This window comes from Lissotriton helveticus, chromosome 8 (genome assembly GCF_964261635.1).
Source record: "Lissotriton helveticus chromosome 8, aLisHel1.1, whole genome shotgun sequence".
Classification (NCBI taxonomy): domain Eukaryota; kingdom Metazoa; phylum Chordata; class Amphibia; order Caudata; family Salamandridae; genus Lissotriton; species Lissotriton helveticus.
In genome coordinates this window covers 1,192,520,198-1,192,592,286 of record NC_136069.1, presented here as the reverse complement: position 1 = coordinate 1,192,592,286, position 72,089 = coordinate 1,192,520,198, and positions in this window count along the sequence as shown.

The following is a 72,089-nucleotide window of genomic DNA, read 5'->3' as shown; positions in this document are numbered from 1 at the left end:
CACAAATATATGCCTGCTACACAGACTCTGTGCTGGACTTGCCTTTTGGACAGTTTGCACTTCCAGGTGAGCCAGCAGGAAAGGATCTGTGTGCGGGAAAAATGTTTTGGTCCTGTCACGGCCCACGGGACCAAAAAACAGCCCACACACTGATCCTTTCACGCAGATCCATCTGAAAGTGCAACACTGCCTGAAAAACCAGTCCAACACTCAGCCACTTGAAACATTGTGAACTTAGATATCTCTCTCTCTCCTTCTCTAAAATAGAAATGATGCACAATGAATAGCTGAACACAGCCACAACAGTCAGACTTGGCAGTTCTGGCTGGACTGTTCCCATGAGGCACAGGGTCAAGGCTGATTTGCATATAGCTGGGTCTGAACTGGGGTGGCGAAGTGAGCTAAAGAACAATGATGGATTCAACCCAGATATGTTGATTTTTAGCTGGAGGGGGGTGATGCTCCTCTGCCATAGCAGAGGAGCCACTGCTGATTAGAGCAGTTTACTGGAGCAGCACAATATGCTACACCTTTTTTTGGCACGGGGAAATACATGATTTGTCCAGAATTAAACGTTGTGGAGCTGAGGCAACATTACTTAAAAATCTAACAGGTGTAAATCATATCTTTTAAATGGCCCTCTTTCGGATCTATTATATACTTGAGTCCAAGGAAAGGTTCATTTTGATATAGCGATTCAGTTGAAAAATTTACCTTTTATCATAAGTACACCCATTGGTTTCAAATATCTGTTGCCAAAATGTAATTCTCCTGTATTTAGATAAGTTGACCTTGATACCAAGATTGCTGCTGAATCCTTTCATAAACTACAACAGCTGCCTAGACCTGCCCTTCTGTCCAGTACAAGCATTGTTTAATTGAAAAATATATATAGATCAGGGGTCCAAAGTTTTTCTTATGAGCCTGCTGCCAGTGTTGCTTAATGGCGAGGTTACTGAATACCAAACCTGCCTAGTCTTGATTCCACCTCAAGCCCCTTTGTTCCACTTTCCACTTCCTGACTCTTTATCTCACTCTTGCAGGTAATTTTTAGATCTGGCTGAAGACAGCTTTAGCTGTCTGTTAGCAGACTTGTTGTCTCTAATACATAATTTATGCTTAGAGTGGGCAGTGGGTCAGCCCCCTGCTCATGACTGGAGAGCTTGCTTGCCTATTTCAACAACCTGCTCCTGATTTGATGTCTTTCCTCCCTATTCTTGTATTTTCCCACTGATGACAACTTTTGAATTCACATCTTTAGATTTGTCACAGCTATCTGGAGGCTGTGTGCCCCCAGCGGGGGGGTGTGCTTTCTCACAAGCTCCGTCAGCCTCCAGGACAACATCCCCTTTTTAATTAATTTATTTATGATTTCCCCTAATGCTCCCCACTACACTCCCAGTGTGTCTATTTGTCATGCTATCTATGCCCCTCCTGCTGTCTGATCCTGCTCACCCCAATCCCTTACCCGATCCAACTTAAAAACTTTTTTTAATGCTCCTAGCTTGCTGTGTAAAGAATATCCAAGGACTACAATGAGACTGAACATCCTCTTTTAACTGCAAAGGATGAATAACAGGGACAACAAGGGTGAAAAACACAAAGGTCTATTTGTAGCTCGGTTCTGCACAGGCACTTCAGCTGCCTTAGAGCTGGAACTGGGCTGCAAACATAGTACCTGAGCTAGGATGTCTACCACCTGCTGGTGTCTGCTGCTGGCAGGAGTGTTTGGCCCAGCTGTTGGGGGACAGTCAGAGTCAGTGGTGCTATCTCTTCTTACCACACAGCGCCATCAAAGGTGCTGCAGCAATATAGTTTAGACTCCATCCTGTATATGTCATTGTTATGACATTTTTATTAAATGTGTGACTTAACTTCATTAACAGGTGTGTCACATTTAAATGAATTAATAGTGTGTGATCACTTTAAACATTCAGGCTTTATACACAAGTACATTAAGGTGATCAATTTAACCTTGTTTGCATATTCATATTTAACATGGATTTTGTTTCTAATACAGATATGCATTAAGCCTGGGTGAAGTTCGAGGAGTTAACTCCGCGAAGTGCAAAAAAAAACTCTGCTGCGCTACCCGGAGCTCCGCAAGCGTCAGAGTGTGCTAGAAAAATACAGTTCACTGTAATTTTCAGCGCCGGGTGTTTGTCCACGCTGTGAAATGATCGCGAACGGCAACATGCACCACACAAGCGGGCACTATTTCCTTTCTGTATATTTTTTACTCGAGCAGCAGCTTCCTCAGTGCGACAGGACGGTTTCCCAATGCGAATGGTCGCTAGCATACGCGGCCACTCGCATTGAGAATTTCGACCGCCCGCGTTCAGAAATCTCGCCAAGACGTTAAGTTCTCTCGCTCACACTCGTCAACTTGACGTTGACGAGCACAAATGAGAAAAAAATCAACCTGGGAGGTGGATTTTCCACCCTTGCCAACTTGATGTTGACGAGCGCAAGTGAGGAAATAAACTCCACTTTGCAGAGTGGTGCGGAGTTTTTGGGATCTCTGAGAGTCCTCATAACCTGGAGTGCGGAAAGCTCTGCAAACTCCGCAAGCAGAGCGGAGTTCACTGCCCAGGCTTAATAATATGCATATAATATTGTAACAGGCATCCATTTTGATTTTCGAGAGAGCTTACCTTGACATTAGGCCTTAATTTAAAATGCTTATTTAATGCCGCCAGTGAGTTGATCTTTTGTTCTGTAGGTGCGTTATCATGTTTCTCGTTAGAGAAATGCTTGCTGTTTGTATTATACGACTAATAGTGAGGCCTGAGGGGAGGAAGTTGGCAATGAACTTGGAGAAATTATGGTGAAAGGAAGCCTTCTGATCACGGCATTCCAGAAGGACAAAATTTCCCAGTCTACCAGCTGCATGCCTAATTCCGAGGAGATGAGAATTTACAGACTATGTAAAGACGCAGTAACTGGATTGACTCTTGGTGGTGGGAAAGAGATACGAATGTTTTTGAAACTACTGTTATATTTATTTGGTGTTTCGATAGTTAGTGAGGCAGACTTTCCCTTGACTCTAAGAGGAAACAGATTTCTCTCTGCTGGGCTTTCTCTTAGTGTAAAGCTAAATGCTGAACACTTCTCTTATTTCCCTGAACTTCTACAGAATTTCAACTCTATGCTGACACTTTCTATGCTCCCCTGTTAGACATTCCCTTTAGAAACCTTGGTTCCAACCTATGTTAAGATGAGGGGTATTTTTTATGTTGTATATTTGCATCACTGTATTTTATGAACCTAAGGCTTTTTTGATTGTGTTTACTATTTTTCAATGGCCTCAAGTAAATAAATAATCTTACTTACTATGTTTATTGCAACTATCAGTTTCTTTGCATTGTTGCTGATACTATTTTGTAACTCATTTATTACAGTTTAACTTACTGGCACATTTTGGCCTTCAAACTATATTGTTGTATCTTCTAAATTTGTTTCTACTTTGCATGTATACTGGATGAATTAATGGTTTAACATAAACCCATATATTCAACATACATTGATCCTTGGTCTTCATTGTGGAATCGCATTGGCTTCACATATTTGAAATGTATTTCTGTTGTTAACTCCCTTACAGCGCATCAAGTCTGCTAACAATGCTTTATACAACCAGTGGGAAACTATATTTGATGATTTTACTAAGAGACTGAGGTGCAGACATCTGTGTGCCATCAGAGGGAACTTCAAGCAGTATGCGGAATCATGAGACGGCAAGCCTTACATGAGCACCAGTTACATTCCTCTAGGTCGGAATACATTTTCTTTAAGGCATGGGAAGATCGAGAGATTTGCATAGGTTGACAGGGTGTTGGGCCAATACTGGGACTCAAACTTGGTTCCAAAATTCCAAAATCAGCAACTCTGGCTGTAACTCCACATCTTCCCAAGGTGCTGTGAACAAATGAAGACAGGACCCTGTGGCTTCACTTGAAAAGACCACCAGTATTTTCATGGTGCATGATAGCTGCCTCCCTTTACTCTGATGCCTACCTATATGGTGTCACTTTAAAGGGCCACCAAATATCAGCAAATGTCACCACCACTATTTCATTCTGAGGCCAAAACGCATTTGAGTCCTGAAGGCAACAGGCTGCTTAAAAAAGAGCGTCCCATTCATAAAAGCAGTATTAAAAGTAAAAACATAAAACGTGAACACGCTGCCTTCAGGGAGAAAAAAATATTGAAAGAGAAACATAAACCCTGTGTAGAAAAATAAAATAACCTAAAACAAGAAAAAGAAGTGGGTGTGCATAAAAAAGGCATTCAGTTCAAAAGTAACATTATGAATAAAGCACAATTTTCTTCATTCATAAAAATTGGGAGTTTTATTTTTAATATTGAAAATTCCGAAAACTGTAATTTTAACCCCTTCCACGCTCATGACGAGCTGGGCTCGTCATGGTGTAGCCTCCTCGCACGCTCATGACGAGCCCAGCTCGTCATGAATAATGGAAAATGGGGGATCCCAGCACCGGGGGGGAAAACGCATAGCAGCCAAGTGGTTAATATAAAATCCTCATGATAGAGGAGGGTCAGTCACTCCATATACAACATAACACTGTATGTGGGTAGCCATGAATTACAGAGATGTTTTCGCCTCAGGGTTCTGAGTAACACAGGCAACTCAACCTTTGCTCTAGTTGTTGATAATGGAATTACTGTGGTAATACCGTTACTGCAGTAATGCTAGAAATATGTCAAATCAGGCCTTGAGGGCATGTATGTGCGTCACATAGCACTTTGAAAAATGCAAAAAAGTGAATTTTTCAAAGAAATTGCAAATTACCCCCACCTTGAAGTTGGTGCTAATTTGCGATTTCTTAAGGAGAAATCGCACAACTTGGGTGCTTTTTACATCGCATTTAAGGAATCGCAAATTGCAATTCCTTAAATGCTTTTGCAAAATAAGGAATTGCAAATTTTGCGATTCCCTATTTTGCGAGGGCCTTTTGGGATGAAGCATCCCAAAAGGCTTTTTCCCGTTCGAAAACTCAGAATCGGACCGTTTGCGAATGGGATATGGGCTTCATACATATGCCCCTTAGACACATTTTGCAATTTCCAATGGGGTCGCAAATTATCTGCCCCATCAATATTCATAAGGTAGGTCACAATTTGCGACCCACTGGGAATGGTGCAATAACACAGGGATGATGGCCTGCTGAGGACTGCAGACCCCGTGTCCGTGTTTGCTTTTTAAATAAAGCAACTTTTTGTTTAAATGCCACCCGTTTTCGTTAAAGAAAAACAGGATGTGTTTAGAAAAAAAAAAGAAATGTTTCAGTTTCATTTTTTAGAGCAGGTAGTTGACCACTGCCTGCTTTTAAAAAAAAATTTCACTGCCAATCACATAGGGGAAGGAAACCCCAGGTGACCCCTTCCCATTCGCAACTGGCTTACCACCAATTTGAAATTGGTGGTCAATACGATTTTTTGTAACCGCATTTTCAGGCGCAAGACAATCTTACATCCTCCTGCGACCCTCTATTAGGAAGGGATGCTCTTGGCACACCCCTTCCTAATATACAGTCGCAAAACCTATTTTGTGAGTTGGTAGCATGTTACCGACTCGCAAAATAGGTTTGGTACTTGCTACAACCCTTTTTAGCAGTCGTAAACGGGCCGATTTCCTGTTTGCGACTGCTAGAAACGGCCGTAAATCTTCCCCAAAATATTAAAAGGTAAATGCACAGAGGGAGGTAAGGATTTACTATTCTTAACTCCACATCTATATACATTGAAGGTATCACCAAAGTACGCATATATGTGGAGTTAGGTATAGAAAATGTATGGAAACGTACCTTTCCATATTGTAGATATAACAATATTCTGTCCCATCGATATTTAGGATTCGATATTCCAAGTCTACACCTTAGTCAATCATCTATAACTCCTGTTAATGTAGAAAAAAACAGAGCTTAGCCAGTGTTTAGGCCTCTTTCTGCATAGAGCACATTGTGCTAAAAAATAAGTTAAAACCTGAATGAATATTACGAATATGAATGTCATTGAAACTATTGCATGTTTATTTGCATTTATATATAAATGCGTGAAGATGTAACAATTATATATCAATTGATTTGTAAAAAGTTCATAAGGTTTGTAAAACAAAACTAATTTAATACATAAAAAATATGCGGTGTTTTCCTGTCATCTTTTTTTGATAGCAACAGAAGGCTCAAATCGTAGAAAGGCACAGAAGAGACTTTCATAAATGTCAAGGTAGAGCTCGTTTTGACTATTTTAAAACAATATGCGACCTTGGTCGCAAAGCAGGATTTAAAAATATGACATAAATGACAGAGCTGTCCGTGTAACTTAAACACCGCTTTCAGCTCATTCATACTGGACAGAGTGTGTACGGCTGGTTTAGGATGTGGCAAACGTTTTCACTGATCAAGGCGTCTGACTTTAAACTTGTTACTCACAAAATGTCTCACCTGCCTAGATGTCACATAAGGCGTGCACAGAATGAGATGGTCCCTAAATACATCTTAAAAATGTATATATTATTTGCGTTTCAAAAATTAATATATTATTTGCTTCTAAACATTCATATATTATTTGCTTTTAAAAATTCAAATATTTGCTTTTCTAAATCTATGTACGTTTAATGTTTTATTACCGTTCGAAATTATAGATTCTTCATGCCTGCAGAAGGAGACATAAAAAACATAAGGGCTGGCAGCCTGTCACATCCGTGAATGATTTAGGGTCTGCTTTCCCAATTGGCTAAAAGCATCTGTGGCTTTGCAGCTGTGAATGAACGTCATTGACCTTGGGCAGGGAAAATGTACACTCCAGAATAGGTCCTGTTTAGATTTACTCTGTGTCATGCTGAGTATTTTGACCATGGCATGCTGCACACAGGGCATGGATCAAATGGGGGATTGAAAATAAGTTGAAAGAGGGCATCAAAGCAGCCTGTCTGATATTTAAACGTATGTTTAGAGAGCATTTTAGTGTGTCAGATGATTTGCAATGAGCAATGATTCTTAAAATACGAGAGAAGCGGCCCTCCGAGGGAATCGTGTGGGGAAAAGCTATCTTGTCTTCATTAACGATACTCAGTGAATTACAGAAGCACATATTTAATAAAAATGATGGGCCCTATTTACGAGAAACTAATGCAGCGCAGTGCAGCAAGTCATTTTGCCACGCTGCGTTAGTTTCGGAGCACAGCGATGCAACATATTTACAACAATCTCTGTGCCTTTCCCTGTGCTGGTGCACAAACTTCTGCGATGCGCCGCGCAGGCACCCTTGCACCATGGTGCAGGGATGCCTGCAACGTAGGGAGATTGTGTTTGTGCAGGAAGGGGCACCTTCCTGCACAAAAACAATAAATTGAGCCGATTTCCTCTTCCATAGCGTGCTGTAGAATGCAGCATGCGGTAAAAAAGGAAGAAAACGAGGAGAAATGAAAACATTTATTCTCATTGTGCCTCGCTACGCCACCCCTGGGGTGGCTTAGTGAGGCGAGAATACATTCTGACACATTTCCAGGTTTAGGATTGCTCGTACATACAGAAATGCATCATGGGATATGGGTGTTGCCGGTAACACCCACAACAACACCCATGTCATGCCCCTAACACGCAAAGTGTTGCGTGAAAAGGGGCAATATTTACAAGCACACTTAAAGCCACCAGGGTGGCTTTACATGTGTTTGTAAATATCACACAGCAGTTTGCGCCGTTGGTATGTCAAACAACGTGACGCACCGGCGGCACAAGGGGCCTGTAAATAAGTCCCCAAATTGATATATTACCCCAGGGTAAGATTTTTACCACATGTAGTAAAGACCTCCTATCCCAACTTTTTAACTTGCAAATTAAGCATAACTTGTACAATCAGAATTCTGCATGTTTTGCCTTTTTTTGGGCTCCTTTAAAGTTTGGCAGATTCGACCAGAGGAAAACTGCAAAGATGTGATAATTATCATACAACTCGTAATTCTGATTCCTGTGCAAACACATGTATGCTCAGGGATCGGAATTTAGTCCTGCACTTGTAAATAGTGCCATTGTGTCATTTGCTGTGTAATGACTCACTGAGAGGAGGGGACTATCCTGTATGCAGTCGGTAAACAGGTAAAAAAAAAGGCTAGGCTTCAGTGTCCCGGTACCTTCTCCATTCCAGAGCGTAATCAGAGACAAAAACTCCCTTAACAAATGTGGCTCCTCCCAAAAAGCTGGGGGAATCACGGGTGCCGAAGGCATAGTCCTGAAGAAAGAAATTCATTGTAGAATGCTAACATATTACAGTGGAACATTATAACTAATTACAGTGTAGGTTTCTGAGGGCTAATGCCACATTTTGAAGAGATGTAAAGTGACCTTAAGATTAATCTGAAGCTGCTTTAAGACACTTTGTCGGCAGAATTATTCATTACGCCTGTGCAATCAGACGAAGTCACAATGGTTTTTATTTGCTTTACACATTATTTTGTGTACAGTATTTAGGGGGTAGTGCTTTAGCATCTAAGAGGTGGATCTTTGTGGAGGGGAGAAAGTATAAAAATCAGGCACTTGAAAATCTTACTTCAGGGCATATAAAGTAAAGTAAAGTCCACATTTGTAAAGCGCACAATCACCCGTAAGGGTCTCTAGGCGCTGGGGGCCGTCGGGAAGATTAAGCGAGCTATTGCCCAGAGTCACATGGTGCTGGGCTAACCTGCCGCCAGAGCCGGGGATCGAACCCTGATCCCCAGATTCCAGCGTCAGTCGCCCTGGCCGCGGCGCCACACCTCTCCCACATATATATATAGATACATCAGCAAATTATTCCAAGATGCATTCTGTTGGTCAAATAAGCACATATATCAGAAAAATGCTTAAACGACAATTAAAGTACTATTCAAGAGCTGATGATTAAAAGTCTTACATAAGAAAATTAATAGCTATCAGAGCCCTCACAATAGTTCAAAGTATGATAAATTCTATCCATATTAATACTACATCATTCCTTGGTACAGTAAAAGTCTTACCCTCACTTGGCCACAGCTGGACTTTTCTGCACCCACTTCAAATATTACCTGTATGTGTATTGGAAAAAGTAATTAGAAGAATAACTACAGAAATCTTTTGTCAGCCATTTTTGTAAAAGTATCCTTACGTTCTGAATATAAACACTACCAAACTGTGTATGTACCTCTTGGTGCTTCTAAGTAACACATTGATTGGTGGCTTCCCCAAATAGATATAAGAGGGTTGCCAAGTGTTTACAAATGAGTCCCACGCTGGACTCTGTTGACATTGTACTAATATTGACCCTGGTCCCCGTGGGCATATAAAGGGTTGTCCTTGTGAAAATTCACCTGTTATGAGGTGCAGCAGTTCCAAATTAGATGCAACAGGTTTTTCCATGCTGTAGAGGCAATGCATTAATCTTCTCCACACAGTGGCAGCAATGCATTGGTTCCGAAGTGGAGGTTCCACAGCAATGCAGCAGTTCCAAAAGCGATGCACCTATCCTGTGCCAGCAACAGTGGAGATGCTTTAATTCTGCTCTTTCAGCAGAGGGCGCATTGGTTCTGCTTGACCAATCACCTAGTTCCACTTCCAGGGGTCCGGGACTGTGGTTGCACTAATTGGCAGGACAGGCTCACAAACAGTAGAGTCCAAGTATTGAAGCAGAAGGGTTGTACGTTTTTTGTGTCGCGGAGTCTTAAAAACAGGAGAAAAGCCAGAAAGCAATTGGTGTCACTTTGGGTTCAAGTGATGCAGGTCCATCCCTTCTCACCCAGGTAGAGAGAGCAGCAGGCTGTAGGGCATCACAGCAAGGCAGGAGTTCAGCAAACAGCAGCCAAGAAGGGTGACAGTCCTTGAGCAGCACATCAGTTCCCCTTCTTCCTAGCAGAGTGGCCAGAGGTCCAGAAGTGTACTGAAGTTATGGTGCCAGAGGTCCACTATTTATACCCAGTTGTGCCTTTGAAGTGCCTAGCGGTCCTCCGTCCCTGCCCCGGCTCCAGACTCACTACAGGGGGTATGCAGACCTTTGCCTGTGGAGAGGACACAGCCTATTCAGGTGTACGTGTGAGGCTGTGCACAGCTCCTCCCTCCCGTCTCTCAGGCAGGCCCATCAAGACACACATCCGCTCCCTTTGTGTGTAGCTGCCAATAGGGAATACTCAAAGCCCAGCTGTCATAGACCCCTGACTGAGACAGGCAGCAGGCATCAATTGGCTAAAGTAAGTAAAGGCCAACTTTCTAAGAGGGGCATTGGCTAAACTGTAATTTAAAATCAAAATCTAACTTCGCCATAAGTTGTGATTTTAAATTGTGAGTCAGTTTACACCAAACTTGAAAAGTCTATCTCTTCACAATTTGTAGTGTAGTTCCTATATTCCCAATAGGCTCTGTGCATTGGAATAATATATCCTATAGAAGTGACATAGGACTGAGGTCAGTATGTCTCTATTAAATATACTAAACTTAATTGTGAGTGCCAGCTATCTCAGAGGTCACTAGAAACTTTCTTGAATACACAAGAAGGGATTAGTTTCTGTCAACCGCATAAACATGACAACTTTGTTTCCCCTAGGACTGGAGCAAATATCTTCAGGGTCATGGAAACAATAGATGACTATTTTACTCAGTCAATCGTGCATGCTTAGTTTCTACAGAGTTTGTAGAGAAATAGTGAGACGGGCGTTTTCAATAAAAGGATTTATTGAACAGTCTACTTTCTCATGCAAGAGAGATGAACTGCTACAATCGTTAGACAGAATGCAAAGTATAATGCGTACAGCGAGAATAGTATTATAAAATAATACTGTAATAGCATTGTCTGTTGCTATGACATGTAAAGATACATACATAAATAACACAGGCTAAAATACTCAACTGGTGCTTCTAAAATACGCCTACCCCAATGTACCTAACCTAAGTCTAGTACCAGGGAAGAAGTAGGTGCTACTTAGCATAAGTTTTATTCCTGCCAAGAATTGCCAAAGGCTTCTCTAGGTTCTAATCAGCTCAATACCTTAGAATGAAGGAGGTTGGTATCTCTGTCTCTGACTCAATTTCCCAACACCCCGTAAGGGGAGTCAGAAACACTGGAGCTGGATTCTCGGCAGGATGATGACAGCTTCTTTGTCAGTGCGTCAGCTGGAGAGTCGGCTTCCTTCGGCACTTGCTGTATCGAGCTGCGTCTGGCAAGTAGGTAGTCGAAATGCACCGAACCACACCGTGCTTTGCTATAGCAAGTGAAGGTATATTAATACTTTGAAGGTGTTTAGGAATGCCAGTATTGACATAAAGTCGGGCATATGAACGTCATGGATGAACCCCTAAGGAATAGTTGTTTATGCATAATAATGAATTTCTTGGAGAAATCAATATCCAGGCTAGGGGAAGTCCCTTCTGCTTAAGAGTCTGGTTTTCCAAGAAATCGTTGTGACGTAGATGAACGAATGGAAGTAGCCATGCCTGTATTTGGGTAGCATGGGCTATGCCTAAATAATGGCTTGATTTCTATGCCTATATAAGGGAAAAGCAAATTGTACCTATATAAGGGCATACATCATGAAAATTCCTTCGGAATCTAAAACGCCATACAACAAATTGGGAGTTGCACTTAAAGATGTAATAAGGTAATCCTAGTGTTATCCAATGATGGAGATATGTCTTGCAGAAGTGAAAAACAAAATTAGGAGTTTTTCATTACCAACTCATGTAAAACGTAAGAGTGCATGTCCTGCCTTTTAAATACCTTCCACCCTGCACAGTGGGTTAGGCAGGGCCTACCTTAGAGGTGATGTATATGTATAAAAAGGGAAGGTTTCGGCCTTGCAGGAGGTTTACCCTGCCATGTTGAAGTGACTGTGTAAAACTGCACATAAAGGCCATGCAATGGTAAGCCTGAGCCATGGTTAGAGGGCTACTTAAGTGGGTGGCAAAATGAGTGCTGCAGCCCACTCGTAGCATTTAATGTTGGGGCCTGGGCACATGTAGTGCACTTTATTAGAGACTTATAAGTAAACTAAATATGCCAATAGGGGTTAAGCCAATGTTACCATATTTTATAGGCGAGATTACAGCACTTTAGCACTGATAAGCAGTGATAAAGTGCACAGAGTACTAAAGCCAGCAAAACCGAGGTCCGAAAAATAGAGGGAGGCAGGCAAAAGTTGGGAGTAGACCACCCTAAGGCTGTCAGATCTAACAGTGCCAATCGGTGGCAATTAATGCAACCTTGAAAATAATAAAATAGTTGCTAAATGATTTAAGGGAAATAATAGGAAGACATTAGAGACTGCTAGAAAGACCAGAGAAGAACAAAGCGCTAGCAGGTTAGCAAGTCTCAATAACAGACCGGTGCATGGTAGAAACAAAGAAAGTGCTTACAGCACTCAACTACCCTCTAATGAGGAACTAAAAACCCTCACTCTCCACTGCCACAGACAGCTGAGAACAAAGCTCCATGCTAGATCAAAATATATCCATCGCTATGATCTCAATGCAATCTTTCCAATCTTTCCAAACCCTCACTTTTAACAACCTAAGCTGTATTTTCTTTACCATTCAATGTCACGCTTTAGAATGAGGAGGTGCATCCACCTTCCCTGTAAAGTCCCTCTTCCCTCTCACTGTCACCCTTGCCCTCGGCATTATCAACACCTTCTATGGAGGCATTACTTACCATATTCTCCAAACAGATGTTTAAATACTCCCCTTGTTGAAGGATTATGATCTAGATCTCAATGACCTCATCATGTACCTCTTTTTCACTCACTTCTCCTTCCTCAGCAAAGTCCTCAAAAACAGTGGCAATCAAACGCTAAGACATCATAGTCTTAAACGATCTGCTTCAGGCTTTCCATCCCTACATCTACCATTGCAGCAGAATAGAAACCACGGAAGGCACGCTATAAATCACTTCCAAAGTGTACCTTACAACCTACGCCTCTCATTCCATACAGCAGCCTTTGATACTGTGGATAGTTAGGTACTTATTAACAGTATATAAAGCAATGCATGTTTTATTAATGGAGATCCTAGTGATCATTTGCATGCAAGTTCTTCCATTTTCTGTACTCCCACTCATCTTATCTTCTGTTCTTCAAATTGTTGAGATCCACCTTCTTCATGTTGGCCTTCTTATCTTTTTCTTTTGCTAACCCTTTTTTTGTGGTGTCTTGCCTATCACACTCTCCTGTCTTGCATTTTGGCATTGATTAGTGTACCTTCTTCCCTCATCCAATCTGGCCCATCTCTACCACTTCATACCTTCACCTGTGCACAGGAAATAGAAAAGAGGTGTGGTTGCACTTCTCACTTCATTTCTCTTGTAGATACTGTGTACTTGTTTTATTTACTTTACATTTGGTGATTAATAGTTTATCAGAGAGTAAATGTAATTTGAAGTTTTAAACAAATGTTAGGCTTTTTGGTGTGTGGCCTTTTAGTTTAACTAAGTTAAGCTCTGTACAATTTTTAAGCATGCTATTTTCTCTGTAGAATTATTTATCTTTGAATGATTTGTATGAGAAAAATTTAACAAGCGGATGTTGGACTTGCAGAGTATGGACAGACAGAGCCAAACAATGCACTTCAAGAAGGACATTCTTCACTTGATTCTATTAGTAATGCAACCGGGTATATATGCCTATCTTAATACACTATTTGTCACAAGTCATTTGTCAGGTTTTCCATTCAGGAGCTACATTTGCAGTTTTGCATGCTACCATTCAGTTTAAAGACATACTCAAAGGTATTTATTTATTATCAATCTTTATTTCGGCCGTATGGCCATAAAAGATATACAGTAAAAACATATACAACCATTATAAAATCATCCTAGTAAACAATCAATACATACTTATACAATGTGAAATCGTTCCATTCTAGGAATTTCATGCTAGTAGAATTACATTTAAAATTGTAAACTTAAAATTAGGTGGGAGCCTGCGACTTCAGAATACGGGTGCGGGTGTGCCAAACATTGGTAAGAAATTTTGCTAGTGCAAACACAATTGGGCTTGAAACATCGGTTTTTAAGATTCTGTACATTGGGAGATACTCCCTACAACCAAGGTTTCTAATAAGTGGAAGGAGCCAATATTTCCTCGCTGCCTTGTAAATTGGTCAAAACAGGACCACATGTAGATCGCTTTCCTCAGCACCAGTACATGCCGGGCACTGCTTGGTGGAGGGCGGTGTTGACCAGGAGCTGGTAAAAGATCGCAGAGGCAATGTGCCATATCTCCATTGGAGAAACAACTTCCTGTCCAGCACAGGGGACATAGCGTCCAAAACCCTCTCCAGCCTATATGAGTCCTTGCTTTTCGCAAATACAGATGTAAGTGACCCCTCACCCTGGGAATCCAAGGCCATGGCTAGTTTCTGTTCGTGGTAGACATTGGTCAAAGCTCTCCGTGAGATATTTAATGAGGCATTAGCAGGATCGGACCAGAGATCAGGGAACCCCAGTCTCGCACAGGATTTTTGTATATATTTTATCCAGGGGATCTGTAACGCTTTGGGATGGGTCAAAAGCTCCCTCAGTTCCGCCCTATAGGCAGAAAGTTCTTCGCTACTCCATAGCCTTCGCCAGAAGGCTATGGGTCTGAGACCTAGTTCGTCAGCTATTGGTCTCAGACCCAGATCCATCCTCAGGGGAAGGAGCGGGGTGCTGGGCGGGAGTGCAGCTATCTGTCTAATAAAGTTGTTCTCAGTTATAGACAGACTACAGGAAGATGTATGGCCCCACAATTCCGCCCCATACATGGTGGCACCCCTAGCCTGTGCCTTATAGATCTGGATGAGCGGCCCCAACGGACGGTATGTGGAGCCTTTCATCATCCGAGCGATACCCCCTGTAATCTGTACTAGTTTGAGGTTGGCCCTAGTCTGGTGTGGTCCCCAGAACATGGTTTCATTAAGGGTTACACCTAGATATTCGAAGGTGGAAACTCTCTCTAGCCGTGACCCTCCCAATAATGGGTTCGGACGCAGTTTTTGGCTTGGGTTCAGGACCATGAACTTGGTTTTTGCAGCGTTGATTTCTAATCCCCTGTCAGTGCAAAAGGCCACAAATGAGTCAAGAATCCTCTGTATCCCCATAGGGGTTTTGGACAGCAGCAGGGTGTCGTCTGCAAACATGATTGCAGGCACCCTGCCGCCGTTCAGCTTTGGGGCGTCAGTATATTCAGTGGCATTTAGGTGGGCGATTACCCCGTTGACAAAGAGGCAGAACAGGGTCGGTGCCAACACACAACCCTGTCTAACCCCCCTGTCAACGGGGAATCTGTCCGTCAGTGCCCCAAGTTTCCCGCACCTCACTCGAGCATAGTTGTTATGGTGCAATCTCTGTAGGATTATCAGGATATCCGGGGGGACGCCCATCTCGGCCAGGACACTCCAAAGTTTCCCTCTGGGCACCAGGTCGAAGGCGGCCCTCAGGTCCACAAATATTGTGTATAAGCTGCCGCCTTCCAATATCGCTGCCCTCCAATAGATGATATTCAATCGAAAGACCTGATCCACTGTAGAAACTCCCTTCCTAAAGCCCGCCTGGTACGGACTAAGGACACCCATCTCTTCTACCCAGTCCTGAAGCCGGTTCAACAGTATCCGACCGAATAGCTTCTGTGACACATCAATCAGACTGATTGGTCTGTAGTTGGCTGGGAGGAGGGGCGAGCCCTTTTTGAATATGGGAACCACCTCCGCACCCAGCCAAGTACTCGGGATTTCCATGCCGCTCAGAACTCCATTGAACAGAGCAGAAAGGTAGGGGGCCCAAACGTCGGGCTCCTGTTTGAACAGGTCCCCGGGTAGGCCATCCAATCCTGGCGCCTTTCCCGATGTAAGTCCTGCTATTGCAGCCTTAACCTCCCCCACTGTTATTAGATCCACCTCATAATCAGGCCAACCAATACCGGTGACATTCGTGTTTTCTCCCAACTCTGAGCTATAAAGGGATTGAAAGTGTGCCTGCCACACCCCTGCTGCGATGTTAGGCTCAATTGCCGAGTGGAGACTCCCCGACCCCCCGTTGACTACTCTCCAGAACATTCGGTGATCTCTTATTGCGAGGGAATTAGTAAGCTCCTCCCATTGGTTCTCCTCCCATTCAGTTTTAGCGTGGGCAATTAGTTTTTTGTATGCCCGTCTGCTTTCTCTTAGCTTCTCTCCACCTAGGCCCTCCTTGATGTTTCTAAGAAGTTCTCCCTTTTCCTTTCTGCAGGCTGTATTATACCATGGGGATTTATATTGCTGCCCTCTCCTTGAATTCTTTACATTACTAAAAAGGTTGGGGGCAGCACCCTTTATGAGGTCCTCGTGGGCCTGGTATAATTTGTCATGGGAATCTTTGTTGCCCACCCCAATGGCTAGATCTCCCACAGTCTCCAAAATAGGGAGTAGCCCTGCATAAAGCCTCGGGAGTTTCTCTTGGCTCGAGGCCAGGTTTTCCCACCTGATTCTTCTCCTGTTGTTACCCAGTAGAAGTTCAGGTTTGTTCTCCTCCCCTGGTGTTATAGAGGTTTGAACGCCGGGGTGAATGAAATCAAGTTCAAGGGCATTGTGGTCGCTATCTAGTCTTTCAGTAACCCTAAAATCCTGAATAGCTGGCCAGTTCATTATCTGTACCAAGACATAGTCCAAGCGAGATTCTCTTCCCGCTTTGTTATAGGTGGTTCTGCTAGGTACATCGGAATTAATGCGCCCATTACAGGCTCTAATTCCAAATTTTAGGGTGAGAGCTGTGATCTGCAATGCTACGGGAGTCCATGCCTTTGGGGGAGGAGCTTCTACCGAAGGTACTGACCACCTGACCTCTTCTTCCATTGAGAAGCCTTCTAGAAGGCCGGGCAGTGGCTCGAAATGGGAGTTTAGATCCCTTCCCACTACATAGGGTAGATCTCTTGGTATTTCAGCTAAATAATCTGAAAGTTCATCTATGGTGGGCGATTCCCTAGTGACTCCCACTGGCCTGGAGTAGATGTTTATCAGGGCGAGTTTCGCTTGATTCGGCCAGGTCAGTAGAACCACAAGGATATCGTCAGATGGCACCGGTAAACGTAAAGCCTCGCAGCCTAGGTGGGATGCCACCCAGGTGGTAAGTCCACCTGAAGGGCGACCTTTGCCCTCCCACCTGGCCGGGATGGAAAATGACTGGTAACCCTGGTGCCTATATTCTTCCCTTGCCCAGGTCTCCTGGAACATACAAACGTCCCCAGTCTCAATGTAAGTTACCCAGTCTTGAGTGCCCAACTTATTGGCTAGTCCGGCCACATTCCAACAGATTAGTCTCAAGTGCTCAGTAGGAGGGGTTGCAGGGTTGGAGGTGTGGGGGGAGACAATGCCAGATACTACACCCACTGCTACATCAAGAACGTTGTCAGCGGTAAATCCAGTTGGCTCAGGGAGATCACAGGGACCATTGTCCAAGGTCACAGAGTTGTTTGGAAACAGTCAATCAACCCCGTCCAGCCCGCTCAAACAGTTAAAACGGTTGTAGTGGAAATAGGGTGTATCAGGTGGTTGGTAAACTGGACGTGCAACATATTCCTTATGTCCGGGTCTCCGTTCTACCCTTGTCCAATTGCATTAAAAGACATGTACTTTGATTTAAGAACATTGACTTCCAAACCACGAGCGACACAGAAGTCCTCAAAAATTGTCAGCGTCTTCTGTAGCCCGCTCGGGGTCTTGGAAACTATAAGACAATCGTCTGCAAACATTAATATAGGGATTTTACCTCCAGCAAGAATAGGAGCATCAACATTGGAATCGATTAAAAATTTTGCAACGTCATTTATATATAAGGAAAATAATGTTGGTGCCAGGACACATCCTTGGCGGACTCCTGTTTCTACAGGGAACTGTGGTGTAACATTGCCAGGACTACCCCACCTGATCTGGGCAAAATTTTCCTGGTGGAGCTTACTTATCAGAGACAAAAGTTCCTCTGGCATTCCCATTTCATTAAGTACTTTCCATAGCATTTGGCGAGGGACCAGGTCAAATGCTGCCCTCAAATCTATGAAGGCGGCGTAGAGGCTGCCTTTGCCAATTAGGACGGTCTTCCAGTATAGCATAGTGAAATGCAAAACCTGATCGACCGTGCTAACGCAAGTTCTAAAGCCGGCCTGCAAGTGGGACAGAATGCCGTGATCCCTTTCCCAGGGATGTATGTCGTTACAACGCATGCTATCACAACGCATGCCTTTACGACGCATGTTTTACAACGCAAGTTGTTACAACGACTTGCGTTGGGGGGTGCTGGATAGTGAATAGTTTAATTTACTATTCCAACTCCAGTCCCCGTGGATGGTAGGGAACGTGCTGGATAGTAAATTAAAACTATCCCCTATCCTAGAGCGCCCCCAGCGCAATGCGTTGTAATGACTTGCGTTGTAATGGTTGCATCGTAATGGTAGTGCGTTGTAACAGTTGCGTTGTAAAGGATGTTTCCCCTTTCCCAGACCTGAACCTTATTTAAAATAAGCCTACCAATGATCTTCTGGGTAGTGTCGATCAAACTAATTGGTCAATAATTTCCAGGCTGGGATTTGTCCCCCTTCTTGTAGCCTGGAATTATTTCGGTCCCTTTCCATGAATAGGGGACCGATGCTCCCCTTGCCACCGCATTTGCCAACAGTAGTATATATGGTCCCCAAGAATCCCTATTTTGTAGAAATAGATCAGCTGGAATGCCATCAATTCCTGGCGCTCTACCAGGAACAATGTTATTCAATGCCAGCTGCACATCCCCCAAGGTGAATGGAACCTCCAAAAAGGGTGCAAAAGACATCGTAGTAGAAGAATCTTGCCCTGCTGCCATCACAAACTGAGGTTTGAAATGGGACAGCCAATTATCCCGCGGGACCCAGTTCTGTTGTTTATCTGAGTTGCTATCCACACCCCTCTTATAGATGTTCCAGAACTTTCGTGGATCTTTATGAAGTCCTGCTTCCTGCAAATCTGCCCACCTCTGCTCATCCCACAAACGCTTGTATTTAAAGATGACCGATTTATACGCTGCCCTAGCTACGCGAACATTTAAACTCAAGCCATTTTTAAGGGCTCTACCTAACTCCTGGCGAGCCTGCCTACAATCTGTTGAATACCAGCGTGGAGAGAGTTGTTTACAAGGGCCATTTGTTTGAGAGGGCTTAACAAACACTGTTCGTAGGTCCTTGAAAAAAACCTCATGTATCCTGGTTGCACTCTCGTTTCCAATAGTTGGGCACTCCTCAATCACTGCCCCTTTCAGGTTGTTTGTTGCCTGAATAAGCCTACCAGCTATAAAGTCTAAATTCTCCTGATTGACAGCGACTTTAGTCCAGCGGACGTGACGCATATCGTTTGTAAAAACAACGTCCACTGGAGTACCGTCGTCACTCGCCCTGGCTGAAGCAACTGATGGTTCCCAATAAGATATTTTGGCCGATAGGGGATTGTGGTCACTCTCTACTCTATCTATAATTTGCATATCCTGCAGATACCTCCACAGGCTCAGACTAACGAGAATATAATCTATTCTACTCTGCCGGGGGCCAATCTTATATGTATTAGCCCCACTTTTATCACCCGGTGTTCTACCGTTGGCAGGTCTAACTCCTTTATTTAGGCAGAGTGAATTAAGTTGGATAGCAATTTGCGTCCATCTTTTGATGGGTACTAAATCCAATTTAGGGACTCCCCATGCCCTATCTTCTTCGTCTGAAAAATCCCAATTGTCATTCAGGAGAGGTTCAAAAGTTACATTAAAATCTCCTCCTATACTAATATTATTAATATGAAGGGAATTACTTTCTAGGTGTTCCTCCAGAAGTGTTATAATTTCCGAGTTCTATCCCCCGGTACTTCTGGCATATACATTGTATATATAAATAGGGTCATACTTCGGAAACTCCAGCAAGAGGGCCTGAAGATCCCTGTGATTGGTAGGAATTACCTTAATCGATACAGCAAGATCTTGTTTAATCCAGATCGTCAGACCGCCTGACGGTCGACCTTTCCCTTTCTTTTCCGCTAGGATTCCATAATTTAAATACCCCGGGAAATGCAACTACTCCAGAGCCCAGGTTTCCTGGAATAGACATATATCATGCCGGCTAATAAAAGAAGCCCACTCTGGGGAGTCCATTTTTGTACTCAGTCCAGCAATGTTCCAGGAGAGAACTGATCCAATGGGAACAGGGGGATTTATAGACTTGGAAATATCCTGGGTGGAGACTGATACTTTGTTTTGTGCAGTTGACAACCCTGAGAGAGGGGGTTCTATAGTAGAGAAAATGGGGTCCATTACAGTTGATGGATGATCTGGGGCCTCATCACTGCTTGTCTCTCTAGGTGGTACTTCTCCATTCTGGTTCTGTAGTCAATTGTCCAGACCAGAGCAGGCCATACCTATACTCCTCTCTGTCATTTCTCTGGTCTGCGTCCTTCTATTCTGGGGTTGTGATCTCATTTGTATCCGGGAGTTATCTGGGGAACAAGTTCTATATTCCAGGGTTAACAAGCCCTCTGCTATCTTCGGATTTTTTAAGACCACCTCAATACAATCGTGGGTGTCGCCAGGAGATGTAATTCTTGTGGTTTTTTGAATGTCCTCCCTGATAACAGACCTACACCCCCTGATGTGTCTATCCAGTGAATTGTCTTATTTGTCAAGGAATCCGGAGTCTCTTGATCTCGTCCCATAGATATTTTAGGAACATTCACCATATAAACAGCCTGTGCATGATTAGAATGATCATTACGGTGGAGACTAAATGGTTTGAGGGAACTCGGTCTTAGTTCTTGCTGACAATTTTCATTTTTATTCTCACCCTTTCTGTCTCTATCCACCGGTATAACTTTGGATTTTATGGGCATATTTTTGGGCGAGTGTATCAAACTTTTGCCCTTTGCGAGCGGATTGCCTATTGGTTGGGTGTTCCCCCTTTCTTTCCTTGCTAATAAGCTGGATATTGGTGGGGTAACTGTCAAGGGGACAGATGGAACATAGGTCTTCCCTCCGGCCGTACTAGTATTTGCTGGGCCTGCCATTCGTGCTTTTATAGGGTTAGGTGTGCCTTGTCCAGAGAAATCTTTTTGGGCATTAACTATAACAGTCAGGAGATCGACTTTGACTTGTAGTGTCTCCACCAAACCACACAGTTGTTTAATGATTACCCACAAGGGATTAGTTGTGTGCTCGGGGGACATTGGTACATCGATATGCCCGGACACAGCTATAGGAATTTCATTAGTAGTAGTGGACGTCAACAAGACTCCCACTGGATCCTCACACCCCATCTGAGACAAAACAGAGAACCTGTTGCTACTAAATAGGGGTTCTAAGTCCTCAATACCAGCATCAGAATCTGTGGGCGGGTTCAATTGTTCTACACATGGGTCATTTGCCACATTTAACATAGTATTAGCCCCTGTCCCCGTTACAGATTTAACCAAAAACATGTCAGAAATTATCACCGCCCCCTTTTCCTGCATTTTATGCAGACCAGACCCTGTTTTCGTAGTCCCCTCGTCAAGTTCCTCAACAATTTCTGGAGCTTGAGTCAATATGTCCCCACATTCTTGAATCAAATCGTCTATTCGATCCATAACACAGTTTGCTCCTGCGTTGGTCATTCGTTTGGCCAATAGCTTGGTTTTAGATTTTTGGGCTTTTTTCCCTCCTTTTGGCACTCCTCCTACTGAGTCACCAGAGTCCTCTATCAGTTTCCGTTTCCCCATTCCTCAGGATCACTAAGCCGTATTAATAATAGCAAGCAAATAACAGTACCTTGTTTTAGGATGCAAGGGACTTTGCCCGGCCTGGTCCCTGCCTGTCCCGGACTGTCACAGACTGTCCGCCCTTTGTCCGGGCTTCGTCCGGCGTTGGTCCTGCGCTGCGTCCCGCGCTGCGTCAACCTGACATTGTTATGAGCACCGGTGGGCGGGTGGGCGTGCCTGCGCGGTGTGCAGGTCACGCACGGGCCCCTGGGCAATGGAGTCCTGTGCGGCTTTCAGGCAGGTGGTGCGGGGCTCCTCCGGGAGCGGGAACTGCCTCCTTCACGCTGCGGTACTGCTGGTGCTGCGGGACCCACGCCAGCGAGTCCGGCGAGGTGTTATGAGCACCGGTGGGCGGGTGGGCGTGCCTCCGCGGTGTGCAGGTCACGCACGGGCTCCTGGGCAATGGAGTCCCGTGTGGCTTTCAGGCGGGTGGTGCGGGGCTCCTCCGGGAGCGGGAACTGCCTCCTTCACGCTGCGGTACTGCTGGTGCTGCGGGACCCGCGCCAGCGAGTCCGGCGAGGTGTTATGAGCACCGGTGGGCGGGTGGGCGTGCCTCCGCGGTGTGCAGGTCACGCACGGGCTCCTGGGCAATGGAGTCCCGTGCGGCTTTCAGGCGGGTGGTGCGGGGCTCCTCCGGGAGCGGGAACTGCCTCCTTCACGCTGCGGTACTGCTGGTGCTGCGGGACCCGCGCCAGCGAGTCCGGCGAGGTGTTATGAGCACCGGTGGGCGGGTGGGCGTGCCTCCGCGGTGTGCAGGTCACGCACGGGCCCCTGGGCAATGGAGTCCCGTGCGGCTTTCAGGCGGTTGGTGCGGGGCTCCTCCGGGAGCGGGAACTGCCTCCTTCACGCTGCGGTACTTCTGGCGCTGCGGGACCCGCGCCAGCGGGTCCGGCGGGGTGTTATGAGCACCGGTAGGCGGGTGGGCGTGCCTCTGCGGTGTGCAGGTCACGCACGGGCCCCTGGGCAATGGAGTCCCGTGCGGCTTTCAGGCGGGTGGTGCGGGGCTCCTCCGGGAGCGGGAACTGCCTCCTTTACGCTGCGGTACTGCTGGCGCTGCGGGACCCGCGCCAGCGGGTCCGGCGAGGTGTTATGAGCACCGGTGGGCAGGTGGGCGTGCCTCCGCGGTGTGCAGGTCACGCACGTGCCCCTGGGCAATGGAGTCCCGTGCAGCTTTCAGGCGGGTGGTGCGGGGCTCCTCCGGGAGCGGGAACTGCCTCCTTCACGCTGCGGTACTGCTGGCGCTGCGGGACCACAAGCAAAAATGTTCCTCGCGTTTCAGGTTCACGCGCAACCTCACCAGAACCCACGAAACGCTAACGGTTTACTCTTCCTTGTCGTGTAGCTTCAGAATCCAGCGCGTGAATGCGCTACAACATCAGGGGTACAAAACTACTCCAAGGAACAGGCTCTTCTCAATACACAAGTTTCTCCATAATCGTCCAGAAAATTAGTGACAAGCACTCGCATCCAGGAAGGCAGAGCCTATATAGCCATAGAAAGAGAAGACAGAGTGGGGGATCTAGCCCTATGGCTTCTAGGACATGTAGTCCAACAGGCTTACAACACACAGTACAGAGCGGATTGTGACAGAACCCCCTCACTACGACCGACGTCCCGGCGGTCCACCAGGCTTCCCTGGAAACCTTGCGTGGAAACGCCGCAACAAAGCTGGACAGCGCAAATTGGATCGTGGTTCCCAGGAACGATCCTCAGGTCCATACCCCTTCCAGTCCACCAGATATAACACCCTCCCACGTACTCTCTTGGAATCAAGAATAACCCTTACTTCATATTCCAACTCTCCTTCTCCTTCAAAGGGGCACGGCTTCCCAGACAACCGAGCACAAGGATTACAAGGTTTCAATAGGGAAACATGAGACACCCCTGATGGACATGCCAGGAAGAAGGAAGAGTGAGCTTCATCGCCACAGGATTAATAATGCTGTGGATAGCATAAGGCCCAACAAATTTAGGTTGCAGTCTGGTGTTACCCTTAAACTTCAGGTGTTTTGTACTAAGCCACACCTTGTCTCCAATTTGATAGGAAGGCTCTGCATTTCTTTTTCTGTCAGCATACTTTTTATCCCTATCTCGGGATTCACTCAAATGTTGTTTAGCTTCCTTTAAGACAGGTCTAAGGTGTTCATGGTGACCCTGTATGGTAGGATGGGAGGAAGTAATAGGTTGTTCAAGTGGCAGCATGTTAGGGTGCAAACCATGTAAGCAAAAGAAGGGGGAACAATCCAATGAAGAGTGTGTGGCATTATTATATGCAAATTCGGCAGTCCATAATAGAGTGCTCCATTCTTCGCTATGCTCGATGGTAAGACATCAAAGATATTGTTCCAAGGTTTGGTTCAACCTCTCCGTCTTGCCGTCGGTCTGGGGGTGATAACTCGTTGACAGACGAGCATCAATCTGCATGCTGGTACAAAGAGCTTTCCAAAACCGGGACGTAAATTGCGTACCCCTGTCAGTAATCAGGACTGAAGGCAGTCCATGTAATCTCACCACATGTTGCAAGAATATCACAGCTAATTCTCCTGATGTTGGTAATTTACTCAATGCTACGAAATGCCCCATCTTTGTTAAATGGTCAATTATGACAAGAATGGTAGTATAACCTCTAGAGATGGGTATTTCAACGATAATATCCATAGAAACCGTGTGCCACGGTGTAGGGGTCACAGGAATAGGCCTTAACAACCCTACAGGGGATTGATGACTAGTTTTGGCTTGAGCACAAAGGAACATTCAGTGACATATTCAATTGTGTCCTTTTTCATCGACACCCACCAAAAATATTGAGACAAGTTCTGCAATGTCTTTTGTTGCCCCAAATGGCCCCCTAATGGAGAATCATGAGTCCACTGTAGTACCAGTTGACGTAAAGGACCCGATGGGATGTACAGCTGCTTATCATGAAACAGCAACTCATCTCTTTTACAGCGATGTAAAGGATCCGCAGCCAACCATGCATGTTCGTCTGTGACGTCGCACTGTTCTTTCACCTCATCCAAGAAGCTGTCGGTGGTTGTCACAGCTGCGATATCAGTTTGGAACGTAGCCTTGTGTAAAATGGAAGGAGATTCTTCATTCATCCCAAATGAATCAGTATTAGGCACTGGTCTAGACAGGGCATCCGCCTTCCCATTCTGGGGTCCTGGACGGTATTTAATAACGAAGTCGAAATCAGTGAAGAACAGGGACCATCGGAGTTGCCTGGGGGTCAAGGCCTTAGCGCTTTTCAAAAATAGGAGGTTGCGATGGTCTGTAAAAATCTCCACTGTGTGTTTGGCCCCCATCAAATGGTGTCTCCATTCTTCACATGCTCGTTTTATTGCGAGCAATTCTTTATCCATTATGCTGTAGTTGATTTCTGAAGGAGACAATTTCTTAGAATAGTATGCAACAGGATTTAACTGCCCAGTATCATGGTGCCTTTGTGAGAGTACTCCACCCAAAGCATAGTATGAAGCATCAGTTTCCAACACAAATGGTTGTTCCGGGTCAGGATACCGCAGGATAGGAGCACTAGTAAAACGTCTTTTCAATGTCTAAAAGGCTGCTTCTGCTAACTCATTCCAATGAAAAGGGGTTCCTTTGCGCAAAAGCAACGTCATAGGTTGAATTATGAAAGAGAATCCCTCGATAAATCTCCTATAAAAATTGGAGAATCCAAGAAAGCTTTGCAAACTTTTCACACTAGTGGGGTACTGCCAACTGACGATGGCGTCGATCTTCTTCTTATCCATGCATATGCCCCCTGGACCAATTACGTACCCTAAGAATACCTCCTCATTGGCGTGGAACATACACTTCTCGAGCTTGGCAAACAACGTATATTGCTGCAGACGTTGCAACACGGCCTTCACATGTTGTACATGCAGATCTTCCGTCTTGGAGTATATTAAAATATCATCAATATAGACAATACAAGATACGTACAACAAGCCCCTCAACACCTCATCCATAAAAAACTGGAAGGCGACTGGGGCATTGCACAGGCCGAAAGGCATCACTCGGTATTCGTACAACCCGTATTTTGTACGGAAAGCTGTTTTCCACTCATCCTCTCTCTTAATCCTTACCAGGTGGTATGCTCCTCTCAGATCTAATTTAGTGAACACCTTGGCTCCCTTTAACTGGTCCAACAACACTGGTATCAAGGGGAGAGGATACCTGTTCTTCTTTGTGACTTTATTGATGGCCCTAAAGTCAATGCAAGCCCTCAAGCCGCCTTCACGCTTCGGTATAAAAAAAAGCGGAGATGAGGTGGGAGAAGTGGAAGGGCGTATGAATCCAGAGGCCAACAACTTCTGTAAATATGATTGCAGATACGCGTTCTCGGCTTCAGTAAGTGCATATATTCGACTACACGGGATGCTTGCACCTGGTTCCAATTCAATGACGCAATCGTACTCCCTGTGAGGAGGTAGTTTGCTCGCTTCCTGTTTGCTGAATACATCCGTGAAATCAGAATAAATGTCAGGTAATGATGAAACTATAAACAACAAAAGGTACCAGAGGGTCTCAAAAAAAGCGCCCAGAAGTATAAAGAAGTTACCCAAGGCACCCGCACCTCTAAATTGTTACGGCACAGGAGGCTCTCAAAGGATGAGGAAATTACCCACCAGTCACCATACGGATCCGCCCTTCATCATTTGGGATTTTATCCGGACCACCCGTCTGAGAAAATCAGTGCCACAATCAGAGGTCAACCCGGTGGAAAGGGGTCCCTCAGAAAGTGTAGACACTAACAGTGTGGTCTACCACTCGATGTTAATGAGTGGACTAGGAAAATGGGACTGGGGTGTGCAGTGCAAGAAAAAGTGAGTGAGAAAGAAATCCAAGACAAAATGTGTATTAAAATTGGTTTAGAAAAAGCACAAGATAATATTTATTCTATGTGTGCCTTAAATACCAAGATTAAAAATATGTGCGACCTTAAGCAGTCTAATTATGTAGACTGCCTGAGGTAAGGGTGGTCGACATGTTTCTGCAATATAGGGACTATTACGTCCTTGCATTCATCAGGACCAGAACTAAACAATTAGAGCTACTGCACTACGTGAACTAATAATAAGTGAAGTGAAAAGAGTGACACAAGGAAATGTAAAACAAGTGCTCGCAGTCACCTGAATAATCCGAGTGCCCTTACAGTCTGTGTCGATCACTGTGGAAAGAAAAGAGGTAGGGGGTTTGGGTATAACTATCAATATCTCATGGACTATGAAGTAAGTCCATAATCTATGGATCAATCTTAAAATCACACTCAAGAAGTTGATCTAAACGCTCTTAATGTTAATAGAGCCAAATGTTATTCATTTGGAAAGAGACTTCAAATGCCAAATGTCGTAAGTCCTTACCTTGATCTGTAAGGTAGACTAGCCTCACCCCACCTGGCAGCGGCTCAGGGGAAGATGAAGCACCGCTCTAAAAAAACATGTGAAACACATGTTAATCACAGTATGCACACAAAAAAACAGAACACTTCTCACTATCGATAGCCGGTTGTAAATGGTGCTTGCATCTATAGTAAATGACGCCATTCCCCGGAGTAACGGAGAAAAGGCTCCGCCACATCCAAAGAACTCGTGCCTAGATGCAGCAGCATAGCGGGAAATGGAGGGGCTCGTCTTACCTATCCGTCGGTACTCCGAGGCCGGCGTCCTGGCCGACTGGGGAGGTACCGGACGGCAGGCGCGAGGCTGTTTATAAAACGCGCTGCCGTTGGTCACATAGTCACGTGGGTCGATTTAGCGAACATTGTCATTGGTTCTGGTGATATCAACAATGCAAGGTGCGCACTCATTGGCTACCTAACCAAAGACCAAGAATGGTCATTGGTCGATTATCGGGCTTGTAGTAAAAGAGAAACCACGTGGGGAACGAAGGTAAACATAAACAAGTACATCACGAGCGAGGTCAAATGTGGGAAAAATGTTTGGGAAGATAAACAAATAAATCCCGTATCACTATTGCTGGCACTATTCAAAAATTATGGTCAGGACCACCGTAATTGATGTACACAAGCAGATTGCACTGGAAAGGTAAGAATAACTGCACAGTGCGTTGTCACATAGGTGTCAGCAAAGTAGGTGGACAGATGTAGAACCCTCAAGGAGGTGTAACTCAGACCAGCTTAATGATGAAACTAGGCACACACTTTGCGCCTTACATCCAGATGCCAACAGCACAGCGGGATTGTTCTGATTAGAATAGGATGATGTATTTCTTTCCTTTGTACAATTCTCTGCACAACAAAAGGAGGAATTCATATCGATGGTCCTTGCTGCCCACTGCACATGAGGATCATGCATGGTGTCAGAAGCCTAAACCCACAAGTGGCTGTAATCTCGTATAAGAGATATCACTATCCAATGCAGAATCTAAATGAGAGCTCATGGTCAGGAAGAGTGCGAGCATGGAACTCCAAAGTGTCAGGATCCCTATTGCACTGTCCTATGTATCCTGTTTTCTTGCCTGCACCGTACCTCTGATGCACTGCTTAGTGTCATAAAGTGTTTATTTTGTGCTGTGCCAATGCTTTTGTGCTGTACCACTGCTTCTTTGAACTGTGTCTGTGCCCTGTGCAGTGCCCTTTTGGAACGTTTCCTCTTGCCAATGCTTGTTGCATTCGCTCGGCAGTTCTTTGCGTGTTACCGCTTTACCAATGCTTGTTGGCCCCAGGGCTTTTGAAGGTCTTGTTCGAATTTGCTGCCGAGATCTTTTTTCCCTCTGCAGCCCCTGTACCTCCGATCTGAACTATAAAAGGAGCCACGCCCTGGTCTCCGTGCGGATTATTCTTGCCGGTTCCCGAGTTTGGAGGTCTCCTGTTTCCTGTCTTCGCTCCCGCGCTGTGGATTTCTCCGCTGTTCCAGTTCCAGATTCCTTGAATGGTAGTAATCTACCACGAATATCCGCTTGCTGAAAACGCAGGTAGGATTTATCCTTTTCTGTTCTTGGTGCCAAGTCCTGAGTTGCCGGCTGGTAGTTTCTTCAAGGGCGCTCGTCAGACATCGCGCGAGGGGCGTTTTCCCTGGCGACATTATTTGCTTTGGCTTGTCGAACGAAGTTATTTATAACTAGTTCTGTTGGTTCAGACTTTGCCTAAACTTCAGTTTCATTTGGTGACGAGACTGTATTTTAAAGGTGTCAAGGAACTTGGTTCTCATTCAATCTTCATTGAAATTGTTTCAGTCAGTGCTGTGAATTTAACAGAGTGGCTAAAATATTGTATTGAACCCAAAGACATTCAGAAGTTAAACTTATACTTGTTATGCTTTGAGATTTACTGTGATTAGTCTTTTCAAGAAACTTTTCATGTGAGTTGGATAATAATGTCAATGGTCTATTGAACTTCAATTCCTCAAGTGAGGCTAGAGCTGATACTCCTGTTATTGTTCTGTATCTGTGCCAACTTGCCTAACTGATTATAAAAGCTTCTTACTTGAATGACAGCCATTCTTGCCTCTTTTGTGATATGATGATATTGGTTCCTAATCATTGCTATTGTTGAAACCCACCTTATCTGGTCAAGGCTTACTTGCTAATTGGGGAATAAGTGGTGCTGCAAGGTGGGTCTAGTAGTCTGCTTCTGAGGAACTTAAGAGAGCCCAAAAAATCAGGGTCCTGACAGAATAATCCGCCCACGAATTCGTTCCTCCCGAGCAGCAGCCAAATGGAAGCCACCATGAATGATCTGTGTGCAATGATAGGGAACTTGCAGACGGAACTACAAGCTAGTAGGAATGAAACTGCAGCTTTAGCCCATAAGGTAACCCGCTTACAGTCACGCATAGACTCAGTACCGTCTTTAGGTCATCCCCAAGCAAATGTAGCTGGCTCATCACCCTCTGTGTCAGTAACTGTTCCTACAACTGTTCCCTTGGCCCAGCCTGAGAGGTTCGCTGGGGAGCCTAACAAATTTCAGACCTTTTTAACCCAGATTCAGTTACATTTTATGGTTAAACCAGCTTCATTTCCAAATGCTCAATCTCGAATTGCCTTTTTGATTTCTTTTCTGAGTGGTGACGCAGCTATGTGGGCAGTTCCTTTGGTGCAAGCAGATGATCCCCTGTTATCCAATTGGGTACAGTTTAAACGTGAATTTGAAAGAATCTTTGATAGACGTACTATAACAGGGTCCGCTGATAGAGAACTGTTAGAGTTAAGACAAGGAAATAAGGAATTAATACACTATCTTACCCAATTCAACCGCCTAATAGCAGAGACTGATTGGCCAGAGGCAAAAAGGACGGCTCTTTATTATCAAGGGCTTAAAGACGAATTGAAAGACCTTATAGCACCAATTGATCCTCAGCCTCGAACTTGTGCAGATCTTATAGCTCTTAGTCTTCGTTTGGACCATCGAGTAGCTGATCGCAAAGGTGACAAAAGAAGAGCAGACGTCCGAATCTTTTCTAGAGCCAAGGAAAGGTCGCATCCAAATAATCCGGAAGCCACTGAGCCCATGGAAATCGGAAGTCTAAGGAAACCCTTAACATCCGAAGAAAAAGAGACTCGGCGAAAAAATGGACTGTGCCTCTATTGTGGAAAAAAGGGGCACTTCGTTAGAGAATGTTCGCTAAAACCTAAGAACTCTTGGTCTCGAGACAAAAAGGAAACTAAGTCGGAAAACTAGAGAACTCGAATTTGGATCAGGAGACTTTTTCGAGTTGGCTATCCCCTCCTGAACAGTCTGTTGCAAATACCTTACAGTTAACGGTGCCTCATTTGACTTTGAATGTTTTCTTTAGCTTGCCCAATTTGAAACAAATTATGGTGGCAGTGATGATTGACTCTGGTGCCACCGGAAATTTTATTGACTCCAAGTTTATTGCAAAGACACACATACCTTTAATCACGAAAGAAAAACCCGAAGTTGTTTATGCAGTCGACGGAACTCAGCTAACTTCTGGAATGATCACCCACTGTACCACTCCCATTATTATGGTTTGCAATGTAGGTTCCGGAAGACACCAAGAGACCATATCTTTCGATGTAATCGATGCACCCCAATTTGGAGTTATCTTGGGCATCCCTTGGTTGACGCTGCACAATCCAGTTATCAACTGGGTAGATCGTTCTGTTGATTTCAATTCCTCCTGGTGCAAACAAGAATGTAATGACAGTTCTGAAAAAAACTCAAAGGACTCTCCTAGTACCCTCCTGCATTCAGCCTCTGCCCTATATATCTCCACAGCTGCTGAACAAGACATAGACTTACCATCCATATACGAAGAGTTCACAGATGTTTTCTGTGAGCAAAAGGCCGAAACTCTTCCACCACATAGAGACTATGATTGTGCCATTGATCTAGTACCAGGTGCCAAAATACCCTGTAGCAGAATTTATGCCTTGACCGAGCTGGAGAACACTCATCTTCGTGAGTACCTTGATAAATTTTTTGAAAAATGGTTTCATTAGGCCCTCCAAGTCTCCAGCAGCCTCTCCTCTTTTCTTCGTGCCTAAAAGCAATGGAGAATTGCGCACCTGCATTGACTATAGAGCTCTCAATAACATCACTATCAAAAATAGATACCCTCTACCTTTGATCCCGGTGCTCCTTGATCAAGTGCGCTCAGCCACAATTTTTACGAAACTCGACTTGCGAGGTGCCTACCATTTGGTACGTATCAGACCAGGCGATGAGTGGAAAACAGCTTTCCGAACTCGCTTTGGTTTGTTTGAGTATTGTGTAATGCCTTTTGGCTTATGCAATGCTCCAGCTGCCTTTCAATTTTTCATTAATGATGTCCTACGAGACTTCTTAGATAGGTTTGTCATAGCTTACATTGACGACCTTCTAATTTTTTCAGCTTCACCAGAAGAACACATACGACACGTCAAAACTATTTTGAACACCTTAAGAACCCATGGGTTATTCTGTAAATTGTCTAAGTGTGAGTTCCATACTACCAAGGTTGAATTTCTTGGGTTTATCCTCTCTCCATCAGGGATTACTATGGCTCCAAGGAAAATCCAGGCAATCCTAGATTGGCCAATTCCAACTTCGGTGAAAGATATCCAACGCTTCTTAGGCTTTGCTAACTTTTACCGACGTTTTATCAAGAATTTTTCTACCCTGGCCACACCCTTAACCCAACTTCTAAGGAAGAAGGTTAAATTCATTTGGACCACCGACACAGACTCTTCTTTTCAAACTCTTAAGAGAACCTTTACTCAAGCTCCTGTTCTACGACATCCAGATTCAGAGATGCCTTTCATTGTAGAAGCCGATGCTTCTGACTTTGCAATTGGGGCTATTTTATCTCAAAGAGACCAAAACACCAATGAATTGCATCCTATAGCCTTTTTATCTAGAAAATTTTTACCTGCAGAAACCAACTATACCATCGCAGAGAAAGAACTCTTGGCCATTCGTTATGCTTTCAAGGAATGGCGCCACTACCTGTTGGGGGCTAAGCATACGGGGACTGTTTACACAGACCATCGGAACCTCCAATTCCTGAGATGTGCCAAGGCCTTAACTCCCAGGCAGCTTTGCTGGACATTATTCTTTGCAGAGTTTGATTTTATCATCACTTTCAGATCAGGCACAAAAAATAATAAAGCAGATTCCTTATCTCGATACGATCACAAGTCTGATGAAGTTCCTCAAGATCCCAAACCCACAAACATGCTTTCAGAAGGTCAAGTAATAGGCGCTACAATGTCCGAGGTTTTCTTTCAGCACATAAGACAAGCTATGCCAATTCCAACACTGTTATCATGGGTTCAAGAAGGGCCTAAAAGAACTATTCATCAGAACTTACCCTTTTATTCCAATCTCTTATTTGTTCCAACTAAAAAGTTACAAACATAGGTATTACAGTGGTGTCACGAGAGTCAATTGGCAGGTCACCCTGGGATCACCAAAACCAAGGAACTTCTACAAAGGAACTTTTGGTGGCCAACATGGAGTAAGGATGTAGTTTCGTTCATACAAGCCTGCGATGTTTGTGCTCAAGCAAAAGGAGAACATGGTCGTAAAAAAGGTCTTCTGCTTCCACTTCCCACCCCGACACAGGTCTGGGAGGACATTGCAATGGACTTCATAACTGATTTACCAGAAGAAAAGGGGATGACTACCATTCTCGTAGTAGTGGACCGTTTATCTAAGATGGCCCACTTTATTGCTTGCTCTAAACTTCCAACCTCTTCTCAACTAGTTCAATTGTTGCTGGAACACGTGGTGCGTTTGCACGGTCTTCCCAGGTCCATAACTTCAGACCGTGGATCACAATTCATTTCACAGTTCTGGAAAGCCTGGTGTTCAGCTCTCCACATCAAAACTAACACTTCTACTAGCTTCCATCCTGAATCAGATGGGCAGACTGAGCGAGTTAACCAAGTCCTGAAACAGTATTTGAGGTGTTTTTTGTTCAAAAAGCAGGGTTCCTGGTTAGCTCTGTTATGGGAAGCTGAATTTGCGTACAATAATCTACAGAATGCCTCTACTGGTTTGTCGCCATTTTTTGCTGTTTATGGCCGACATCCCCATTTCTCACCTTTACTCCTGGCTCATCCAGAAACCAATATACCGTCCTTGGATTCCCATTTCCGTGAAATGGAACGAGTTACTAAGGTCTTGCGGGCTAATGTGTTTAAAGCTAAAGCCTCTTACAAAAGGTTTGCCGACAGAAAAAGGCAGAAGGGTCCAGATCTTCGCATTGGGGACGTGGTCTGGCTGTCTACAAAGAACTTTCAGTTCAGGAGCAGTTATAAATTCCACCCGAAGTTCATTGGCCCATACAAAGTGATTAAGTGTGTAAACCCTGTGACTTACAAACTTCTCCTTCCCAAGGGCATGAGAATTTATCCTGTTTTTCACGTGTCGCTGTTGAAAAAGGCCACTGTCAAGAGGAGGGCTCGTCCTCCGGCCTTGTGTGTGAAAGGCCAGGATGAGTTTGAAGTACGTTGTATTAAGGATTGTAAACGTGTCAAAGGGAAACTATGGTATTTGCTTTCCTGGAAGGGCTACGGACCTGAGGAGGATTCTTGGGTATCCGAGGTGAACATTCATGCTCCTCGCTTATTACGATTGTTCCATGTCAAACACCCGGTCTCCCGATTTTGAGCCTCAGGGGGAGGTGTCACCTTTTTTGTTGGGGGGCACTGTCAGGATCCCTATTGCACTGTCCTATGTATCCTGTTTTCTTGCCTGCACCGTACCTCTGATGCACTGCTTAGTGTCATAAAGTGTTTATTTTGTGCTGTGCCAATGCTTTTGTGCTGTACCACTGCTTCTTTGAACTGTGTCTGTGCCCTGTGCAGTGCCCTTTTGGAACGTTTCCTCTTGCCAATGCTTGTTGCATTCGCTCGGCAGTTCTTTGCGTGTTACCGCTTTACCAATGCTTGTTGGCCCCAGGGCTTTTGAAGGTCTTGTTCGAATTTGCTGCCGAGATCTTTTTTCCCTCTGCAGCCCCTGTACCTCCGATCTGAACTATAAAAGGAGCCACGCCCTGGTCTCCGTGCGGATTATTCTTGCCGGTTCCCGAGTTTGGAGGTCTCCTGTTTCCTGTCTTCGCTCCCGCGCTGTGGATTTCTCCGCTGTTCCAGTTCCAGATTCCTTGAATGGTAGTAATCTACCACGAATATCCGCTTGCTGAAAACGCAGGTAGGATTTATCCTTTTCTGTTCTTGGTGCCAAGTCCTGAGTTGCCGGCTGGTAGTTTCTTCAAGGGCGCTCGTCAGACATCGCGCGAGGGGCGTTTTCCCTGGCGACATTATTTGCTTTGGCTTGTCGAACGAAGTTATTTATAACTAGTTCTGTTGGTTCAGACTTTGCCTAAACTTCAGTTTCATTTGGTGACGAGACTGTATTTTAAAGGTGTCAAGGAACTTGGTTCTCATTCAATCTTCATTGAAATTGTTTCAGTCAGTGCTGTGAATTTAACAGAGTGGCTAAAATATTGTATTGAACCCAAAGACATTCAGAAGTTAAACTTATACTTGTTATGCTTTGAGATTTACTGTGATTAGTCTTTTCAAGAAACTTTTCATGTGAGTTGGATAATAATGTCAATGGTCTATTGAACTTCAATTCCTCAAGTGAGGCTAGAGCTGATACTCCTGTTATTGTTCTGTATCTGTGCCAACTTGCCTAACTGATTATAAAAGCTTCTTACTTGAATGACAGCCATTCTTGCCTCTTTTGTGATATGATGATATTGGTTCCTAATCATTGCTATTGTTGAAACCCACCTTATCTGGTCAAGGCTTACTTGCTAATTGGGGAATAAGTGGTGCTGCAAGGTGGGTCTAGTAGTCTGCTTCTGAGGAACTTAAGAGAGCCCAAAAAATCAGGGTCCTGACACAAAGACGCAGCTAGGCTGGAGTCGAGGTTCGTGGTCTAGTGTTTTTGGCTGACATCATCAGCCAAGTTCTGGTGGAGCGCGCGCTGGTAGAATTCTGCGCACTTCACCTGAGAGCGTACAGAGGAGGAACAAATTTTCTAGTCATCTGAGAGAATATTTCAGGAAACCCTTCGTTTAGTATCTGCGTTCACGTCGCTTAGCCCAGATTGTGAACGAAGTCGAGTTTATGTCCGTAGAGGTTAAAGACGTTTGCGAGTAAATAAATGCGCTCGTCTTTTCAGTCATTCAGTTAAGACGACCGCGAGTAATGAAACGCGGCTCGTCTTTCAGTCATTAAATCTTTCGCGAGTGCCCGAAGGAAATAAGCGTATTCCTAGCATTTCCGTTCAGGGAATTTATTGAGAATTAATCCTGAGCCAGAGTTACATGTAGTGAGACGACGCAACGACACCATAACAGAAGGAGTCAGAAGGGATCGGCGTGGCAACTGGAAATCGTCAAAACGAAGCCTGCAGAATTAAGGAGACGATAAGTGGAAAAGAATTCTGTTGTTTATGTCATTTAGAGAATGAGCAAGTTAAGAATGTCGAATAATACTTACCTTGAACTGGGTGGCAAATAAATCAAAATCGCATAGTCATAGCAGGAGAGGAGTTAGTACCTGCACATCAGAAAAGAAAAGAAAAGACCAGGAAAGTAGTTAAGAAGTAATAGAGAAGATAATCATAAATACAGAGAAGAAACACAGAATAAAATACAGTAAGTTAGGGGTACTAAAGACATAATAGATAAGTCCTAGCAAGAGAGAGTACAGAGTAATAATAACAGTTCAATTAAATCCTACAGATAAAACTAGACTGTTGAAAAGACAAGAAAGATCTAGGATAAGGAGAAGGAGAACAGAACAGAAGTGAGTAAAGAAAATAGAAGAATTAGGAGACATGAGTTAAAGTTAATCACACATTAATAAGGAAGAAACACATTTCTGTATTTAAATTCCTGTCGAGCAATCTAATTTCTATTGCTGTATTTCTCAGCAACAACAATTCAATTATATAAACCCAATCACATTGACAGTAAAAAAAAAAATAAAAAAAATATAAATAGACACTTTCTCAACTGGTCAGTAATCAAGCACTGGGATCAAAAGTACATAAATAGGCTATTATGCATCAGATTCAAAGTACATCAATCCAAATAGCATAGGAAATTTCAATCCAAAGTTCTTTTCTGTTTAACGAGTTCTTTATTCACTCGAGGTTTTCCAAAGTTCCACGTTTCTCAAAGGTCAAATCAAAAATTCAGATTTCACAACTTCATTGTACATCAGCACCAGCTGTCAATGTGATTGGGTTTATATAATTGTATTGTTGTTGCTGAGAAATACAGCAATAGAAATTAGATTGCTCGACAGGAATTTGAATTTTGTCTTATATCTTGGAGTTATCCGAGATTACTTGAGGAAGTTAGGTAACCTTCCTCCCAGTCTTGTAGCAATCTTTTAGAAAAATAACGTTTAAACTATAACTTAGCCATACTCACAGTTGAGCGCCCCAAGTCCTAGTTGCCTTTTTGTTGTTAACATTTCTGTATTTGCAGGAAAACAAATAAGAGTTCTGCCAACCCTGCCTAGAAAAGAAGCTTAGAAGAGAGGGCAAGACTCTTGGAAATAAATGGTAGGTGAGAGTTTAGATGGGGAGTTTAGGGGTTAGGAAGAGTAGATCTAGAGCAAGGGTTAATTGTGTTTCTTATTTCCAGGGTCCTAGTTAAAGACGGTCTGCAGGTCGGACTGACGAGAGGAACCAGCCAAGAAAGTCTCTTCTCTTGTTGTTTAATATTTTATCCAATTTCCCCCTTCCCTCTTGGGTAACAATTCGGAGACTAGTACATAATTGGCTCTGGGTTGTTGCTGGAGGGAGATTCGGGAGCCAGCATCTCTGTTCCTGTGCAGCTACAAAAGAAGTATCCTTTTAGTGAATCTGACAGAGTGAAGTGCCCAAGTTGCACCTTGCACCCGAACAGAGATGGCAGAGGGAATTGACTTGCAAAGTTTAGGAGTAATCTTAGACACAATTCAGAAAGAGTTAAGTGCAGTAAGAGAGGAAAATCAAAACCTTAAGTTAGAGATAGTAAATTCCAGAAAAGAAACAGCAGACTTAGCACAGAGAATTAGGCAACCTTTTGGGTCAGGTCAGGATGTACAAAATCCTCTAGCAGAAAGTACAAATAGAATGACCACTCAAGTTATCCATTCCCTGTCCCCGGTTATTCCTTTAGCAGCCCCAGAGCGATTCAGTGGGGATCCCCAAAAGGCGCAAATATTTCTAACCCAATGTTCATTGCATTACATGTGTCACCCTTCAATATTCCCTGATGCGCAATCCAAAGTCGCTTTCACCTTGTCCTACCTAAGCGGAGATGCTGCGGCTTGGTCCCTGCCGCTTATAACCAGAAACGATCCGATCCTGAGGAATTATGAGGATTTTAAACAAGAATTTCTGCGAATCTTTGATAGGAGAAGAATATCTCAAGTGGTCGACAACGAATTACTGGATTTGAAGCAGGGAAATCGAGATCTAGTTTCATATTTGGCACAATTTAACAAACTAGTGGTGGAGACAAATTGGCCGGAGAGTAAGCGAGCAGCAGTGTTCTTCCGTGGATTGAAAGATGAACTAAAATATGCCTTGGCGGGGATACCTAACCGACCCACTGAAATTTCGGCATTGGTTGATCTGGTGCTAGAAATAGACTTTCGACAGGGAGAAAGGAAAGGTGAAAAGAGAAAAGAATTTTGGCCAACGATTCCAAGATTTGATCGTGTCAGATCGGAAAATAGTCGAGGTAATGAACCCATGCAAATCGGAACAATACGAGGTCCACTATCGAAAGAAGAGAAGGAAAAGAGGCGAAGTAGTAACCTGTGTATGTATTGTGGAGCGGGGGGTCATTTTGTCAGAAATTGTCCCAAGAAACCCAAGACAAGTTACAAGCCGAGGAAAACTAGTCGCACCACCTGTTGCTGGAGTTGAACAGGTGGGTGCGATCCTAGAAAAAACTCCAGATCAACACAGAGTGGCTAACACCCTGCAGTCGGCGGCTCCTCATTTGAGTTTATCCATGGAGGTGAGGTTCAGGCATTCAACCCTGACTGGAGTTTCCGTAATGATTGATTCCGGAGCCACGGGGAACTTTTGTGACCTGAAATTTGCACAAAGAGTTGGAATACAGGCAATTATGAAGAACAAAAGCGAACCAGTACGAGCTGTGAATGGAACAAATCTATCTTTGGGTCCAATAGTGAGCCATACAGAAGTCATGCATCTAATTTCAAACAATGGTCATGAAGAAAAGATCCAGTTTAACTTAATCGACGCTCCTCAATTCGAACTAATCCTTGGTCTACCTTGGCTCACCGAGCATAATCCGACGATCAATTGGAGTGACAGAACCATAAGAATGGATTCTGAGTATTGTACCGGAAACTGTTTTGGAAATAAAGAAAAGATGCAGGAAGTAAACCTGGCTCATTCTCTGTGCCACAATGGAGGATCGGTGTGTGTAATAAATGCGCCAGAAATTCCAGAGGAGTATGCAGATTTCCAAGACGTATTCAACGAGACGGAAGCAGAGTGATTACCTCCACATAGAGTCTACGACTGCAAAATCGAATTAGAACCCGGCTCAAATTTGCCCTGCAGTCGAGTGTACGCACTAACTGAAAAAGAACACAGTCACTTAAAAGAGTATTTGGATAAATACCTTGCTAATGGTTTCATCAGGCCCTCGCAATCCCCGGTCTCGTCGCCTTTATTTTTCGTGACGAAGAAGGAGGGAGATCTGAGGACTTGCATAGATTATAGAGCAATCAATCGAATTACCAAAAAGAACAGGTACCCATTACCTCTTATATCTGTGTTATTGGACCAAGTAAAAGGGGCACAGATATATACAAAACTTGACCTGAGGGGGGCCTACCACCTGGTCAGAATGAGGGAAGGCGACGAATGGAAGACGGCTTTCAGAACCCGATTCGGACTGTTTGAGTATCAGGTCATACCCTACGGTCTTTGCAACGCCCCTGCAGCCTTCCAACATTTCATCAATGACGTGCTTAAGGAATATATCGACCAGTGTGCTATTGTGTATATAGACGATATACTTATTTATTCCACAGATCAGGAGAGGCACCAAGATCAAGTCCGAGGAGTCTTACAGAAGCTAAGAGAAAACAAGTTGTTTGTTAAGCTGGAGAAGTGTGCATTCAACGTAACACAAGTGGAGTTTCTAGGCTTCATCATCTCTCCAACTGGCATCCTGATGGATCAGTGAAAGATTGAGGCTGTGATAAATTGGAAGTCTCCAGAGAGTGTCAAGAAAGTTCAAAGCTTCATTGGTTTTGCGAACTTTTACCGACGGTTTATCAATGAATTCTCTCACAAGATCTTACCACTGACTAGACTACTAAAGAAAGGGATCCAATTTGAATGGACAGAAGAAGCAGAGAAGGCTTTCAGTCTGTTGAAACAAGACTTCACGTCGGCTCCAATTCTTCAACATGCCGATCCGACTGAACCATTTTACGTGGAAACCGATGCTTCGGATCAAGCAGTAGGAGGGGTCCTGTCCCAACGAAACAAGGTTACTGGGCAGTTACATCCTGTAGCTTACAGATCAAGAAAGCTGTCTCCGGCTGAGTGTAACTATACCATCACAGAGAAGGAGTTGTTGGCAATAAAAGACGCCTTCAAAGAACGGAGACATCATCTCATGGAAGCCCAACATCAAGTGACAGTATTTACAGATCACCGAAACTTAAAATTTCTAAAGACAGCCAGAACGTTAACTCCAAGACAGTTGCGATGGTCCCTGTACTTTGCTGATTACGATTTCGTGATTACCTATCGACCGGGAACACAGAACAGAAAGGCGGACGCCTTATCAAGAATTGATACAGAAAACCAAAAGACGCCATTAAAGAACCAGTCTATCATCCCTGAAGAGAAGATAATTGGTGTTACCTCTTCATTGAGTTTGGAAACGAGTATTTCAGAGGTGATGAGTCCAGAAGACATGCAGGAATGGATTAAGGGAAAAGAAGGTAGAAGAGTTATTAACCAACTTCCTTACTTTCAAGACCAGTTGTACATTCCTACAAAAGAATTGCAGCAGCAAGTTATGCAAGAATGTCATAACGTAAAGTTAGCAGGGCATAAAGGAGAAGCAAAGACTAAAGAACTAATAACGCGTCACTACTGGTGGCCAGGTATGGCTAAGGACATCGAGGAATACGTCAAGACTTGTGAGATTTGCACACAGGGAAAATCTGAACGGCAAGCCGCCAAGGGATTGTTACAGCCCTTGCCCACACCACCTTATCCCTGGCACACAGTCACTTTAGACCTCATAGTAGACTTACCCCTTAGTCAGGGCTATGACACCATATTAGTAGAAGTGGATTCCTTCTCCAAGATGGCACACTTTACAGCGTTACGAGGGCTTCCTTCTGCTAAACAGCTAGCTACACACTTCAGTACAGAAATAGTTAAGGCTCATGGAATTCCCAAGATTGTGATTTCTGACAGAGGATCGCAGTTTATTTCACATTTTTGGAAATCCTTTATGGAAAGCCTAGGGACAGAGGTGAGATTCTCTACCAGTTACCATCCTGAGACCGATGGTCAGACAGAGAGAGTGAACCAAGAATTGGAACAATACTTAAGATTGTTCCTTTTGAAACAGGATGGGAACTGGTCAGAGTATTTATGGGCAGCAGAGTTCGCTTATAATAATGCCAAGAATGTGTCCACGGGCTTCTCCCCCTTCTACATAAACTATGGAAGGGCTCCCAATTCCACGCTTAGACAAACTGAGGTCACAGTCCCCGCTGTAAAAGATGTAGTGTCCCACCTAGAACAGATTCACTAAAAGGCAACGTTAAGTCTGAAGGTGGCAAAGGAAAAGTATAAGAACTATGCAGACAAAAAGAGACGAGAAGGACCTGTTTTGGAAAAAGGGGACACTGTTTGGTTAAGCACTAAGAATCTTAGGCTGAAAGGTAATCGAAAGTTCCAGCCCCGATTCATTGGACCTTACCCAGTAGAGAAAAAGATTAACCAGGTAACTTATAGGCTTAACTTGCCGTCCAGACTAAAGATTCATCCAGTCTATCATATCTCATTGTTGAAGAAAACTCCAAGTAATTTACGAAAAAACCTACCTCCAAAACCTCTTTGTCTAGAAAATGGAACTGAGTATGAGGTAAAAGAGATTTTGGACTCAAAATGCTTGAAAGGACAATTGTTCTATTTGGTGGACTGGAAGGGTTATGGTCCTGATGAATGGTCTTGGGAGCGAGAGGAGGACGTTCATGCTCCAAGATTAATCAAGACTTTTCATCAACGATTCCCTTCAAAGCCAAGACGGAGAGGATCTACCTTGTTGGGGGGTACTGTCAGGAGCCTAAACCCACAAGTGGCTGTAATCTCGTATAAGAGATATCACTATCCAATGCAGAATCTAAATGAGAGCTCATGGTCAGGAAGAGTGCGAGCATGGAACTCCAAAGAGGCCGCTAGGCTGGAGTCGAGGTTCGTGGTCTAGTGTTTTTGCCTGACATCATCAGCCAAGTTCTGGTGAAGCCCGCGCTGGTAGAATTCTGCGCACTTCACCTGAGAGCGTACAGAGGAGGAACGAATTTTCTAGTCATCTGAGAGAATATTTCAGGAAACCCTCCGTTTAGTATCTGCGTTCACGTCGCTTAGCCCAGATTGTGAACGAAGTCGAGTTTATGTCCGTAGAGGTTAAAGACGTTTGCGAGTAAATAAATGCGCTCTTCTTTTCAGTCATTCAGTTAAGACGACCGAGAGTAATGAAACGCGGCTCGTCTTTCAGTCATTAAATCTTGCGCGGGTGCCCGAAGGAAATAAGCGTATTCCTAGCATTTCCGTTCAGGGAATTTATTGAGAATTAATCCTGAGCCAGAGTTACATGTAGTGAGACGACGCAACGACACCATAACAGAAGGAGTCAGAAGGGGTCGGCGTGGCAACTGGAAATCGTCAAAACGAAGCCTGCAGAATTAAGGAGACGATAAGTGGAAAAGAATTCTGATGTTTATGTCCTTTAGAGAATGAGCAAGTTAAGAATGTCGAATAATACTTACCTTGAACTGGGTGGCAAATAAATCAGAATCGCATAGTCATAGCAGGAGAGGAGTTAGTACCTGCACATCAGAAAAGAAAAGAAAAGACAAGGAAAATAGTTAAGAAGTAATAGAGAAGATAATCATAAATACAGAGAAGAAACACAGTATAAAATACAGTAAGTTAGGGGTACTAAAGACATAATAGATAAGTCCTAGCAAGAGAGAGTACAGAGTAATAATAACAGTTCAATTAAATCCTACAGATAAAACTAGACGGTTGAAAAGACAAGAAAGATCTAGGATAAGGAGAAGGAGAACAGAACAGAAGTGAGTAAAGAAAATAGAAGAATTAGGAGACATGAGTTAAAGTTAATCACACATTAATAAGGAAGAAACACATTTCTGTATTTGCAGGAAAACAAATAAGAGTTCTGCCAACCCTGCCTAGAAAAGAAGCTTAGAAGAGAGGGCAAGACTCTTGGAAATAAATGGTAGGTGAGAGTTTAGGAGGGGAGTTTAGGGGTTAGGAAGAGTAGGTCTAGAGTAAGAGTTAATTGTGTTTCTTATTTCCAGGGTCCTAGTTAAAGACGGTCTGCAGGTCGGCCTGACAAGAGGAACCAGCCAAGAAAGTCTCTTCTCTTGTTGTTTATTATTTTATCCAATTTCCCCCTTCCCTTTTGGGTAACAATTCGGAGACTAGTACATAACTGGCTCTGGGTTGTTGCTTGAGGGGGATTCGGGAGCCAGCATCTCTGTTCCTGTGCAGCTACAAAAGAAGTATCCTTTTAGTGAATCTGACACATGGTGAGCCACGGCATACCTAATATCAACTTGAAACTTGGGGCATCGATAAGATCAAATTGAATGTGTTCGAAATGTGTTAAGCCCATCTGCATAGGAATAGGGTGAGTGTGGTAACACACCGGTCCGGAAGTTAGCTCTGTGCCATATACTGCCTTTACTGGTTCTGGCCTTAACTTCCGAATACACGATATGCCCAATTCATGAGCATACTTCTGGTCAATAAAGTTTCCAGTGGCCCCACAATCCAAAAGGGCATGAACCAATATGACCTTTCCTGCAGACACTTCCAACGTTATACACACATTCATATGAGCCACCGAATTCTGTATAGTGTTAATCAATGCGGGAGAGACCTCCTTTTTCTCCATCCTCAAACAAGGAGTCTCCATCATGTTTGAGGACGATAGTTTCCCGCCGGCTCTTCCATCCATTCCACCACAGGCACCTTCTTCCCTTCTTGCTTGTCTTTATAGGGGGATTTGGTTTTCGCTGTACAGTTCACGATAAAAATGACCAGCCTTTCCACAATACATGCACAGCTTCAGCTGCCTCCTTCTTTGCCTTTCTTCTATGCTAATGGGACCTCGTATACCGCCAACTTGCATCGGTTCCGTGCCATCAGAGGAGGTATTGTGATCATCTGGCATCGCTCGCGGTCTAGTAAACAGGAGTCTAGAATCACCAGGCTGTTTATCTCCTTTTCTCTCCAACAAACGATGATCCAACTGGACTGTCAGATCAATAAGTTCATCACATGTATCGGGCATATGAACAACCTGTGCCAATACATCCTTTAATTCACTGCGCAGTCCTTGATAGAACAATGAAGTACGCTTCTTCAATGGCCACTCAGTTTCTACGACTAATCGGTTGAAATGGGTAATATACGTCAAGAGATCTTGTGTTCCTTGTCTCAACGTGATGAGTTCCCTATCTAATGACAGTGAATGAGCCTTCCTATCAAAAAGTTTCCTCAACTCTTCACAAAAGTTATCAAAATTCAACAGAACAGGGTCGTTCCTTTCTATCAACGGAAAGGACCAAGTGGCAGCGTTGCCCCCCAAATAGGACATAACGAATGCAGTCTTTGACTGGTCATTTGGGAAGACGGCAGGCTTACAAATAAAGTGCAATTTGCACTGTCCCAAAAATATGCCAAACTTTTTTGGATCCCCGTAATATCTTTCGGGAGGAGAGAGGTAATTGCAGTGGCAGAATAACTTGGATAGAGGAAGGGCTGGCTCCCCCACTCTGAACTTGTACCGGGTCCCTAGCTGCAGGTGGAGGAAGGGTCCAATTTCTAATATAGGAACCCCCATGTGTTCCTGAAGGACTACCCCGGGACAGACCAGCAACCTCCCGCCTCATGGTGACCAGTTCATTACGCATTTCAGTATTTTCCCCCCGAAATGCGTCTACTTCCATACGCAGGGATGTTAAAGATTCTAACACGGTTTGCAAAATGGTGTTAGTATCCATCGCTCAGCCTGTAATATACCGTGGGCTTGTCACTCTGTCATATGCTGAACAAAAGTTAACTAACCTTGTAAAACCGGATACAGCAGGAGCGATGTCTGATGCTTATTTCCTACCTCCCCTGTGTGAAGTACCTCCTGCGAGTAATACAAACAACTCTAACAATGGTATCGCAATCGGGGGAAGGGGAAAAGTAGAGAAAGAAACCATAAAGTAGCTGCAGTGTAAATCAGCAGGTCGGGGTTGATTGCAGACGTTTAGAAATAACTCCTTCCTAACCCAGGACCCTGCAAGGACAAGAGTACAAGTCATACACACATACACCCTATGCACTTTCTATCAATCAGGCTATGTGTGAAAGATAACTTACTTTTAAACACTACTGCCGTTGCTGACATATACAAAGCACAAAAATAGAAAAAGAAATCAAAAGTAAAAGAAAAAACACAAAAGTAATTCTACTTCTTGAAGCAGTTCGTAATTACTATAAGGAGACTTGATGGCCACTCTTTCATTTACAAAAGTACTTATCTGCACCCAGATAGGTATCAGGTTCTGTGAGTTTCCAACTCAACTATTTCTTTGCGCCGTACTGCAGCACAAACAACAACTTGAATGAAGGCGGCTTTTTATCTCATCTCCCACAGAATACAATGTTCTCCATGGACACACGTTCGTTGAACGCAAAGCAGAGCCTATCTAATCCAGCGCGGCATGCGCTTTGCTAACTAGCTTCCAATTTCTGTGTCAGGCGCGAACAAACGCCACAAGCAAAAATGTTCCTTGCGTTTCAGGTTCACGTGCAACCTCACCAGAACCCACGAAAACGCTAACGGTTTACTCTTCATTGTCGTGTAGCTTCAGAATCCAGCGCGTGAATGCGCTACAACATCAGGGGTACGAAACTACTCCAAGGAACAGGCTCTTCTCAATACACAAGTTTCTCCATAATATCATCCAGAAAATTAGTGACAAGCACCCGCATCCAGGAAGGCAGAGCCTATATAGCCATCGAAAGAGAAGACAGAGTGGGGGATCTAGCCCTATGGCTTCTGGGACATGTAGTCCAACAGGCATACAACACACAGTACAGAGCGGATTGTGACAATTTGGCATACCATGACAACAGGTAAGAGAGGCTGATAACTGGATTCTAGTATATACAGCACCCTGCTGGAATAGCAAATGAAATAATGATTCTCTAGGATTGACGTAATAACCACAACTTCCTTATTATCAGAAATGGCAGTGCGTGGGAAGCAAGAACCACTACACTCCGCTCTGTATGGCATAAGGGCATGAACATAGACTGTAATCCTTCCCAGAAAGTAAGTGTCATGTAAAAGTAATCGCTGTTAGTTCCAAAAGCGTGAAACCTCTCCGCTCGGCTATACAGCCAGAAAAGTAAACATGTGGGAAAGTCAGTACACGGTAGCGCGTAGATTCGACCACCACCGCGCTCCACAAACTGTGAGCCAAAAACAAGTCTTTAAATCCAGAAAGAAACAAAGGGCTGAGATCCCTCAAAACCCTCATAGAAGTTTATCTCACTCCTTGCAAGAGAGAACGGTAACGCGTGGCAGTTAACCACTGCGCTCCGCTCTTTTAATGAAGTCCAAGCACGGCGTAGCTGAAAGCAGCCCGCCCGTTAGCGAGTCACTCCCCCGCAATCCCGATCCTACCTAGGTCTAAGGACACGGAAGAACCCGACTTCGCCTAGATCAAGACAGCCGGATCAACGCGGCGGGAAGCGTCTCCAAACAACCTCCGGGGGAAAGCCAGAAACCAACGAATTACACGCAACAGGAAGCGCGTTGGAGTTGCTCTAATACTTCCCCTCACCGGGGAGTCTGGGAGTTGTAGTCTTTAACTCCCGTTCTGGTTTTCATGTCCTTCCTCCTAGCGCTTGCACCCACATGGAATCTGTAATGCAGGCGCAACCCGTAAAATCCTGACACTGATGTCCGCGAGGGGTGGAGCTGATGCCCTCAGAGGATATATGAGTAGTGACTTCTGGATGGTGCCATCTTGAATTGGTCCAAGCGTGCTATGCAGGAGGTTTGGTACAGGGTTGAGGGGGGTGTGTTACCCTAGAATTTGTCAGGGATGCCTGGCTTCCAGTACATTCCATCCTCCATTTAGAAACCCGTGCACAAGGTAGGGAGAGTGCTTTGAGATTGAAGTTGGACACTGGAATTGGACAGTGGCAGCTCCATGGACAAACCCCCTAATGTCCTAAAGGTCTAAGAACTCTGCCTACAGTTGACTCCAGGAACAATGGGTCTCTCTAGACCAGGGAAGCTGGTTCCCTTACACTCCCTAAGAAACAGTTGGGGTAAGAACTGCGTTTCGCCATCCAAACAGGAGGAGAGAAGCACTAGAAGACAAGAAAAATGAGGAAGGCTGGCAGGGGAGCAAGTGGAACCACCTCCCTGAAAATTGTCCTGCATTGGAGGTCTGGAGACATGTGGAAAAGGCTACTGTTGACTAGGGTTCACCACCAGGATTGAAATGTGCCCAAGCTGTGCAAAACAGCCTAATGGGGCCTGAGATATCACCAGAAAAAGAATTTGACCAGTGACCCTGCCAGATGAGAGAGAACTTCTGGAGTCGACCCAAGCTAAATTAATTCAGTCAGTCTGTTAATAAATTTTTATTCAGTTTTTAAACAACCATTAAAGAACATAGACAGCAGCAAAAAAAACACACTCCACTAACATACAGACTAAAACAATTAATTTATATTTCAGAATCTCAAAAGTTAAAATCTTATAAAATACATAGCCCTGATTCATATCTTTTACTAATGACAACCACAGTTAAAGATGTACTTTTATAAATGGTAATTATCTCATTAACTGGTTTCTGTCGGAATTTGTGAGCAAATCTAAACACTTCATCATTTAATATATTAAATGTTTTTTTCGCATTATTAAGTCAAGGAAGAATTAAATAAAATCCCCAAATAATCAAAAGTATTTGTTCTGACCAATCTCATCTCTTCTAACCAATGAGTCCTAATTTTTGTTTTAGTTGACCCACATGTCATTACAAAGGATTTAGGGGCATATGTAGGTAATTTACATTTTGTGATTCTCAAATAGCGATTTTTAAGGAGTCGCTATTTGAGTATTGCAAAATGGAATGTATGCAATAAATCGCAGTTATTTTGCGAATCTCTAAAATTCCTTAATTGTGATTAGCAAATCGCAATTAAGGAATGAGTGTCCCATTCATTCCTATGGGCCAAGAGGCCCTTAGGAATGAATGGGGATACATTCTCAAATTGCGTTTTTCTATGAGAAAATCGCAATTTGAGAATCGCAATTCCAAGGGTGCCAGGGTGTCCAAAGGACACCTGTTGCACCCCTGGAATGTGCCTGTAAGTACATGTGGTGCACATACATGCCCTATGGGCATGTCCGTGCGCCACATGGCACTTAGAATTTTTTTTAAATCGCAAAATACCATCTACTTGGAGTAGGTGGTATTTTGCGATTCCTTAAGCCAAAATCGCAATTTGCAAGGCACCCCTACATAGTATTTAAGGAAACGCAAAATTGCGATTCCTTAAATACTTGAGCAAAATAAGGAATCGCAATTTTTGCAATTCCTTATTTTGCTATGTGGCCCATATATACCAAAACGCCGTTTGCGAATTCCGGTGTCTACGAATCGCAAACGGCTTCCTACATATGCCCCTTAGTGAAGTTGACCTTTAAATCTAAACCGTTCATAAATGACAAAAAGGAATCGAATGTCGTCTGAAGGCCATTTGCTGTTCTCAAGAAGTGCACTACATCATCAACGTATAACAAAATTGGGATGAAGCGATTGCCCATCATCAGCATAGCAGTGCCCTATTGAGCAGATATTTGCTTGCATTATTTATGTATAACGGAAAAAGGAAAGGTGCCATAATACATCTCTGTCGGACTCCTCTATGGGTCATATCGGGTGAGGGTGGCTTTCCTGCAGTGCCCTATCTAACTGAAACAGATGTTTTAGCATGCAGGCATTTTATTAGTAGGAGGAGATCTTTTTCTACACCCAAATGATCCAATATGTCCCACAGCATAGTCCGATTTACCAGGTCAAAGGCGCTCAAAAGGTCCATGAATGCTAAGTGGAGTACACCTTTCTTTGCATACACATATTTACCCACCACAAGGTACAAATATAAACATTGTTCAATTGTACCAACCCTGTGGTGAAAGCGAATCCGTACTTCTGATGTGATCTTGTGTTCTTCTGCCCATGTTTCAAGCCATGCCAATATAACGTGGGTCCCAGGCACTCCACACCACTTGGAGTCAAGCTAGCCGGGCTGAAGAGAGGTGTTACCTCGAAACCGGTCCGTAAATGCCCAGACATGCCAATATAACCAGCCTAAAGATCTTAACCCTAGAATCTAATAAAGAAACTGGGTGGTAACTGGTGAGCTGACTCTCTTGCCCTTCTTAAATATTGGTATGATGATAACTTTAATCTAAGATTCAGGGAGTTGGTCTAATATAATGGATTTAAATACATTAGCTAAAAGCGGAACCTAAAGAGGAAGTTTGGATTTATAAAGATCTAGAGGGACCCCATTGGGCCCTGATGCCTACACTGCGGTACTCCTGGTTATCGCCTCTGCCACTTCCTCCACATTTATTGAGTCACTAAGGGCTCTCATATCTGTCATTAAAGATAGCACCATGACTTTTAGATCTAGATCTTCCTCTTCAATGTGGAAGACACTAGTATAATGCTGAACCCAGATATTGGCAGGGATTAGGGTCTCCATTTTAGACGCACAGAGTTTGCAAACAAATGTGTGGTTCACTACCTCCCAGAGCCTCCTAAAGTCTTTTGTTCTTTCCGCCTCTGCCAAATCATCCCAGGCTTTTTTTGCCGCATGTTAGCCTTACACACCTCCAAGACATCTTTGTAGTTGCTGCAGGCTTGTTTAACCTCTGAGGGGCATCTAGGATTAGTGTAAATGGCAGCTTTTAACTGTTTGTGAGCAGCTGTGCAGGCAGAACCAAACCATCTGAAAGGCTTTGTCTGAACTCTATTCGGTTTCGCAGTTAAATACTCCCTAACACATTCACTAATGTTATTAAAACGTTTGTGTATTTATTGTAGTTCTGCACCTAATGAAAGCATGTCAGAAAACGTATTTGTACAAATGATTTCTGAGATAAAAATCTCTGGTGATACCTTAAGCCATTTTGATCTAATAGCTTTTGATTTAGAATAAATACAGTTTGTGATTTTCTTTCAATTTCAAACTCTTAAAAATAGGATACAGTTCAGATGACACCACTATAAAATCAATTGTAATCCAATTTGCACTTTTATTGTAGGTTGGTATATCTGACATGCCCATTTAATTTGAAAATACCAGGGCGATTTCAGTAGTAACCTATTTATGGAATCACTGTACCCAGAGTGTAAAAAAAAATGCCATTTCGTTATTACCCTGCTCCACAAACCAGACTTGGTGGTCACTAAACTTACAGATTGTTACTTTAAAATCCTCCGCTCAAATTTAAAAAACTATATGTGAGCACAACCTACAAAAGTGTCCCACGAACTCTATCAAGCTCGTCTATTGGACCCCCTGTATTATAAATGTAGATGTTGCATACAAATTTTATCAGTAGGCTATCAAAAGAGATTGGAGGGCAAGGAGGATAACTGAGAAAAATGGTGAGGACCACACCTTATCGTGACAGAATTAAGTGCTGCTGAGCCACCTTTGGTTCTGCCGCATTTGAAGATGTCACATGTTGACAAAAACAAAGTACCATCTATATAAAAATCCTTCCTCATCCATGTCTTCTGGCAGCCAGGGCCAGACTGACTACCGGGCGTTTTGGAATGCTGCAGAGCTGGGGGCTGATTTCACTGCGGTGGGGGCTGATTTCGTTGATGGAGACCTGCGTGTGCTTTGAAATAAACAAATCAAAACGAATTTCGTTCAGCACACACAGGTCCCTATCAACAAAATCAGCCCCCAGCTCAGCAGCATTCCAAAACGCCCGTAGCCAGTCCGGCCCTGCTGGCAGCATAAAATATTGAACTGTTTCAGAAAGGATAGCCAATCATCATTGAAGAGTGTGGTACGAGCTCCTGAAATATTCAGGAGATTAAAAAAAAAACCTTGGGGAGTCACTTGATGAAGGATTTAAATTATCTTTAATTCACTCTCCCAAATTTAGAACTACATCAGCACTTAATGGGTCGCTATGATTCACTCTAACTGAGGCAGCCAGATGTATGGCACCATTGGAAGACAATACAGATGATGTGTGTTGGTTAACCAGATTTAATATGAGTTTAGGTGGAGAACTGGTAATAGGGCCTGGATGTCACCTGTTCGATTGTAACGCCTCAAGTGGTGTGAATCGATTGAATGACGGAATTATTAGAAATTGGCTCTCTAATTGGCAGAGGTATGCACCCTGTCCTAATAGGGACCACAATCCTAATCAGGGTAAGCTAAGTACACACTAAAAGATAGCCTGCACTCACCCTCTAGTAGCTTGGCACAGAGCAGTCAGGCTTATCTAATGAGGCAATGTGTAAAATATTTGCGCAACACACATACACAGTCACACAAGGAAAACACCCCAAAGAGACACCACACAGGTTCAGAAAAATAGAGTGTATTTATCTGAGTAAAACAAAACCACATCAACACAAATACAATAAGTAGAAGAGAACTGGAGTTATGAATGTTTTTAATATAAACCAAAAATAGTACTTAGAAGTCAATACCACTAAGGGGTTACTTGAGATCACACTAGACCAGGGTAAATCCAAAGTTCAGGCCAACTGTGATAGAGGGCCGGCGGGCTACAGCACTCAGACAGGTCCCACTGGCAAAGTACCTCAGATGGAGTGAAGCTTCGATGTTTAAGACTCGAGGTGAAGATTTGTTTGTCGTGCTCCACTGCCGCTGTCAGCTGCCTTGACTCCTCTGGTCAGGTGACCGCACCGTAGTCCCTGTGCCCTCCTGTTTAGTCCTGCTGTGGGGACCTTGTCTGCATCCATACTCACTCACCCACGTTAGTTAATTTTATTATTTTACATGTACAGACGATTTATTTCATTATTGTACATTTACATTAGTTGTATTTTATTTACACTGCACTTCATTCTTTTTCATAATTTCGCATTGCTGCCATTGCCCCTGATTTTCCCACCATTTCTCCCCACTTCCCACCCTCCTACCACCCTGCCGGTCCCTCTCACCTCCCAGGACTATATATGGAGGCATCTAACTGACCACCAGCAGCAGGAAAAACTCCATTGCTTCCTACTCAACGCATATCACTCAGCAAACCTGCCAAGGAGATCTGGGACACCACCTCCTACCTCACCCTGGACGCCATCTTCCTCACAGAAACCTGGCTAAACCCTGCCTCAGCATCTGACCTCTCCATCCCCAAAGGCAACAAGATAACACACTGGGACCGAACCAACAAACACGGAGGTGGAATCGCCATCCTCCACAAGGACGCCATCCACTGTACGACATACTCAGGCAACCAACACAGATAATGAAACACCTCAACTTTCAAATCCACACACATGGAAAAAGCACAGTCAGAGGCACATTTGCCTACAGACCACCGGGACCACACCCAGCTTCTGCAAAGTCATCCTGGAGCTCATCGCCCGATCGCAATTGATTCCAAGCACTACCTCTTCCTGGGGCACCTCAACTTCTACTTCAATTACTCCAACGACGCCAACACCACCGACCTCCTGGAGAACATGAGCATCATTGGGCTTAAACAACTTGTCACCAGCCTACCCACATCACAGGACACACACTTGACCCCATCTTCACCTCCAGCGACAGAGCCAGGTACAGCCGCGCCACACTGAAATTGTGCAAAATTAGCACTGCAAAGTCACAGTGGTGTGAGTAAAGAAATGCATTTTCAACAAATCAAACTGCAGAGTTTACAAATATCACATCTCCTCACCCCCTATGTGCTAACCCACTACATGAATATTGATTCAGCTCCACTGACTTAACATCATCTGGAGATGTCAGAACAAATTAGTTACATAAACAACAGTGATACATTGTGAATGAATACAAGCTGAGGGTCCTTGGAAATATGTTATGGTAGACCAAAGACTTGAGTAATAAACACACCCACATTTTGCTTGACTATGTGCAGCAAAAACATGAGAAAAGCACGAAACGGATATAGCATACATTTTGGATAAGATGGTGTTGAGACCAAACTGAGGCCTAGTTAGCATAAGTCTGGAAAACACACTTTAACAAGTTGTAGCAAACTTCTTTCAACTACATTTGTTTCATGGAAGTTTATACATGTGAATTTGAGTGTAGATTGCTAATGCGTATTTTGAATGAGAAGTTTTTGTGCATTATCAGTCTGCCGTAGTGCTCTGCAGTCATGGAAACCATTTAAAAATCAACTTTTGACGTCCTCCATAACATACTATAAAACTACTCCCAGCCAGAATATTGTATTTTCACACTAGACAATAGCAGTGAATCGTATAATTGCAGTCTTGAGTTTCATTGTGAATAGAGACAGTATGAGTTATACTGGAAATCTTATGGGAGCGCTGATAATAAAATGCTAATTGGTCTCAACAAGATTTACATTTTATGAAAAGCAGTCAAACTATAGGAAAATATTTACCATTGCAAATGTTTCTCCATGCTATTGTGCAAAAAGTATGTTTGTGCTTGAAAACAATACAGAATATGTAGGACTGTTTACTCTGTCATCTTATTTGAAACTGAAAATAGATTTTAGATTTTATGTTCATATTATAGGAAAGGGTTTGAAGATCAGATCATCAAACACACGCTCCAAAAAAAAACAAAGATCAAAACAAGAGAGCAAAATGACTAATGAAATTAGTCACTGATCACAGAGGAAGTGGAACAGTAAATGCGACTATATTGTAAATATGTTAAGCAAAACCACAACTTACAAAAATATAAAAATAAACATGTACAAATTAAAAGAGACATGGAGTAATCAAAAAGTAAAAGCAGAAGCAATATACAGGGGCTAATTCTTAAATGTTGATTTCTAAAACATTTCCTACTATCCTAAAGCGCTTTTGGAACTATTTATTTATTGATTTATTTGCGGTTGTGTGAGAAACATATCTATCTCATATATTGTTCAGTGGGCGGGGGGGTTGCTGCAGTCTGACTGGTATTCTGATTCGGGTTAGTACAGTGACTAGGTTCTTAGTGCCAGAGGGTCTAGAAATATGAACTCTGATTCTAGAACAATCTATCAATTGTATCATCTCGACCTTTCCCTAATATGAACAGCTTGCTCAGGAAAAGCTGTTGAAGCTGCAAGAGAGGTCATTGGACTCCATTGAAAATACAGGAGCGATGGGGGGTATGTCCGGTTTTCGCACGCCCTATAAGTAGGCATGCCCTTGGGACTCACGGTGGTATGGGGCGCCTCGACAGATGTATTTTTATGGAGACAGTGGACTATCTGGGATAGAATGAAAATTAATAAAGGCGACAGAATAAATACAACAGAAAAATTTCATGTTGAAATATGTCTATTATAATTCATCGAAATGGTTATTCTTCATTCTAACTCATTATATGTAAATTAACTATGTACATGTTCATTGAGGTTATCTTGAAAACTTGGGTGGTTTTTTGAAGTCAAGATTTTTCCTCAAATGACTGGATATGTGACAGAAAGCAACCTTAAGTACACCATGGGCTTAGTCATAAAAATGACCTTGGAAAACCCATGCAAGTTTATAGCTATTTTTGAAGTAATGTCTGCCCTTTTCGGAATTCTCCAAGAATACCAGGAGATCTTCTGATCAGCTGTGACTGTTGTAAATTCACAGTAGGGGTGAGCAGGTTTTTGCATTTCATATATAGGTGGTGATAATGGGTGAACAAAGAAAAACCAAAGGTGGTGATGGACGGAGCGTTGACAATACAAACACTCACCCCCAGTCCACTGATCTGGGTTTAATCCATCACCGTTCTTTAGCTCACTCCGCCTCCCCAGTTCAGACATGGCCATATGCAAATCAGTCTGACCCTGTGCCTCATGGGAACAGTCCAGCCCGAACTGCCAAGCCATGTCTTCCCTGGACCGGAATCAAGCTTCCCAGGACCGGTTTCTGGCATTACAGCCGTCTTCAGCCGGGCTTGCTTGACTCCAGTGGCAAAGTGAGCAAGGGACTCACGTCTGAGCATACCCTGCCAACTTAGGGCGAACAAAGAAAAACCAAAGGTGGTGATGGACAGAGCATTGACAATACAAACACTCACCCCCAGTCAACTGATCTGGGTTTAATCCATCACCGTTCTTTAGCTCACTCCGCCACCCCAGTTCAGACATGGCCATATGCAAATCAGTCTGACCCTGTGTCTCATGGGAGCAGTCCAGCCCGAACTGCCAAGCCATGTCTTCCCTGGACCGGAATCAAGCTTCCCAGGATAATGGGTCACATTTCGTATACAAGTATTCTCGAAGTGTGCTCCAGTTCCTCACCTATTCATGCATGGCAAACAATACTTTTCATATCTTCCTCCAGGAGAGCCCTTGGGAGGACAACCAAGAGCATCAAATAGAAAAAGGTAGGCTGCAGGGTTTGCATCACACTATCACCTGTAGGTGCCTAGGTGGAAAGCCATGGCAGTACTGGGTGTACTTTTAAGATATCAATTAGGGAATGCCTTGCACCATGAAGCCATTTTGGGTGGATGGGTAGGGAGCAGCAGTCAGCTAGGACATACACTTCTGTTTAGTTGTCAAATGGCTTCCAACCAGGTAGGATGTGGCCTAAGGGCTAGGGCTGTCGACCTCAAATCTGGGGAACCGGGTTTGAGTCTTGGCAACAACGCTAAACGTCCTATGAGTCTGGTCAAATCACTTAATCTCCCCATGCCTAACAAAAATTAATGTGTCATTGGGTAACACAACTGGTGCTCATGTAAAGCGCTCTGATACCTTCGGGTCAAGTTTGCGCTATATAAAACTCCGGGGGGAAAAACTGATACGAAATGGGTAGCTCTCAGATGGTGCCAATCCCTCCCAATTCCTTGAGAAGCCCAAAGTATTTTTCGTTTGGCCCAGAGAAATTGTCTCACCAATCTAATGCTTTGAAAGAATCATAATAAAAGTACATAGACATGTACACAAAAAGAGAGTTTTTCGGCCAGCCGTCTTCATCCATTTGCCTGGTGAAGTGTCATTTATATTTTGCTTCTGCCCAACATGGATGCATTTTAGGGCAATCGATCAGCACACAACATCCATTGGGTATCTTGCACTGCTTTTTTTTTTAAGTTCAAGTTTATTGAAACCAAGCATAAAAAGGAATATAATAACAGTGCATCAAAGCAGTATAAATGCATATGAAAATGAAAGTACAAAATAAAGATGCGTAACGAAACGGATTCAATAAACAGTTATAACTGAACTAAAGGAAAGGAAAGAAAGGGAAGCAAAGGGAAAATAGTACAATACATTTTGTCAATAAACAAAGTGGAACAATTTTAAGTAATAGCATTCTAAATAAAACATTGTATGCTGAGAAATGATTCTATAAATTCGAGCATGAATAAAGCTAAGAAATGAATATATAAAAATATTAAGAAAAATTAAGAAAAAAGACAACTAGAAATAATCATGGTGGTTTACGAACCTCGTCTGACTTATTAGTGTGAGTAACAATAGAGGAGCTTGGGGAAGAGAGGGTGGAAAAGTATGTAGTAAGTGGGAGCCATAATAAGTCCCTTTTAATTGCGAGGGAAAGAGGTGTAATTAGTGCCAAGCCTATGGTGAAAACAAATGGCATTCCACCAAGCGGAATATGTAACTTTTATTGAATCTTTCCAGTTGGAGGTTATCAAATGGAAAGCTACAGCTATTAGTAAGTCGAGTAATTTGAAGTGAAAAGGATTTTGGGGCCAAGATGGGGATAGGGAACCTAGAAAAACAGCTGAAGAGGAGGGGTATCTTGCGCTGCTGGCGACAACATTTTGCCTGGTCACATGAACACAGCTGCCAGAAAAGGAATGCTTTTCAGTGCCAGGGCTGGTGTGCCTGAGCTGCGAGACTACTCATTTATATATATTTTTCATATGTTTGCCAAATATTTTCTGCATATTGCATTTGTGAAAAACAAATAATTCATGCTAGTTTAAGCTGTTACTTTGTTTATGCGCTAAACATATCTAGCATTAGTGATAAAATGCATGCTTGCTTGCTTGCTATGCACTGGTAACGGCCACACACACCCAAGGATGGACTTCTATGCTATTTAATGAAAATATGATAAAGACTCTTCAAATTTCAAAAAAGTGTATTTCTTTAACGAAGACGCTTTGACACTAATAGGCACTGTGAAGAAATCTTTCTAGAGATCCATGGTCAATTTTTTGCAAACATATCCCCATGGTTACAAGGCAAGTCTAAAATAGACAAATTAGGCAGTGACGTACAGATTTGCTGTCGCGCTTACCGGAGTGTTCATTGGTTGATTCAAGATGGTTGAGAGGAGTACCGCTGAAGGAGTAATTATCAGGTATCAGTTGAGCTATTCCAGGGAACTGAAGTTGGTCCTTATGCTTTCGTTGTTTCTTTCATATTTGTTGGTGGGAGTGAAAAAGCTCATAAATAATTCAAAGTCCAAACAATGAAAAAAAAGTTTATTTTAATAACCGCTCGTCGCGGCTCTCTACGTGTAACCTAAAAGTCGCAGCAACAGTGCTGAGTCAGCACCACTAATTTGATGACAGCAATACCTGTGGTAGAAAGCACTATGAAGCCACAAGACTGCTACATCATAGGGTATATAAACAGCAAATCGTTAATCTCGTGGTTCGGTAAGTGGTCGAGAGCATGCATTTCATACCCTTGGACCTGAATGATATATTAACCACTTGGAAGCTCATCATATTCTGCTGCTGCGCTGGGATTTACAAAAACCCATTATTCATGACGAGCTGGGCTCGTCATGAGCGTGCTGGGAGGCTACTGCATGACGAGCCCAGCTCGTCATGAGCGTCGAAGGGGTTAAGGGTGTCTTTTAGGTTGGCATTTGTCAAGAAAGAGTCAGGCTCGTAGTAAAAGTGTAAATTAGCTTCAGAGACCTGCATGTAAAGCTCAGTACTCGAGTTTAAATGGCGGCGGGGACAACTCCACCTTTCTACTTTCAGAAGTGATGAAATTATTACCATTAGGAGCGGGAGGGCGATGACACAAAATATGTGTAGAGCTGTGGTGCCAAGAGCAACATAAAAATCAATATACACTGTTACCGCAAGGCATATAAGTGTCACCATCTCCCCAAAAGAGAAAGAGTCTTTTCAAGGGTGAACCACGGTGTTTCGGAAAATAAAGCAAGGTTTTATTAAGAAGGCGACAAAGGGAAATCATACCCAGCGTGTGGGTGTGCGCACTTGATATTGTTCAGCCAAAATAGCCGAGCGAGTTGAACCCTTGGTTCTGATATCTACTGCGACCTTTTAAGTTCCGGTCCTGGCAATGCCAAATCATCCTTCCTTCTTTTGGGGTTGATACGTTGCTGTGCATGCAGCAGCACCTGCTCTCGCTTGCAGGTTTGCATTTCTTCACATCCGACTGAGTTTTTATCACCGGCACCAGCGCACTCCAAACCGAACGAGTGAACGCTCCGCCAGGCAGTTCTTGACCTCTGTGCTTAGAGTGCCGAAAGAAGGCTGTGTTACACCCTCTCAAAATTACTACCTTTGTGGAAGACATCGCAAGCAAGTAGCGTGCACATGCTACTAATTGCAATAAAACCTTCACGTAAGTGCCTGTCCATACTAAATTGTAAACAAGAGCCATGTGCTGTAAATAGACACCTTCAAAGACCAAGCCCTTGCCCCCTGACCCATCCCAGAAGCACACATAATTGTAAACAGCCTTGTTAAAGGCACCCGCTGTGGAAGGAGTGAAGCTGCCACCCTGCACGCCGCTGCTCGCACCCGAGAGAAAAACGCTGTGGTAGTGAACCTTTGCAGAAGAGGTGGGACATGCATTTGTGTATAGCCATTTACGTGCTTTCATTAGTGAAAGACACACGTAAAAGCCAATCTAATTTGTGGAAGGAGTCAGACCCACACAGAGAAGTTTAGAGTGCTCACAAGAAGCCTCCCATAGAGCAGCGCATGCACGCTGCACTAGGCGCAACCTAAAAAGAGTGATGGGAGCTAGAAACTGGAAGGGTTGAAGGTAAAATGGAAAAAAGGGTTAACGTTAGGAAAGGTGAATAAATGAGAGGAAAAGCGCAAGGAAGGAAGGTGAAAATAACAAAGGAAAAGTAGAAGGATGCATAGTTTGAAGGATTAAAGGATGGCTAGAAAGTTGGAAGGTTCAATGAATGGATGGATGGATGGATGGTTGGTTGGTAGGCTAGTTGAATGGATGGCTGGAAGGATGGATGGGTGGGTAGATGGATGGATGGATGGATGGATGGATGGATGGATTAGCAAAAGTATGGATGGGAGGATAGCAAGTTAAAAGGACAAATAGATGGATGGAATGAAGGAGGGTGCGAGTATGATTGGATAAAAGGCTTGTTGTAGGGTTGAAGGGAACCCATCATCATAAGCGGTTTGTTTCAAATTGGGGGGGAGAGTTTAATTACTTTAATTTTCTGTCTACTACTTTGTGTGATGGGACATCCAGAGTTGGAATTGAACTGGAACTTAACTTGACATCCACACAACGTGCATTCAATAATAGGTGTGATTTTATTCAACTGACTAGTACCAAACTTACTGAGCTCGGAAGAATAGCAGGATAAGTAGACCTGTTGCAAGGGCAATCTACATATTGCAATGGCAGTTTATTATCTGCACACATTCTTGGACTACGTTTGATAGGTTTGGTAAGCAATGATCACTGACCCTACCTACCTGCCTGAACAAATTAGCATATCTAGGGGGACATGCAAGGCAGACCACCAGGATATTTGTCAGTTTGAAAATCAAGAAATGAAATGTTGGTGCAGAGGTAAGCCTTCTCCAAATATTCACCCAACCCCAATTTTGGTGCTTACGTTGTGCCAGAATTCTGACACACCTGCACCTCTCATGGGATTTTCATACACATATGTGTTTTCTGTGCGTGCACAAGTCATTCAAGGAAAATGTTGTACTATAAAAGGTGTTCTGAAGTAAATCTGAACCCAGTACAAGGTGGGAGGGGTCAACATTGAAACCACCGTGGTGCAGACCACCACCCAAATAACAAAAGCACATCATTTCGGTGAGCGACTCTGCGAAAAAATGCATCACTGGAAAGAAAATAAAGCTGTACAACCTTCATGGGTCCCATTTATTTTAACTAGCATTTTGAGGGTTTGCGTTTTAAAAGTATACTGCTTGCCTTAAAATAGTTTTCGAGCCTTTAAAGGCAAAACAGCAGCGATGGGGTCCCCAATGTGCTTTCAATTAATCACATACACTGTTAAGGACAGCCACATTTGTTACATGACAGTATATCAATTCACATGTGATTATACATATCCAAATGCAACTTTGGGGCACATGGAAATAATTATAAGCAGTCACTACCATAATTATGCTCCACCTATTTGCACTGTGGGGTACGGGCTGTGGTGTAATAGCATGCACTTCCTCAACATTCCCTATTCCCTATACTGCTTGGGCTTAGAGACAGGGGCATAGCTTGATAAGTAAGATTGTGCAGGGAGGCTTCAAATTTCCCAATAATCACGCTGTCATAGCCTGGTAAAATGCATTATTTGAGAAGCAGAGCATGAGGGGGCCACAGAGGCAGTGGGAAGGGATAGCAGTGTGGATTGTTAGGGTTACTTAAAGGATAATATGTTGTAAAATAAATAACAGTTTCAAGAACTTTCAAAACAGAGAGGAGAGAGAGAGAGAGCGTGTGTGTATGTTTTTGCCTGTGTGTATGTTAAAATCCCAGGTGAAGTCCGACAGCCACTTCACCATATCGACTGGAAGCACCTGTACCCAACGATTTACTAGAGAATACATTTATTAGAGGGATGTAACACCCCAAACATCTCCCCTGGGGGAGCCAACAAATGAACAGGGAAAGCCGAAACAAAGTCAAGCCAGGGGTACACAAGTTGGGCCATGAACTTATTGGGCTTATAAATCATTCAACAACATTTAAAAATAGATCAAGTTTTATCAAAAATCAAAAAGTGTATTTCTTCAAAATGCAAAAGCGTTTTACCTTAGGGCAATCAGATTATCTGCCTGCATAGAGATGAAGCTATTAAAAGTAGTTTTTAACCATGAACTTAGAAACATTCCAGCCTGCCTGCCCTTATGACAATGCTAATTGTGAACTAAGAGTCAAATCAGTTGCCATGTGTACCTTGTATGTGGTCTAGATTCTTATTAAAGATGGAGCCACATTATAGCATAATAAATAGAACGTAAGAGGTTACTGTATAGCACATATCCTCACTTCAGATATTTGAAGATGCTCTCTCTCATATACAGTAATGAAGAAAACTGCTGACTTAAAAGATTTCACTAGGATCACACAATTTGGTCAAGCGAGGAACCCAGGATTGATTCCAGGTTTTCTTATTTCACCTTGTGCAAATCAGCTGCTAGATGGGTAACTATTTGTCTTTCCCTTTTATATCAAAGGTTAATGATTTGTATTTAGTTCTTGGATCATGAGATTAGAGCGCGAGTAACAATCACAAGCCACATAAAGGCTCAGCTTGTTTTGGGCTTGAGTACAGAAGAGAAGCTTAAGCTGAGATAGAGCAAGGCACGTGGCTTGAGCCAGGCTCGAGCTTCCATTTGCTTTCCCACCTCTTCCTGTGCTGCACAAAGATGGCCGGGGCAAATGCATTCCAATACAGCATTCCAAAACCACTGAGATGGAGATGTTGAACAATGACTAGCCCATTATCTCCTTTGTGCAGTGGAAGCTCTGCCTGCTCAACAAAATTGAGGAACCAGAATGTGGAATGATATACCAAGCTTTCCCCATCCCTTCTGTAGTCCAGAAAAAAAAGCTGAAGGCGCATCTCTTCAAGCGACTTAACCCCACCCATTAAAAGGAGCATCACATCTCCCATCAATAGCATAGACGCCACCATCCCCTTTCTCTCTCTAATTGGTATATCGATTTTCAGGTCCTCACACAACTGCCTTCATTGCGCTGTAAAATGGTGCTGTATATCAAGGGCCAGATTTACTAACATTTTGCGTTGTGATTTGTTGTGCAGCAACAACTCAAAATGCTAGTAGATATTTACAAAGCCACATAAGGGGCTTTTGCACCACCTTGTGTGACTTTCTAAAGAAATGTAATGCAACACAGTGGCTTTCGCTGCATTGCGTTATGTTTCTTTCTGGGAGACATTCCATGGGTGGGGCATGGGCGCTTCCGTCGATCCACCCATGGATTCCATGCATTCCCAGATTTGCAAAGGTTTGCAAATCTGGGATTGCATGAAATCGCTTTGCCTCCTAGAGGATGGCGTAACGAGGAGAAATATCTTACTTTCTCCTTGTTATTTCCTCCTTCTGTGTGTGCTGCAGAATCACACATAGAAAAAGATAAATGCTCCAAGTGATTGTTTTTGTGCAGGAAGATATCCCTTCCTGCACAAAGACAATTCTCCTTGGAATGCAGGCACCCTTGCACAATGATGCACAATGATGCAAGTGTGCCATATCTTAGTAGATGTGGTGCATTTCTGCTCTCTCCCTTTGCGTAGCAAGTTGTCTTGTTGCATTGCTTTGCATAAAAAGCTAATGAATCTGGCACCAAGGATCTATAAATTACATGCTCACAATGCAAGCAAGATTTTTGCCTTCATTTGCGCAATCCCTAATCATATGCCCGGGCCAGGGAAATAAAAGAAAACTAAATTTGTTCCTCCCTCATTTTCTTTCAACAATAGAATGTTCTCGATAATGAAATACATTGTTTCTGTGCCACACCCAAGTGGGCGTCTAAGGCACAAGGATCATGCAGTCTCGGATTGACCACGCCCACCTTCCCTCCCTTCTGTCCTAGGCAGCACTCGCTTGAAAGAAAATACTTTGCATGCAAGAGCGAGAGAAGGGTCAAAGGGCAGACGTGTGCGTCACTTTAAGTTCAGCTCGACAGCTAACATGAGAAATATTTATGGGTTTTAGGCACAGACTCCTCTCTAATGTAATAGCGGCTCCTTTAATTGAGAAAAGGGAATGAAAAATGCTTACCCAGACATGGCTGCTGCAGCCCTTCGCTGATTTACTCAATTTGTATCAATACAGGAAGTCAAAGAGGTAAATTAGATTTATAGACTGGGGAGGGATAAACCAATTTTCATGCACAGAGTCCAAACAATACAGCATGTGCACTACCTCTCTCCTTGTGCCTGTCAGTGTCGGCATGTGTTATATTCGACAGAAATTCATTCTAAAATGTACTTGCTGTGGCAGAATTAAATTAGACAGATTCTAGTCTTTTCAGGAGGCCGCTGTGGGACGGTTGGATACCTTACCCTCCTTGAACGGTCTAGTTGCTGTTTTGTTAACCCTAGCAGACACAATAGCATTTTATTAACTCTCTCATACATTGTGATCACCTTTCAAATAGTGCCTTTTTCATGTCCTATTGAGAACAATTGATACATTTGTATCTATTGACGTTTTTAAAAGTGCTGACTAATCCCAGCAAAACGTGACAAGGCAAGGAAATCAACATATGTAACTAATTTATAAATTGGTAAAAATTTTCGGGTGATCATCCTGCTACAGCAGGAAAAATATCAAGCACACAGCAATACACTCATTTGGAATGTTTAGAAAATTAATAAAATTGTTTCTGAGTGTCAGAGAGTTAACAGCGTTCAAGAGAAGAGAACAGTGCACATGTTGAAAACAGACATAAATATGTTCATTAGATTATTGACATTAAGGACCAGGATTACTAAAATTCTGACTAGTGATTTCTTTTTTCTGTTCTAATATCTTTATTAGTTTGAGAGAAGAAATATAAACAATTAAAACACAATAATAAGCAATAAAACCAAAAGAGAGTTACACAATAAATAAATAGATAAATAAGCATTCATCAGTATAGATATAATCAATGTCATATATATCACCGACATATCAATTAATATAGTGGAAAATGCAAAAAAAAAGCAATACGAGAGAATCAGTTGTATCACTTATATAAATCAATCAGCAAGATAAAGAGAGAAATGAAGAAAAAAAGAGAGAAGAAAGTATTGAGGAAGAGAAAGAGAAGTAAAAATAAAGCAAACAAGAGAGAGAGACAGAGACCCCTGCTACAATAGGGAGGGTAAGTTAAGGAGAAGAAACAAAGGGATATTGCGCCACCAGGCCTTGTAAGGTTACGTTCATATATCTATCAAGAGATCTCCAGACCCCACTAGAAACAAAGGATGTATAGTGTTTCTCCTCCACAGAAGTATGAGCCCCTCAGAGAAAAGATACCCAAGCCCACCATGTATGATAAGATATGGACCCTAAGGATTAGCATTCTGTTAATATAATCTTGACCGCAATTGACAGCAACAAGTCTAGCAATTGCATATCAAGAGGATCCAAAGGCAATGGCGAAGTTGTAGCCCACGGGCCCAACAAAATTAGAGGTAACAAGAGCTCAAATTGAATATTGAAAATTAGTAGGAGATGTTTGTGAACCAGCTCCCAAAAGGATTGGAGTAAAGAGCATTCAAAGAACATATTTTGATATGTACCAGCAGCTAAATTACAACTCCAACAGAGATCATTATCCTTGAGTTTGAGGGAATACAAACGAGCCGGGGTCCAAAGTGAAATATTGAGAGAGAAAAATTTAGACTGAATAAGAGAAGGAGAAATTTTATTTTGTAGGGAACATTTCCCAATAGGTTGCCAGATTTCTGGTGAAATATGTTTAAAAAGGTCATGTTCAAAATGATGTAGCCATTTCTGTTGTGTAACTGTAGTCTGCAAAGGCGGCGTGGTGGATAAAAATGTATATATTTTAGAGGCAACATGACCTGCTTTATACGACATAGACAGAAGGGAAACAGTATGTGAATCCGGGTAAAAGTGGACCTTAGCGAAGGCAACCTTTATCTCTAAAAATGTATTGAAATCCAAATTACTGAGTATACTGCCGAGCTAGGGAAGAGAAAGGCAAGGGATCATGATTTGAATCATAAAGGTGCTTAACCAATGTGATACCTTTGCTAGCCCAGTATGCCAATGTTGCCGAGTCAATATCAAGTTTAATTTTAGAATTGTGCCACAAAGAAGACCACCTAGAATGACAAGTGATTTCTTAAAGATTTTTGGTTTACCGGCAGAACATATTTGGATGGCCTTTATCGGAACAGATTTGAATTTACTACCCATTTTCAGCTACTTCAAACAGTTGTGATGACAATATTCAATTATTCTTTAAACTATTGGAAATGGTGGCATGCAAAAAAAGCCACAAGTTCAAGATGGCTGACCTGTGTCTACCAGTCAATTACTGCCAAAAGAAATCTTGAGCAAGCATTGATAAACAGAACTTCTTTTTGCAGTTAAAGATTATTTGTCTTTTTTATCCTACAAGAACAATATTTTATGTTGAGCTCAGGGTCTAACCAGTCTGTTGTTCCCACTGTAGGAAAGACACAGTAAAGGCTGCTTGGTAGATGTATTGGGGAGCAGTGCATAATATTGAAATAAGAAATATGTGCATAGAGCTTGAAGTTGTAGCTCTAATTGATAGATGCTCAAAATCATAAAAATCTCTCTCTTCAAAATATTTGACATTGTTCAACATTCTGTCCATCAATTGTTCTTTTTGCATTTGTCACCCCGCATGGGACGGCTTTGCCCAGATGAGGGTCCTGTGCTCTCCATGCCCATCGATGCAAGCTAGCCTGTCTGATGAGGGGTGAAACCCTGAAACTGATCCCAGATGCTTGTTTCCTGTCCAGGGAGGAATTGGCCTGGCAGTTCCGGCTGGACTGTTCCCATGGGGAATAGGGTCAAGGCAGATTTGCATATGGCTGGGAATAAACTGGAAGGGAACGGGGACCAAAAAAACGATGGATTGAGGCCCAGATCTCGGTACTGGGGTGAATATTTAACATTGTTCAACATTCTGTCAATCAATTGTTCTTTTTACATATTAAAGTAACCTGGCAATCTATGCAAAGAAACTGACTTTGCTTTCAACACACCCCCATTTAATTGGGAAACTTCCCAATCGAACTAAACAATTGGAATAGGGAAGAGAAGAGAAGTAATGTTTATTTTAAAATTTTCCTCGCAGTAATCAATTGTTTATTCTAAATGTGCTTCCTACACTGGCCTGACAGAGAAGGAACATGTAACACTTCAATGGTAATTTGGGTTTTCTTTCCAGGTGATAGGCGAGGGGATTATTGAACAGAAGGGCCAGTTAACTGGACTTCTCCTACTCTGTATCTTCCCCTGCAACCTCTGGCATTGACTGTTCAGACCCTGGTCTCAGAGTTGGCAAAAGCAGTGCTAAGGCCAACAAGTAAACAGTGTCCCGATTAATATAGTTTACTTTCTGCAGCCCCCTCTACCACACTACACTTGTAGATCCATTAAGAAACAACTAAATTCAAAGAGCTAAGCAGACTCTTGAGCCTACATCATAAAATAAAATAGATGAAAATAATTTGCATTTTTTAAAGTTGTTGCCATATTCAATAATTGTGAATGCATGAAAAATGACCTGTTTAAACAGAACTATCAGCTCTATCTAAATGTTGTGTGTGTGATAGTTTCATACAAAACGATAAATTATACCAATGATAAGCAGTAAATCAAGTTAATTACATAGGTCCTATTCAATAAATGGTCCATTTGAATTAGTACCGAAGGGCCTGACCACTAATTATTTGTAATCTCTTTTTTTGGTGCACCTGTGATTTATCAATACATTTTCAGTTTGAGGTACACTCTAGGCTTGAGTGACAACAATTATTGTGATGCCATCAGGATCAAGGTGTTGTGACTCCGATCCTGAGATCCAGGGTAATATGATGTCACCTCCTGTAATGGTATTGAGGTCAAAGAGGGTAAGATGCACTGACACAAATTGTATTCGATAGCAAAATTCTTTTATTAATAATGTGCAAAGCTCCCTTTTAAGTAAAACATGTGTTTAAAATGTGTAGTAGGTAATTATACTTAAATGTTATAGGTCTGTAAATGAATAAGGGTGCAGATTTAAAGTTAGCCTAACTGTTGATGCCATGTTAACTGTTTTTTCTAGCTAATGCTGTACAGTTCCAGGAGCCTTATGTTAGCTAGTGAATAGGTATTTGTTATGAATTCGACAACTCATTGTGAGTTCTCACCGAGAGAAGAGTTGACTGGAAGAATGATTCATGGGAAGATTGTCTGTACCGCAAGACATCAACGATGTAACTTTTCAAGGTTCAAGACTAAAAACCTATTGTACCAGACTGAGAAAATGGGGAGTTTGCTTATTCCCAGGAGTTTGCTGAAATTCTGTTGGAGGATGAAGAAGACTAAATGAATTAATGTTGCAACATAGAATTTGTGTGTTTATATTAGTGTGTGTTGCTTGAGTAGCCAGCGGATTCCTTCCCTGACTCTCTGACTAGAGACTAGCCTATGAGTTTCTGATGCTTTTCTTCATGAGAGGCTACCTTAGATAGGGCCTGATTTAGATCTTGGCGTACGGGTTACTCTGTCACAACAGTGACAGACATTCCGTCTGCCAAAATATATATCACATTATATCCTTTGGGGTTTATATTTCGGCGGATGTAATATCCATCACAATTGTGACAGAGTAGCCCATCCGCCAAGATCTAAATCAGGCAATAGATTTTTCTGAATTGTCTGTTGATATCCTTGAGCTGAGTATACGTTCCAGCATATAATGCAAAGGCTTTATACTTGCACACTGATTCTCTCAGTACTCTTTATGGGTATGTGAACTCACACCTTTTCTCTCATTATCCCAGCTTATTAGGATAGAGAGTTTCCTTTATGGAACACTCGTGCTGTATTATTACTATATTAACTGTGATCCTATTTTATAATCAAATGTTGATTGATGGATTATATTGACTTCTAAGGCTGAATTCTAAAGATTAATACCTATGAATAAAAAGATGAAAGGTTAAAAAGATTTGAAAAATAAAACCCTTTAATTCAAACTAATTCTCTTTATTGACTAAGCTGACACTCTTTAATGATTTATTCTTATGTAGATGATTGCTCCTCATTTCTCTTTGTCAACCAAATAAGGTCAATTTGACCAGTGGTGGGGGTTATTGAATTATTATACCCAAAGATTCAGATATAGAAAACTCTGCTCTCCCAGTGTTACTTCTGCTAAGCTAGGCATTTTGGTGAACCAAAGTTATGCAGGAAACATTTATTCAGAAAACCCATGTGTCTTAAAGGCTATGCTACTCCTAATTGATGGTTCAGTTTCTTGAGTAAAACAAAACAATAGATGTCTGTCAGAGTCTAATAAAATCCCTGTATCTACTTGTCTGGAAAAATAGCTTGGAGGGCTATGCTAAAATACAACCTTAATTCCGCTGCCAAAGACAATAGTTGGGTTTACGTATTGAACTCAATTCTATCCCTCCCCCAATTAATAGAAAATAATTCAGCTGACTTTTTTACATGAAGTTAATCTACCCCAATGAACTAATTTAGCACCACAATAGTAAGCCTGCAAGCAATAGATATCAGCTGTACACATATTTTCTTTGATGATAATTTATGTATTAGTATTTCCCAGATTTTTGATAGCGCAATTGGTTATTGCTACCATACCTTTTAGAACCACAACCCACTTGTAAGTATGGCAAACTTTTGCAACCGTTCTAGCTTTAATGTACATGATGCTTTATTAATGTAATAAAGCATCATGTGGTAGTGCATTGTTATTTGCAGACAGCACATTTTCTTTTGAAATGACCACTAAAACAATATATCACATAATTCATAATGTGTGGAAATTAGGTTTCAGTAAATATTTATTATAGCTGCATCCCTAAGTAAGGTGTCTTGATTTGTTCTGATCCTATTATAATCTTTGTTTCCATCACACTTTGGAATTACAAAAAATGTGCTTCATTTTGCATTCCGAACTGCTGAATGTGCACAGATTATTTACAGGTACTTACATGTTGTTGTGTGCATTGAAAAACATTGAATCCCTCAGCCTTCCTTTCAGACTTAATGTACCCCAGCAGGATTGTCATATAACTCACTTTATTTTTCTGTCTCTGACTGCAAAGTGAGAGGAGTTGGTAACCACCAGTCTCTGTGGTAACAAAATAAGCAGCAGAAGGCATAGCCTGACATCTGACCTATGTGTTTGAAGTGCAGCAAAGGTGATACGATAAATACAGAATTTAAAGGCATCTTAATGTATTGCCTGGCCATCTTTATTTTTTGCCTGGCCATTGACCAGTCACCATAAGTCAAAATCAGCTCACTACCCACCAGTGGTTCGACACTCACAGTTTGGAAGAAACTGGTGTGCATATACTTGAACATTTTGTCCTGAAGATGAGACATCGGATGGGTCGAACTATATAGTTCCCTCTTTACGCTCAGTAGAATAAATAAAGATATTGCATGACTGTTGAATGAAGTACTGTTTTAAACCCATTATTATTATTATTGTTTCTTTTGTTACTTATCCAATATTTAATTTCACTATCGTTCCACTCTGCCACAGGGTTTAAGACATCTATTAAAATATAAACCTATACGTAAGCGTTGTTATCTAGTCATAATGTTGCTGGTTGTAAAATCTTCTAATCTTTGCTTCCCTACTTGACTGACATGAGCAATCCTCAGAAAATTGCTTCATTAAAAAAAAAAAAAAACTTAATTTCATCTCTTACCTTAGTGTTCAATCTCGGGTGATAATTTTGCACCCAAATTTACAGATACTGTGATATTTATCTGGAATACACTTTGCACATCATTCTGAGTTTCAGACCTCAAAGTGGGTATAAGGCACTATATACATGTGCTTCCTCTGTTTCGAGAACACAAACTCCAAATATGTGGTGATTCCCGGCAAGATTTACATGAGACTTTAGCTGGCACAAATTGTGCTGTGAGCAGTGGTGCTGGAACTAGGGGCGTTGGGCGTTGCATCACCCCTATAAAACCTTAGTTTATCTAGAGAATGAACAAAAAAAGCCTGTCACATGTTTTTCCTCTAGCAGTATTTGTGGGGTTTTCAAAGACAAGCTGTTACATATTCCCTATGTCTTTAGTGAGGTGATGCTACTGGCCAACACCCCGCTCCAGCATCACTGGCTCGGCGATATGCTAATAGCGCACAAGAGGCTCTGGCACAAGCAGGAGTTTTTGCCCAAGTCACTAACCAGAATGAGGGCCTAAGAACTTGGCTCCATGGTGGTTTCATTGGGTTTTATAAGAAATGACCATCGACACAATATATCCACTCTCTAGTCATACTTTATTCATGAGGAGCAGAAGAATGAGAATAACCTTTTATATTGCAGCCTTGATGCTGAAAAGTAGCCTTGGAAGGTCATTATTTTCCAATACCCAAAAGTGTATAAAACTCTGCCCCTTCCTGCCTGATTTACATACTGTGCCATCAATAATAATAAAGCCAGCATGTTTGCTGGAAGAGACATCTGTATACATAAAAACAAGCCGTCTCTAATTACAAGTCACTTCATTGTCACTTTTTAGGTCTCGCCTATGTAGCGCGCATGTGCTGCATAGGAGGGGACCTTTTGGAATCGACCAGCTATTTGGGCAAAAACATGCCGGTTTTGCATTGTTTTGTATTGCAACGCGTGCACGTTTGGCCTTTCCCTTGCGGGAGCGAGCTTTGGCAACATCTGTTTGTAATTATCTTGCAAACAGATTACGCCCCTGCTCGCTACCGCAAGGGAAACGCTGTGTGTGTCTGGGATGCAGAACATGTCAGTTGCCTTTGGTATTTCTGGAGCTGGGATCCATGGGGCATTGGTGCGTACACAGATGTTGTGCAACATGCAACGATCATCTTGCACACGATGTCTGGGCTGTACATGTGCTTTCCACCTGTGTCGTCCAGGCACCAGAAAGGTGACTTTAACACACCAAATGTGCGTTCAACGATGCCCCTGGTGCGTATGTGGGCTGCATTGTACTGCCTCTGGGCAGGTTTGTTCAGGTCTTGGAGGTTAGAGGAGTGTCATCATCCATGGGTAGAGTGCATATCCTTGATCACCTGTGACACTGCAGGGAGAAAAGAGTCAATACAGGTTTGGCAGGATGTGATGGCAGGCCCACTAATCCAGTGATGCCTGTGATGGCTCTGTGTGGGGTGAGTGTAAGCCAGCCCTCAGGGCGTAGCTGGTGCTAGCAACAACTCCAACAGTCATCAGGCACTCAGAAATGCAATGTCAGAACAACAAGGGCCGTTGCTGATGACAACCCCCAGGCCACAGGCTCAGACACCAATGATATTCTGCCGGAGGCTGACTGTCACTCACGGTGCACAGGTTTAGTGGCACCACGTGTCGCCGGCTTGCGTTGAACAGAGTTATTGGCACCACGTGTCACCAGCTTGCATTGAACAGGGTTAGTGGCACCACGTGTCGCCGGCTTGCATTGAACAGGGTTAGTGGCACCACGTGTCGCAGGCCTGCAACATAGAATTATGCCTGGAGTCTGGTGCTGTGGCCGCTGCCACGAACTTGGGGTCACTGCCATTCAGGACTCAGGACACAGTTCCACATGTGGGACCTACAGGGTCGAAGAGGACACCGGTGCAGTCTGTCAATGAGAAAGGAGTAATGTGGGCCAGCGTCCTGGGGTGCAGCAGGCGCACAGGGTCGCAGACCCCGCTTTTCACGGTGTCGGCTTCAAGGCGGACTGCGAGGCGCCGCTCCGTCAGTGCCTTTCCGGGAGAGAACAACACTTTGCGCCACGGGGTTTTTGTCCACACACCTGCGCAGCCCTGGCGTATTCAGGGCCAACTCACTAAGCTCACGCACACAGGGGGGGAAACACCGAGCGACATTTCCGCTATCTGAGCCACGGCCTGGGGTGACATGGTTGCATCCACTGTTCAATACTCTCCAGTCACCAGCAGTTGTGGTCTGCATGGACATAGCTGTGGTCTGCATACCCATGTCTGTCCTGCACATCCACGCCTCACTTATCGTTGTGTACATTCGCATTCACGGGTCATTTGCATCCTTTGCACATGGCTGTATTGTGTTTCTATCTAGGAACCTAATTCGATATTTCTATTTTATGCCCTTGTACGGTTATAATAAATAATATCCTTATAAAGGCATAAGAATCATATCCATATTTTAGTTGTAGCCCATGCAGTCCACATTAAGCAAGGCTACTTCCCCGGACTCCTAGAAAGCACAACGAGTTCTCTAAACAAACCAAAACCTCCAGCAACCTGGGAAATCCCCATGCTTTTGTTTTGATTTCGTCCTAGAACTCCTGTGAGCACTGTAAGAACGGCCAGTTCTTAGTGACATCTTTATTGACGTCTTATGTCCAACCTTACGTCA